This window comes from Oryctolagus cuniculus, chromosome 16 (genome assembly GCF_051225735.1).
Source record: "Oryctolagus cuniculus isolate XC-2025 breed Fujian yellow rabbit chromosome 16, ASM5122573v1, whole genome shotgun sequence".
Classification (NCBI taxonomy): Eukaryota; Metazoa; Chordata; class Mammalia; order Lagomorpha; family Leporidae; genus Oryctolagus; species Oryctolagus cuniculus.
This window is the reverse complement of record NC_142882.1, coordinates 26,363,752-26,427,500: the sequence shown is the minus strand read 5'-3', so window position 1 is coordinate 26,427,500 and position 63,749 is coordinate 26,363,752. Positions and strand designations below refer to the sequence as shown.

The window sequence follows — 63,749 nt, the reverse complement described above, 5'->3', positions numbered from 1 at the left end:
CTCACGGCAGATACGGAGACCATGCAGAGGGGTTGGGTGCCAGGGCTGCTGGCGGCTGGGGGTCCTGGCTCTCTGGTGCCATCGGGCAGCGGCAAGGACTGAGAGGGACCCAGGCTGTCCCGCGTTTCCCCACGCTCTGGGGGTCCCGCGTCTCCCCTTTTCTCAAGTTTCCTAAATGCCTTTTATTTACGAGGTACAAGGGGTGTTCCCAGTCGCGAAGGGTGTGTGTGGGTGTTCAGTTACTGGAACGGATCCGTGGGTTCATTCTTCAGCTCAGTGTAGCAATAAACGGCTGGGAAAAGGTAGCAAAAAAGGCAGAAGCTTTATTGTGCCAAGTGAAGGTAGTCTTAAGCGAGCCGGATGCTGGTTTCCAGGAGGTGTACCACGTTTTTAAAAGTCTCGCTTCTTTTTTTTTTTTTAATTGGACCACAATCGGAGGTGTGGGGTGGGAGAGTTCATTTTTATATGGTTCTAAGTATGGTAGGGACGCCTCCTCTTGGGAAGAAAAAACTGGATAAAAGCAAAAAAAATATAAAAACAAAAATAATAACAACAACACCACGTAACAACCAGGTAGAGGCTTTGGAGCTGAGACTTTCTGAGAAATGCCGCAGTGCAGAGCTGGGTCAGTGGTCTGGGTGCACACAGGCAGGTGACTGCCTGGAACTGGAGTTGTTAAGAGCTGGCTTCCTCTTTGGGTGCCCATGCGACCTCAGACTTAACCAGGCCATTTTGCAACAGTTCCCATGGAGCAGGGCTGGGTGGCCCCCAGCAGGGAGCCCAGGGCTGCAGTGGATGGCTCAGCCCTGCTGCCCCCACTCCACATGCACACAGCCTGCAAGGCGAGGTCACTGCGGGCACTCGGGACAGCTGGGGCTCTGTGGGCTCGGCTGACTTTTTCTCCCTGTTCTTCCCTGTCCCGCAGTGCAGCTCCCCGCTGATTGTCCTACAGTCCCTGCAGCTGGAAGTAAAGGGGCCACTCAGTTTTCTTATTTTCTGTTTGGTGTCAAAGCCCAAGACATTTTTAGCATTGGGAGCGCACTAACTACTAATTTGCACAAGGTCTGGTCTGTGGAGGCCTCTGTACATGTGTGAGGAGGGGTAAGACAGAAAAAGGGACCAGAAATAAGCACCCGCTTTCCCCCGCAGAGATGCCCACGCAGTGGGGAAAGAGTTGTGGCCTAGGAAAATACGGCACTTATCTTCCGCATAGTGGAATTGTCAGCAGAGTAACCAGTCTTGAGTGAGTCCCTGTTCTGTTAGATTAGTGCTGTCACCCGATTCCCGGTTGATGAACCTGATTGCCCATAATGAGGCCCCCTAGGAGGAGGAGCAGAAGGGACTCTAGGCAGTGGGTGTGAAGGTTGCTGAGTGCCTCCTCTCAGCCCCAGTGTGGGGTTTGCTTGTCCCCAGGCTGCATCCTGTTATGGAGCCTCTGATGGACCAGCAGCTGTGTGTTTCTTCTGGGAGGAGCTGCTTCAAGCCGGCGTTCTGAGCACCCACGTCCTGTGACCATTCATCTCCCAGGGAAACAGCCAGGAACAGGATTCCTAGAGCTGTCCTGTTGGCAGGCTGTCCTCTGCAGATCATACCCAGTGCCACTGAAGGGTGACAGGCAAGGTACTTAGCATCTGGAAGAGAAGTTTTCAATATGAGATACATGCTCTGGTGATTTAGCAGTGATGTCTCTAGGAAAGGCGCCCTGTGGGGAAGCTGATGGTGTCTGATGATGTCCATTCATCTCTCCATTACTAGCAGCTACTGACATCTGCTGTGGGCTGGAGAAGGAAGCCTTGTCCTCGAACTCCAGTGACTGGGAGGATTCAGCTACAGTTTAATGGAGGCTTCATTTGGAGGGAGTAACCAAAGTACGTCATTTTGTGTTTTGTTTTTTTTTGTTTTTTTTAAGAGGTAGTAACATTTTTTTCAGTTATAGCTCTGCATGTAAATATTGTAATTTCTGGCAAATGATGATTTTTTTGGGTTATATTTTGAATTTCATTTAGTTTCTGTTTAATTTATGTTTTTCAAGTTAATGAATCCTAGAAATCAGCTTATAAAATCCTGGCTGTTAATGCAATAACCTTTCTCTCATCTCTCACTCAATGTACATTATACAGATTTATTTTATTTATTTGAAAGGCAGAGTGACACAGAGAAGGAGAGAGAGACAGAGAGACAGAGGGTTCCAGAACTCTATCTGGGACTCCCATGTGGGTGGCAAGGACCCACATACTGGAGCCATCTTCTGCTGCTTTCCCAGGTGTGTGAGCAGGCAGCAGGATCAGAAGCAGAGCAAGTAGGTCTTGAGTAGTGTTCATAGGGGATGCCAGCATTGGAGGCAGTGGCATAACCCTCTGTGCCATGGAGCCAACTCCTCCATAGATATTTGGAAATGCTGTTGGTAGCATTGAAACTGTAAAGTCTTAATTTTACAAGGGAAAGGAAAAGAAGTCTGTTCTAACTCTGGTCAGTTCCAGGGGCTGTTGGCTCACATAGAAGCTGTTTCTGAAAAGAGACACAGGAAGATGTGTGTGTCTGTGCCACAGTATTGGAGGTATCCGTGTGTTTGCACACTGACTCACATGTACAGATGTTCCTTGTGCAGATGAGCATGATGCGGGTATTCCTCCATGTCTGGGCCTTGTCTGGGGAGATGAAGAGAAGATATATTGGTGGGGGAACCACACGGCTGGAAACTGGGCTCTGAATCAGGCCCACCATGCACGGTGCTTCTTCCCCAGAGACCCTCACCTGTTCTGGGCAACTTGGCCTTGCAAAGCTCATCTTCCCAGGAAATATTGTAGCTGAAGGTTTTGCAGTTTTTTTTTTCTTTTTGCTTGGCTTGGCTCAACTGCATTTTACCCAGCATGTGTGCAGACCAAAGTCAGCTGTGTGTAGATCCCAGGATGCCATCTGTGGGTTTTCCTAAGTGACAGTGCTCTGCTGCTGCTGCCCACTGGGTCCTAAGGCCTGTGGTGGCTCTCGTCTGAGCATCTGGAAGCCAGAAAGATGGCAGCTCAGCCATTGGGGCTTCCCTGTTTTTCTGCCCCTGACTTTCTCCCCCTTCTCTCTTTTTCTATTTGCTGTTACTGCTGGTCTGGAAAGAGGAGGATTTTCCAGGAATATTCACTCCTTGATCCAAATTGCCAGTCAGCCTCTGTCCCTCTGGGAAGACTGCTTCTTGTAGGACATTGGCCATTGGCAGAGATGCTGATGGACATGATGTGGGCACCTTTGAGGCAGCCAACTTGTGCTACCTTTGCAGTCCTTTGGCAGTGGAATGAATGCCCCTGCTTTAGCAAGTGTAAGTTCCTGTGGAATGTAGTGGAAGAGATGGCATCCAGAAATCCATCCATCCTTCCCTATTTCTTTGCTTTCCTCCTTGTGCCTCTCTGACCTCGGAATTATTTTCCAGGATTTCTGTTGTTTCACACTTAACAGACTGCATGGGCTTCTGTTTTCACAACTCTCAGCCCTTGTCCACCTCAGGATATTTTTCAGTGAAGGACAGAGGTGTCATCTGTCTTCCATAAAGCATCCATCTTTCATTTCAAGCAGCTGTGTTTTCCTGGTGCTTATCTTGTAATAGACTGGAAAGCTGACTTCTCTTGGGATATAACAGGCTTGCACTTGAACACTGGACACAGTTGTCCTGTGTGACTGCCCCATATTTCATGTCTACAACTTATGAAACAGCTGTTCTCAAGATTTCCAAGTGCTTGGTTGGACTCTGGCTACATTCACCCAGAGTGACAACTAAATATTTATTTGGCACTTGGAGACTTGGAGTGCTAAGCCCTATAATCTTCTACTCAAATTTGACCAGAAAATAACTGTGTTTTGAAACATTTGGGGGTCCGGCGCTGTGGCTTAGTGGGTAAAGCTGCTACCTGCAGTGCCGGAATCTCATATGGGTACTGGTTTGAGACCCAGCAGCTCCACTTCCATTCCAGCTCTGCTATGGCCTGGGAAAGCAGTGGAAGATGGCCCAAGCCCTTGGACCACTGCACCCTTGTGGAAGACCTTGAAAAAAATCCTGGCTCCTGCCTTCGTATTGGTGTTGCTCCAGTCATTTCGGCCAATTGGGGAAGTGAACCAGCGGATGGAAAACCTCTCTCTCAGTCTCCCCTTCTCTCTGTGTTTAACTCTTTCAAATAAATAAGGCCAGCCCTGTGGCTAAATAGGTTAATCCTCCACCTTGCGGCGCCGCCACACCAGGTTCTAGTCCTGGTCGGAGCACTGATTTTGTCCCAGTTGCCCCTCTTCCCGGCCAGCTCTCTGCTATGGCCAGGGAGTGCAGTGGAGGTTGGCCCAAGTACTTGGGCCCTGCACCCACATGGCAGACCAGGAGAAGAACCTGGTTCCTGGCTTTGATCAGTGTGATGCACTGGCCGCAGTGCACCAGCTGTGGCGGCCATTGGAGGGTGAACCAACGGCAAAAGGAAGACCTTTCTCTCTGTCTCTCTCTCACTGTCCACTCTGCCTGACAAAAATGAAAAAAAATCAAATAAATAAATAAGTCTTAAAAAAAGAAAAGAAACATTTGGTCTGTGGGTAGACAGGGCAGTTTGCTGCAAGCCTGGTGGTAATTTATGAGCTGATGTTGTTTTTACACCCCATATTAAAGATTTGCTTCATTTACTTTTCTTTCTTAAAAAAAAAAGTTTATGTATTTCAAAATCAGAGTGAAAGAGGAAGAGGGAGTGATAGAGAAAGAGAGAACTTCCATCTATTGGTTCACTTCCCAGATAGATGTAATGGCCGGGGCTTTGCCAGGCCAAATCCAGGAGCTTCTTCCAGGTCTCTGCATTGGTGGCTGGGGCCCAACAACATGGGCCATCTTTCACTTCTTTTCCAGGGCCATTGCATGGAGCCATATCAGAAGTGAAGCAGCCCTGTGGGATGCCAGCACTGCAGGCTGTGGCTTTTTCCACTATGCTACAATGCCAGCCCCATCTCTATTTTCTTAAGCAAACTTCCTAAAGTTTTCTTTCCTCTCTTTTGGAATTTCTGTGCTTCCATCCTCTCTATAACCACCCTTTTCTCTCTTCTTTTTATCATGATGAGAAGAGTAGTAGAGACACTGCAGCTCTCTCCCTTGTCAGCATGGCTTCCTCAGGCTGTCTCCCTGAATTAGGAGCAGCTACTTCCTATGTTCAGGCAGGAAACTGGTGGATCACAGCACCCTCAGGATTTCTGCTTTGCTCTCCTCTGTGATGAATTTGAAAACCTCTGAGTAGGGGGTGGCATTTGGTACTCTGAGATGTGTCTTTATAAATCAGGTGTCATGGAGGACCCTGTGTCTTAAGAATCAATTGAGCCCATCCAGACCATGGGCAGCCTGGACTGAGCAGGGCCTGGCTGACATCAGGCAGATGGTGTGGGGGGTCGGGGGTACTTTCCAAGGGCTCTGGTCATGAAGCAGGGGTGGGGACACTAGTCTGAGCTTTTAGCAGCTCTGCGGTTGCTGGGGAGATGGGGGCAGTGCCCAGGTCACCAGGCTCCACCTCTGGAGCAGAGCTGGAGCAGAAGCCCCTGGTGAAGGGTAAAGCGAATCCCCAGATGACATGGGCCATCCCTCTGTCTGGACTGCACAGACCTAGCCCTCTTCCTGCTCAGCCGCTCCTGGGTTCTCTGAGCCTCTTTCCTCCTCTGCCTCTCCAAGGGGGCCCAGGCTCCTGTGAGGAGCATGGTGTTTTCTGGTTGCTCACTCTCAACACAATCATGGGGACTCCTTTTCCTGCTGCTGGGTCTGTCCTGTCGGGATGAAGCAATGTTTGCACAGCTGATGTGGGGCCTGGTGGTCGGGAGCAGTCCCTGATGGCTGCAGAGCCATCTGGCCAAGTGTGGCCTGATTCTGCTTGCTGCTGGCAGACAGCTGGCTGCTCTGCCTGGGGAAGCTACTGGGTCACCTGGCTCTGCCCCTGCCCCTTTCAGCCACTGCCATACAGAAGTGATCCCTGCTGCTGCCCGCTCAAAGCTGCCTGCCGACTTAGCTGAGCTGTGAAGCTGGACATGGATCATCTGTGGGAAGAAGCCTCAGGGATAGGAGGACCAGCCTGGCAGAGGCAAGGCACCAGAGGGGCTCCTTGTGCTCACTTGCCAAGGACATACCCCCAGACTCCACCCCTGATGAGGCTTTCAGGTGCTTTCAGATTTGTTGGTGAGCTCATCATCTCCTTGCAGGATGTGGCACTCATGAGTGAGTTCTATACTTAGGAACCAGAGTGGGAGGGTCCCTTCCACCTCTTTCAGGCTTCTTTGTACCCCTGGGTCCATTTGCTGTCTTCTGGATGGAGGCTGGGAGACTGGGTCAGTAGCATGAACGTGACCAGACCTGTAGTGGAGAACAGACTACAGGGCCTTGTTGTGATAGGAACCGGTGGAAGGTGCAGGTGGCTGTGGGGGTGGGGGCCAGAGGGAAGGCATGTGGGGGCCTGAGAGCATAGGAAGGGTGAGGGGTGTGTGGTTGTGGGCATGGATGTGCAGACTCATGCACCAGGGCCTGGCTTTTAGGAGATCTGCTGTTGCTGGGGGAATGGGGGGCAGTGCCCAGGTCACCAGGCTTTCCCTGGCGCACTGGGACTTAGCTTCTCCCTGGGCACCTGGGCAGTTGCACAGCCATCCATTCAGTCCAGAGGCATTTCCCTTTTCCTTTTTAAGGCCATGAAGCACTTGGGGAGTGTTTCCCAAGCCCAGGCTTGCAGCTGGCAACGTGTCCATCCATGGGCCATTCAACACTCACCCCCACACGCAGGCCCACAACAGGTGCTACAGTGCTCATTAGGGCCCCGGTGCTTTCTGGAACTCTTCCCACAGGCAGTTTTTCCAGGGATGCTTGTAGGTCAACTCTAGGTTGATGATTTGGAGGTATTTCTCTGAATCAAAATGTACACATTGTATCTAAACAGCAGAAGCTGCACCATCTCCTCCCTTGCCATTTATAGTAATGTGGGAAAGGAGGGAGAGAGGCTCAAACTCCCTTTTCTGTGCTGTTGAGCTGCTCTCCCTTTAGTATTATCCACACACCACGACTAGGCCTGGGTTTCCTCTGACTTCTTTTTCCTTTTATTTGATTCAGATGTGAGCTCCTATTAGAGAAACTGAGCCCCTGAGTCAGATGGACTAGGGATAGAGAACCCCCAATCTCAAGATACTTTCTTGTCCTGTAAATTTGTTTTGTCAGATGTTGTTTGAAATGAACAGTCTGCTAGAATTCGTGTGTCAGGGAGATTGGGGTGATATAGAATCAGGTTTGCTGTGTGATATTTGAGCAGTATTCAGGTACAAGGTCTTAGAGTCTCTGGTGTGTGTTTAGACTGTGAATTACACAGATACCTTCACCCTCTGGCCTAGGGGAGATGCATCAGCAGCCCCCACCCCCATGTGCATGTCCCAGGGCCATGGCAGGATGGGTTATCTGTTCTCAGTGGAGGTGGAGTATGTGACTTGCAGGGGCCTCCTAGGTCAGGTGAGAAATAAACAGCAGGCCTGAGTTGGGGGAGTTCTGGACAGGGATTGACAGGAGGCAGAAGAAGCATAGCTGGGGAGAGGCCTTTGCATGTAGTCTGTGGGTATCCTCCTTGGGCTGAAGGAGGACTGTCCAATACCCTGAGTGCATAAATAAGCTCAATGTTTTCCTTGTCATAGGAAGGGATGCCCTGGGGCTTGGGAATGCCAGAGAAGGGTTCTGATTGCCAGGGAGTGTGGAGTAGGAGTGTGGGAGTGGGAAATGCTGATCCTCTGCCTGCTGACCTTGGACTGGAGTTTGCTACCTAACTCCACTTGTTTAAGTAGAGCTTGTGTTTGGAGTCTCACATTCATATGTGTGTAGCAGATGCAGGCAGATGCTACCTCAAGTCCTGTCAGCTCTTTTAAGGCTGTCTTTTGATTTAAGAGAAGGAGTTCAGCTCACTGCTGGGGCAGGACCTCGCTGTCAGTCATGGAGCACCCAGTTCTGCCTCTCCCTGTCCCCAGGCCTTCCCATATAGGCTCACAAAGCTGTTTGGGAGGCAGAAGAGCAACACTGAACATGGGATTCAGGACTAAAGGCCACAATCACAGTGCAGAAGGAATTCTAGAAAAAGCCAAGATGGGGTGAGAGGTGTCTAATAAGCATGGACAGCAGCCCAGACTCAGCAGGACTGAAGTTAGGGCCTAGACTTCAGCTTCCTTCTTGAGCCATAAATTAAATAACAACAAGAACAAAAACAACAACAAACCACCAAAAACAAAGCAAAAAAGGAGCCATTGAATGACAAAAGTCACAATGCATGGGCTTCCTGTGTGAGTGGCCACCCCATGGGGCTTCATTCTGACTGGGCAGAAGTCAAAGGTGGTTTATGGTTAAAAGAACCCAGAGAAGTGCATTTAACTCTTTCCTGCCAGCAGAGATACCTCACAGCTGACTCCTGACTTCTCAGCCTGCTCTGGGCAGTTTTTATTGTCCTTCTTTCTCTATTTGAAGACAGCACCTGCTGTGGAAGTGCTCAGTGCCCTCTCCATGACACAGCTATGGGAAGGCGAGTGAGTGGCTTGTAGGAGACCTTACCATGAAGTCTTGGACACAGCTGTTGATGTGGCTCATGGCCAGTGTGGACCTCACTCTCGTGATGACATGTACTGCCCCTAGAGCATTTTGTCCTTCTCTGATGATGGGGAGTGTCCCATGGAGTCTGTATCGCGGTGATCCTGTGAGCTGCAGTTGTGCCCCTGTGAGCTGCTGCTACTACAGAGCTGTAGCCCTGCCTCAGCTTAGGTGTTGATTGCTGACAGTTGAGAAACTGTGGCAGTTGTTGTCATAGAGTGTGACACACTCTCTCATCAATTTAAGCATCCAGCCAGATGTACTGTGTGTCCACCATGTTCCAGGTGCCAGACCAGGCACTGAGGACAGGATGCTGAGCAAGGCAGCTTATGCTTCCTGCTTGTTATACCTTAAACTCTAGTTAGTAATTGCAGTGACTTCTGGAAAGTGTTCTAATCTGAAAAGTATAAAATGCCCTGGATTCCAAGGTCTGAGCATCCAGTCTTGTCTAAGAGTCAAGGATAACTTTCTGGAAGAAGTGACATTTGTGCAGATGCCTGAACATCAAGAAGAAGTAATTTATTCTAAGGAGCTGTGCCTGGCAGCTTGCTTTTTTTGGGACAGTGTACAGCATCTCATTGGAAGAAAGAACTCCAGTGCTGCCAGGGTTTGCTTATGAGAAAGCGAGAATCAGATTCTCCCTGCCAGGACTGCAAGCTGACCTCATCTCCCTGCAGTACTTCTTCATCCAACAGCCAGGCCTGGTTGAGAATGTCCACTTGGTGCTCGTGTGGTTCTAAGGCCTGACATCACAGACAATCTTGCTTTTCAAGTTACTTTGCAAAGAGAAATCACTATCAAATACTTCCTGATGATGTGTGATCGCTTCACCACCAGAAGACCCCAAGAGTATTCAGAACCGTGCCCAGCGCAGAGGAGATACTCATGAAATATTCAGTGAGCAAAGGAGGACATTGTCTTACTGCTGCTTATTGGGAGGCAGATTAGGAGTCCTGATTAAACTGGAGTTAATGCTCAGCTCTATATTTTGCCCTCTGCATGGTTGGTCACTTGGCCATAAGCTGAAGCCCCATTGTCCTTTGGATTCTTGGCAGAGTTCTTTGGTTTCCCATTATAGGTGCATTGCTTGGCCTTGGCTTTCCTGAGGGAGGCTAGGTCAAAAGAGGGGGTCCTACTTCTTCTTCCTGGGAGCCTGGTGGTCATGGTGGGTAGCTAAGATGTTTATATGAAGCAGAAATGGTCATGAAAAACCACAGACAGGAAGGGCTTGAACATTTCCAGGGCAGGCATCATCCTGTGATGTCAGGACTGCCGGCTTCAAGTCATGTGTGGTGGTGGTGGAGAGGGGGTGGAGAGTGTGGGGATCATCCTGTGTAATGCAGATTCCCAGGGCCTGCACTCCTCATGCTGAGCAGAGCCACAGGGAATGCTGCCCAGAGTTCTTTGTCTTTAGCAGGCAGCCTCCCGAGGTGATGCTTTTTTCCCTTGTGGATTCTGGGTCCTTCCTCTAGGGGGACAGCATCAGAGGGAATGAAGGTTTTACAGAGGAGTTTGACCCTGAGGGACTGGGAGTTAGGGTTAGGAGGGAGGAGAGACAGAGGATGCCATTCTGCAGAGCAGCAGGTGAGAGTGGAGACACAGGTCTGCTCCCAGCAGTGCCTTTCTCACCCAGTCCTGCAGAGAATCTGCCCAGCTGCCTTGTATCCCCCTGGTGCCCTTGGATCCTTCATGGGGAGTTCCCTTTCCTTCACACGTTGCTGACCAGCTGATGGTGCATGCTCCAGCTGCCCCTTCTCTGCAATTTTGTAATTAGGAGGTGGCCCAGGAGAGGGGCTTGGGGTGCTTAGCCTGATGTGGGGGAGGCTGGGCATGTTTTGGTATGGCTTGGGCTCCCACCAGCTCATCTTGCTGCTATACACGGCCAGGAGGGGCTGGAGGGTTGTTTTCTTTGTATTTAAATCAGCACTCCCTTTCTCTTTGCCAGCTCTCAAGTTTTGAAATCCTAATTTGTAAAGAAATAAGTGCTGGAGGGTGGGAAGTGGCAGATTAGTCAGGGGCACATGCAGATTGGCATTCTGCTTCAAGTTCTGCCCCTTCCTGGGGGCAGTGCTGGTGGCTGTGAGGTTAAATGACCTACAGAAAGGGCTCAGGGTGAGGTCTGGTGGCTTTAGATACCTGACCACTAGGGGCTGCCTTCCTCAAACTTGTTTCTAGACTTCTGTGTGGGATTTACTCCTAATGTAATTTCCTACCTCCCTTTAAAAGGCTCATCTCATTTCATTGTAATTATTTGCTTCATTGTTTCTCTCCTGTAAGTGTATGTCTGTCTCCTTGTGTCACAGTATCCAGTGTATCACTTCATGTTGTGCTTGGCTCAAGAGATAGTGGTTGTGAGAGTAAATGAACCTCTTTGCTGAGAGGCACTGTCTGGCTTCAGCCCATTTGATAGAGTGTGAAGGACCTCTTAGTGTTGAGCACAGGACTGGGCAGCTCCTGGCACACTGACAAGTGGGAAGTGGTGACTAGAAAGTGAAGAACAGCTTAAGGACAGGGTCACAATGCAGGATCAGAAATGCTGGGCTTGTCAGGGATGAGCTGTGTGACTCCAAGTAAATCACTTTGTTCTTCTGAGCCCCAGCTACTCCTACTTAAATTGAGAGCAAGTGGCGAGTGCCAAGGCTCACTAGGCTAATCCTCCCTCTGTGTTGCCGGCACCCTGGGCTCTATTCATGGTTGGGGTGCCAGATTCTGTCCTGGTTGCTCCTCTTCCAGTCCAGCTCTCTGCTATATGGCCCAGGAAGGCAGTGGAGGATGGCCCAAGTGCTTGGGCCCTGTACCTGCATGGGAGACCAGGAGGAAGCACCTGGCTCCTGGCTTCAGATAGGCACAGCGCGCCAGCTGTAGCAGCCACTTGGGGAGTGAACCAATGGAAAAAGGAAGACCTTTCTCTCTGTCTCTCTCACTGTCTAACTCTGTGGCAATAAATAAATAATAAAAAAATTTTAAAAAATGAGAGTAAGCGGATAATCCTTGCCCTGCCTTGCAGGGTGGCTGAGATGGAGAAGGTCACACAGGTGTGTTTTGTAGTCTAAAAGTAGCTAAATAAATATGGCACATATGCACTGTATGCAGGGATATGGATACACACAGAAATGCTTGTTTAAAGAACAGCACAATATTAGGGGACTGAATTGGCTTATAAAATACCCACGTGTACAACTTGGAGGTAGAACTCTTAGATGCAGTTCTTGTTTTTCTTATTTTTCAGTTAATTATTCAGAGAGGCAGAGTTATAGACAGAGAGATGGGGAGACAGAGAGGTCTTCCATCTGCTCATTCACGTCCCAAATGGCTGCAACGGCCAAAGTTTGGCCGATCTGAAGCCAGGAGCCAGGAGCTTCTTCTGTGCCTCCCACATGGGTGCAGGGGCCCAAGCCTTTGCACCATCTTCCACTGCTTTCCCAGGCTGGTAGCAGTCTTTGTGATAGAGGAATTGCAAACAGGCTGTGTGATAACATAACACTTGTTGATGAAGGTAGGCGGAAGTGAGGGCCTCACACTCACACTTGGGAGGCATATAATATGGTAGAGTCTCTTTGGAGGATAACCTGGCAGATGTCTCCACAATTTTGAAATGAAAATTTCCTTTGGTGGGGTTCAACTGCAGAAACCTTTACAAACTGAATCAGAGGGGCTAGTGCTGTGGCATAGCAGGTCAAGCCACAGCCTGCAGTGCTGGTGTCCCATGTGGGTACTGGTTCAAGTCCCAGCTGCTCCACTTCTGATCCAGCTCTCTGCTCTGGCCTGGGAAAGCAATGGAGGGTGGCCCAGGTCCTTGGGCCCCTGCACCCATGTGGGAGACCTGGAGGGATCTCCAGATTGGCTTAGCTCTGGCCGTTGTGGCCAATTGGGGAGTGAACCAGTGGATGGAGGACCTCTCTCTCTCTGCCTCTCCTTCTCTCTTTGTAACTCTGACTTTGCTGTAAATAAATAAATCTTAAAAAAGCTGAATCTAATCAATTTTGTAAGCAAAATCAGATACTTTCCCAGCAATTGTGACTATACTCCCCAAAAGTGTGCAGCAAGATTTTTAATCAGGGTTTCTTGTTTTCTTAGCATTATCTACTAAATTAACCACACAGTAAATCATTGTGGGTTTTTCTGATCTTTGACCACCACTTGTAATAACTAAGAGTTTAAATTTATCATCGGGCATGTCTTTTTCAACACATGCACTGATATTACCAGTTCAGTGAACATGGGGTCCACCTTTATAGGGGTTAAAATAAATTTTATTTTATTCCAATATATGCACTAGTAGAGTTTCCCCAAGTGTGTAATATGATCCATTGATACATCACTGATGATTGCAATACATGAGAGCCAGCATCTTTATAAAGGGTTAGACATGAGTAGCCCTAAGAACCTTGTTTATTTGTTTCAGTGTCTTAAAGTAGAATAGAGTCATTGTTCCTATCCTCGTGCTTTAAGCAAGCATCCATATGAAGTAACAGGGGTTCTATAACTACAATATAATACCAGAACTTAAAATAAAAGTAGTGAAAATTATCATCAAGTCTTGTGCTCACATTTGATTTTCTCCATTCCTCATATGTTTCTTTGAAACATGAGTTTGCTAAGCTAAGATTCATCAGAATTTGACTTCGATAGCACAGGGTTGCAGGTGAATTCTGATACATCATGTATGTTGTCCAGACAGCAGAGCTGAGTACCCAGGAAATAGATGAATCATTCTTATTTCCTCATAGGAGGAGTGCCAGGGCTGTGGGAAATGTGTTTTCCCATGCCATGGTGTCACTGGCACAAAACCATGTGAGAAGATTTTTCAGGATCATTCAGAGCATTGGCCATTCTGCTCTCTCCTTTCCTAGAAATTTCAGGCTTTGTGGCCCCCAATGCTGCTTGATGGATTAAATGGATTCTGTATCCCTGAAGGTTGATCCCAGGAGAAAAGGTGATCCTACAGGCCACAGGGGAGCCCTGGGAAGTGGGACATGCATTCTCCACTGTGTGGAGCAGAAACACACATGATACTCAGGCGGCTGAGTCCAGATATTGAGGTGTTAGCCATAAGCCTCAGTCTGTGTGGGAGCCACAGTGGCACTGGATCCTCTGAACGGGAATCAGGAAAGGGGTTCTGTGGGCTGTGCTTCAAGAGATTCCCATGTCAGTGGCTGAGTTTGTGGTATAGCAGTTAAGCTAAATGACTCTGTGTGCTTACAGATGTTCAGAAGCTGATTACAGAAGCTCCATGAATGTGGTCGATGCAAGATTGCAGTGGGGCAAGGGGACTGTGCAGACCACATGAGCAGGAAAGTGTGCAGTATGAGTGGTTCAAGCTCAGCCACTGAAGGATCCTGTTACTGACCTGTATAACATTGGTTTATCCATTTGAAGCATGAGGGCATGCCACATACCAGTAAAATATCTCCCAAATCCTGATCCAAATCACTGTGAAGTGTGTGCAAGATCTATTACTATGGGGCAGTTTGGTTTGTGGAGTCTTTGTGGTGTCTCACCAACAAGTAAAAGGTCTGTTCCATTTCTGTGATGTGTGGCCTGCCCAGTACCTTCTTTGTGTTCATAGAAGTCTATACACAGTGTGGTTTTCATGAGCAGTGGGTTTATGGTGGAAATTAGGGTTCCGGATGAAGATCCTATTTCCTCTCTAACAAAGTAGTTCATGCTGAATGAAGGAGTGGACTCCATCAGTTGGAATCCACATGAAAGGACACCCCTCTGGTGCACACCCTCTCCCTAGAGCTTCATGGACTAGGCAAGGGAATCCTAGAATGGCTAAGGCCCAAGCAGTTGTTGATCCTTCTGCCCAGAGTGAGCAAGATTTTAGCGATGCTCTCTTATGTTAACTGTAAGCAAAAACTGGGTGATGTTTCAAATTTCACATGAACTTTGAGAAGGATGACACAGGTGACTTGAGAAACATACTCCCGAAATGTCCATAACTACCAGACTGAAATAAAGAGGCATATACTACATCTGGGTTTTCCCTTTGGGATGGCAAGAACCCAAGTTCTTATCCTCCCAGGCACATTAGCAGGAAGTTGCATTGCAGGTATAGAATAGCCAGGACACAAACCAAGATCTTTGATCTCGGATGCAATTCGTCCCAAGAAGCAGCTTAATCTGCTTCACCACAATACCCATCCCTCCTTTGGTTATTTTCTGTAGTTCTTGCTTGCACCCATGTCTCCCATCAAGCAAGTCCCAGGTTTCATCACCAGATGACTGTCTGATAAGGCAAATTCCAGCAGGTACCTACTTTTCAAAGTATGTTAGTATTGTAGTCACTGATGTCCCATGGAATAAAGGAAGTGAAATGGCAAAGGCAAGGATTATTGTGTTGAAGGAGTCTGTTAAAGCTTGGATCCCGGAAGGTGTGTCATTTGGACCAATTACCAGAAAAATGCACTGCAATGATGTACTACAGTGTGTCCTCTTTTTCTATATAGTCGTGGGGAGAAAAATCTAAATGACAAGGTGCATAAATTCTATGGATTTGGATTTGTAGGGATACAACCACAAGAGGTGTTCTATAAACAGTAACATGGAGCCCTGCATTGTGCATCTGTATCAATTAGAAATGCTTAACACCTACCAAGCATTTTTAATGTAGGTTTTAGTGACAGCATTATATTTCTTTCCATGGTGTACTGAAAATGATTTGAACAATAATCTTTAACAATATAAATTAGTTCTCTTTAGCTCATTGCTTTTATTTCTCAGCTCATTCTGTATTCCTTGTTCAACACAGTATGATCTTTCTTAGTGCAGTAAAATGTAAGAGCAAGCCAGATCAGCTCGCTCACAACTCCCTCCGTTCACCTTCCTTTACAGATACAGTTCTAGAGACCTCTACATGTCTCTGAGATAATGAAGACATCGCCAGTAAGTTCTTATTAACTTATTCCTCCATTGTTTTATGTTGTATTTTAGGAGCTTTAAGAGGTTGTGATGATTAAAATGGAAATGTAAAAGTAATTAAAACTCACTGTTACAGAATATACATAAACAAGATAAAGTTATGTTTACAACACACTAGAACCATGTATTCTAATTGCAAATTGCCCTCTGGTTTTTCTGGTTACATAACAAAAAGACTATTCATTACATAATTCAAGCTGAAACTTAGAGCACTCTTGTGGGATGTAAAACCTGAAATAGTCTTTTTTGGTCCTGTAGGTGATATAGTGGACAGTGGTTTTCTTAAAGAACTCTCTTATACATTTCTTTCAGCCATGTTGGAGCTAGTGTAAATTTATATATTCGGGCCAATCATTCTATTCTTCATTTGGAGTTTAACCTACTCAAAATTGTCAAAATTCATTTCTTCAAGTACTTACCAAGAATATATGGTCAAAGCCTATATATATATTTGAGAGGTTGACAGAGAGAGGGGGAGATCAAGACAGAAAAAAAGAGACAGAACTCAATGACTCAGTTCTGGAATACCCAGTGCAGCCAGGACTGGCCTAAGGCTACAGCTGAGAGGCAGGAATGGAGTCCTTACCCACATTGTCCAGTTACTTGAGTTATCACTACTGCCTCACAGCATCTGCATTAGCAAGCTGCTGGAATCAGGAATCAGGGTTGGGAATCAAACCACGGCACTCTGAATTTGGATTAGGGTTTCTCAGCTGACATCCTAGACACTAGTCTAAATGCCTACCCTCTTCTTTAATTTTTTTTCTGCAATATTTGAAACCAATGTAAGTGATCTGCTCCTGAAATTTTTGTTTCATTTTTCTTTCTAACATGACCTCACTGGTGATTTCTCATCTTTCTCTTTGAACTCTTCTATTTTCTTCTCCTTAACAACACTCATCCAGGAATCCATGTGGTCTCCCAGTCAACACACATTCTGATTTACCTTGTGAGTTCTTCTCTCACTCATAGATGATTTGGAATTACATTTCTTCATGTTTAAATATTGGAGATTCTTCTGGTTTTCTATTTTTCTTATTGACTTCTACCTTGAAAGTAGAGGAGGAAAACCAAAAGTCCATATCTGCAGATGACATGATTAGACCCTCAGAAACAGCTCCACAGCCCATCAAAAACCTGTGACAACGGATGAACTATTGCAGGAGGAGGTAGGTCAGGTCATCCATACCTAAGGTGGACTCGGGCCGCTCCACCCACGCTGACAGACCCCGGACTGGAATTTCATCCTACCCACCATTTTCACACCTGATCCTGCTTCCCAAACGAGAAGGAGTAGGCCTTCTTCCGGGCCGAGGCTGGCGGCCACCTCTCGCAGATTCCGAGGCGTGAGGAACCCATTGCAGCTGTGTGCAGCCACAAGCCAGGGGCTCAGGGCTCTTCTCTGAGCTCACAGTAACTGTTGCCAAGCAACGCCTAATACACATGTGTTCAGGCATGCCTTGCTCGTGAGCTCTGTGGGCTGCATATGCGCACAGAAGCCTGGTGGCCAGAAGTGCTCAGTGTGCATGTGCAGGGGGAATGGGAGCATTTGGGTTGCTTTCCAAGATCAGTGGGACTTGACAAAACATCGCCTTGGCGATGTTTTGGAAAAGCAGTCCCTGCAATCCGGCATGACTAAGCTGGCGCAGGGTGTCAGGCGCTGAAGGCCTCATCCAGAGTCAACTCCCTGGAAACCCCTCTCCCAGAATCAACTGATCCCAAAGTGGATTCCCCCTCCAGATCCCCCGGGGTCCTAGTCGGTTTCCATGGGAATGCAAGAAAGGAAGCCATGATTTCACACACACACACACACACATAGTATACATACCACAGAGGGAGTCACACATTTCATTCCTAGAAACGGTTTCTACTGCTGATACACTACTAAACCAAACTTTTGTTCCTGTCTACCTTTCATTTCACATTGGGAGAATGATTGTTCAAACTCTAACCAGAGATAGTCAGTTCCTCAGAGTCCTCTGTTGATAACATTCTCCTCCTCTTCTCCTAACCCTCATCTGGATGTCATGTCTATAAAATGTTGCTACTGATCCATTCGTGATAACATTGATTCCTGTGAATGTGAAATCAATGCACACACCTATCCTCTATTCATGAATATTCCAATACAGAAAAGCAGTCCCAAGAAAGTCTTCCAGAAGTGTGAAGCAGTTAAAGAAGCAGAAGTTGCAGCAGGCGTGAAGGTGCAGCAGGTGAAGCTGCCACGAGAGACAATGGCATCCAGATGCAAGTTCCATTGGGAGTCCTGGAGACTCTGTGTCTAATCCAACTTCTTGATAATGCACATGAGAATGAGGTGGTTCCTGATCCTTGTACATGAGTCCCTGCCACCGCCACCCAAGTCGGAGGCCTGGATAGAGTTCCAGGATTCTGGATCCTGCCTGGCCCAGCCCAAGTTCTTGAAGGAATCTGAGAGAGGGAACCTCAGATGTGAGATCTCTCATTCACTCCTCCATTGAAGCAAATACATGTCTGAGAAAATGAGAAAAATGTTACAAAGAATAATTTCTAAGAATAATATAAAAAAGCAATGAACATAAATTTTTTGAAATCCGTGTCTTGCATTTCTTCTATCTCATCATCTTCATACTCTTGGCTTGGGGTGTTTTGCTTATTTGGAGGCATCATAGTGTCATCGTTTATCTTGCTCCCTCTATTTCTGTGTTTGTTACTCGGCATAGTTAATTCTTCTTGCGTCACTGTGCGTTTTTTTTCTTTTTTTTCTTTTTTTTTTTATACTGTGTCCGTGTTAAGTGGACTGCCTGCTGTTGGAGGAGCCTTGGAGGCTTGAGATGGGTGGGGCCTGAGAGCTCTGCCTGGTTCTTCCAGGTTAAGGGTGTGCAAAGGTGACACCCTCAGGTTATGCGTGGTAAATCTCTCTCTTTTTATTTATTTATTTATTTTATTTATTCAGGGGGTAAGTAACACCACAGGGCAGGGCTGTGCAGAATTGATGGTATTTAGCTTCCAGTCTTTGGCTCCTCTGGACTCCCACTGGGTTGCCTAGGCTACTGAATTGTAGTGACTCAGTTCCTTAACTCTCCCCCATTGATATGTAAATCCAGAGAGGAGGCCTGCTCTTTGTCTCTTGGGAATTCTTCAAGCCTTGCAGCCTTGTAACCTTTGCAAGGTTAGGGGGAAGAGAAACCCTGAAGCTTTTTTTTTTTCCTTCTTTCCGGTAGTGAGTTTGCTGCACTTTCCTGCCCCCCTCTAGATTCTGACCCCCGTTTCCCCACCAATGTCTCGGGTTATTGAGCTCACCTCCCCTTCCAGCACCGATGTGTGGACTCGGAGCCCTGAGCGTCCCAAGTCTCCCCACTGTTGTCTGTGTGGCATGCACTCCCCTTGGAGCACTGGCGTGCAGACCCTGGGGCTTCTGCGGCTTGGTCCCGCGACTTGGCTTCCACGCGGTGGGCGACCTTTTTCTCCCAGTAGGTCCTCCGATTCACGGCTGCTCCATCCAGAGACATACAGTCAAACCAAAGAAAAGAAGAGGAAATTAGAAATCTAAAAAATATTGTTGGGAATCTACAGGATACTATTAAAAAAACCAACATTCGAGTTCTAGGAGTTCCTGAAGGCATGGAGAGAGAGAAAGGATTGGAAGGCCTTTTTAGTGAGACACTAGCAGAGAACTTTCCAGGTTTGGAGAAGGACAGAGATATCCTAGTACAGGAAGCTCATAGAACCCCCAATAAACATGACCAAAAGAGATCCTCACCACGACACGTTGTAATTAAACTCTCCACAGTGAAACATAAAGAAAAGATCCTAAAATGTGCAAGAGAGAAACGTCAGATTACTCTCAGAGGATCTCCAATCAGACTCACAGCTGACTTCTCATCAGAAACCCTACAAGCTAGGAGGGAATGGCGAGACATAGCACAGGTGCTAAGAGAGAAAAATTGCCAGCCCAGAATATTATATCCTGCCAAGCTCTCATTTGTGAATGAAGGTGAAATAAAGACCTTTCATAGCAAACAGAAATTGAAAGACTTTGTGGCCACTCGTCCGGCCCTGCAAAAGATACTTAAAGAAGTGTTACACTCAGAAACACAGAAACACGGCCATCAATATGAAAGAAGGGAAAGGAAGAACACCTACCAGTAAAAGAGCATGGGAAGCTCAAAGCATATACTAGAAAATATTTCCGGGAAAATGGCAGGGCAAAGTCACTACGTATCAATAGTCACATTGAACATTAATGGTCTGAATTCTTCAGTTAAAAGACACCGTTTGGCTGACTGGCTCACAGAACACAACCCAACTATTTGTTGCCTACAAGAAACACATCTCTCTATCAAAGAGGCATGCAGACTGAAAGTGAAAGGTTGGAAAAAGATATTCCATGCCAACAGAAACCAAAAAAAAAGCAGGTGTAGCCATATTAATATCAGACAAAATAAACTTTAATACAAAAACTGTTAAGAGAGACAAAGAGGGACACTATATAATGATTAAGGGTTCAATTCAACAGGAAGATGTAACTATTATAAATGTATATGCACCTAATTACAGGGCACCAGTCTATTTAAAAGATATGTTAAGGGACTTAAAGGGAGATTTAGATTCCAATACAATAGTACTGGGGGACTTCAATACTCCACTCTCAGAAATAGACAGATCATCAGGACAGAAGATCAACAAGGAAACAGCAGATTTAATTGACACTATTGCCCAAATGGATCTAACAGATATCTACAGAACTTTCAATCCTACATCTACAGACTTCACATTCTTCTCAGCAGCGCATGGAACCTTCTCTAGGATTGATCACATACTAGGCCATAAAGCAAGTCTCAGCAAATTTAAAAGAATTAGAATCATACCATGCAGCTTCTCAGACCACAGCGGGATGAAGCTGGAAATTAGCAACTCAGGAAACCCCAGAAAGTATGCAAACACATGGAGACTGAACAACATGCTCCTGAATGAACACTGGGTCATTCAAGAAATCAAAAGAGAAATCAAAAACTTTCTGGAAGTAAATGAAGACAACAACACAACATATCAAAACTTATGGGATACAGCAAAAGCAGTATTGAGAGGCAAATTTATAGCAATAGGTGCCTATATCAAGAAATTGGAAAGGTACCAAATAAATGAGCTTTCAGCGCACCTCAAGGACCTAGAAAAACTGCAGCAAACCAAACCCAAATCTAGTAGGAGAAGAGAAATAATTAAAACCAGAGAAGAAATTAACAGGATTGAATCCAAAAAAACATTACAAAAAATCAGCCAAGCGAGAAGCTGGTTTTTTGAAAAAATAAACAAAATTGACACCCCATTGGCCCAACTAACTAAAAAAAGAAGAGAAAAGACCCAAATCAATAAAATCAGAGATGAAAAAGGAAACGTAACAACAGACACCACAGAAATAAAAAGAATCATCAGAAATTACTACAAGGACCTGTATGCCAGCAAACAGGAAAACCTATCAGAAATGGATAGATTCCTGGACACATGCAACCTACCAAAATTGAACCATGAAGACATCGAAAACCTAAACAGACCCATAACTGAAACAGAAATTGAAACAGTAATAAAGGCCCTCCCAACAAAGAAAAGCCCAGGACCAGATGGATTCACTGCTGAATTCTACCAGACATTTAAAGAAGAACTAATCCCATTTCTTCTCAAACTATTCAGAACAATCGAAGAAGAGGGAATCCTCCCAAATTCTTTCTATGAAGCCAGCATCACCTTAATCCCTAAGCCAGAGAAAGATGCAGCACTGAAAGAAAATTACAGACCAATATCCCTGATGAACATAGATGCAAAAATCCTCAATAAAATTCTGGCCAACAGAATACAACAACACATCAGGAAAATCATCCACCCAGACCAAGTGGGATTCATCCCTGGTATGCAGGGATGGTTCAACATTCGCAAATCAATCAATGTGATTCACCACATTAACAGACTGCAGAAGAAAAACCATATGATTATCTCAATTGATGCAGAGAAAGCATTTGATAAAATTCAACACCCTTTCATGATGAAAACTCTAAGCAAATTGGGTATAGAAGGAACATTCCTCATTATAATCAAAGCAATTTATAAAAAACCCACAGCCAGCATCCTATTGAATGGGGAAAAGTTGGAAGCATTTCCACTGAAATCTGGCACCAGGCAGGGATGCCCACTCTCACCACTGCTATTTAACATAGTTCTGGAAGTTTTAGCCAGAGCCATCAGACAAGAAAAAGAAATCAAAGGAATACAAATCAAGAAGGAAGAAGTCAAACTATCCCTCTTTGCAGACGATATGATTCTGTACTTAGAGGATCCAAAGAACTCTACTAAGAGACTATTGGAACTCATAGAGGAGTTTGGCAAAGTGGCAGGATATAAAATCAATGCACAAAAATCAACAGCCTTTGTATACACAAGCAATGCCATGACTGAGAAAGAACTGCTAAGATCAATCCCATTCACAATAGCTACAAAAACAATCCAATACCTTGGAATAAACTTAACCAAGGACGTAAAAGATCTCTACGATGAAAATTACAAAACCTTAAAGAAAGAAATAGAAGAGGATACCAAAAAATGGAAAAATCTTCCATGCTCATGGATTGGAAGAATCAACATCATCAAAATGTCCATTCTCCCAAAAGCAATTTATAGATTCAATGCAATCCCAATCAAGATACCAAAGACATTCTTCGCAGATCTAGAAAAAATGATGCTGAAATTCATATGGAGGCACAAGAGACCTCGAATAGCTAAAGCAATCTTGTACAACAAAAACAAAGCCGGAGGCATCACAATACCAGACTTCAGGACATACTACAGGGCAGTTGTAATCAAAACAGCATGGTACTGGTACAGAAACAGATGGATAGACCAATGGAACAGAATTGAAACACCAGAAATCAACCCAAACATCTACAGCCAACTTATATTTGATCAAGGATCTAAAACTAATTCCTGGAGCAAGGACAGTCTATTCAATAAATGGTGCTGGGAAAACTGGATTTCCACGTGCAGAAGCATGAAGCAAGACCCCTACCTTACACCTTACACAAAAATCCACTCAACGTGGATTAAAGACCTAAATCTACGTCCTGACACCATTAAGTTATTAGAGAACATTGGAGAAACCCTTCAAGATATTGGCACAGGCAAAGAATTTCTGGAAAAGACCCGGGAGGCACAGGCAGTCAAAGCCAAAATCAACTATTGGGATTGCATCAAATTGAGAAGTTTCTGTACTGCAAAAGAAACAGTCAGGAGAGTGAAGAGACAACCGACAGAATGGGAAAAAATATTTGCAAACTATGCAACAGATAAAGGGTTAATAACCAGAATCTACAAAGAGATCAAGAAACTCCACAAAAACAAAACCAACAACCCACTTAAGAGATGGGCCAAGGACTTCAATAGACATTTTTCAAAAGAGGAAATCCAAATGGCCAACAGGCACATGAAAAAAATGTTCAAGGTCACTAGCAATCAGGGAAATGCAAATCAAAAGCACAATGAGGTTTCACCTCACCCCGGTTAGAATGGCTCACATACAGAAATCTACCAACAACAGATGCTGGCGAGGATGTGGGGAAAAAGGGACACTAACCCACTGTTGGTGGGAATGCAAACTGGTCAAGCCACTATGGAAATCAGTCTGGAGATTCCTCAGAAACCTGAATATAACCCTACCGTTCGACACAGCCATCCCACTCCTTGGAATTTACCCAAAGGAGTTTAAATTGATAAACAAAAAAGCGGTCTGCACCCTAATGTTTATTGCAGCACAATTCACAATAGCCAAGACCTGGAACCAACCTAAATGCCCATCAATGGTAGACTGGATAAAGAAATTATGGGATATGTATTCCTTAGAATACTATACCGCAGTAAGAAACAACGAAATCCAGTCATTTGCAACAAAATGGAGGAATCTGGAACACATCATGCTGAGTGAAGTAAGCCAGTCCCAAAGGGACAAATACCATATGTTCTCCCTGATCGGTGACAACTGACTGAACACCAAAAAGGAAACTTCCTGAAGTGAAATGGACACTATGAGAAATGGTGACTTGATCAGCATAGCCCTGACTGCTAATGGACAACTTAATACATTATCCCTCTTAGTATTTTTTTGTCTGTTCTACTTAATATGACTGGTTTAATTCTGTAATTATCACACAGTTATTCTTAAGTGTTGAAAATTAACTGAAATGTGATCCCTGTTAAACATAAGAGTGGGAATAAGAGATGGAAGAGATGTATAATTTGGGGCATGCTCGGGCTGACTTGCCCCAATTGGTAGAGTTGGAAACATACCAGGGGATTCCAGTTCAATCCCATCAAGGTGGCATGTGCCAATGCCATCTCACTAGTCCAAGTGATCAATTTCAGTTCACAATTGATCATAATGAAAGGACTAAGAGTCAAAGGGAGCACATAAACAAGTCTAGTATCTGCTAACACTAACCGATAGAATAAATAAAGGGGAGAGTGATCCAACATGGGAAGTGAGATACTCAGCAGACTCATAGAATGGCAGATGTCCTAAATAGCACTCTGGCCTCAGAATCAGCCCTAAAGGCACTCGGATCTGGCTGAAAAGCCCATGAGAGTATTTCAGGCATGGAAAGCCAAGACACTCTGGCAAAAAGATCTCTGTGAGTGAGATCCCAGTGGAAAGAACAGGTCTTCAAAGAGGGAGGTGCTTTTCTCTGAAGGGAGGAGAGAACCTCCACTTTGACTATGACCTTGTCTAAACAAGATAAGAGTCGGAGAACTCAAGGGGCTTCCATAGCCTTGGAAACTCATGACTGGTGCATAGGGAGATTACTGATGCCATAAACAGGAGTGTCAATTTGTAAAGTCAACAACAGGAGTCACTGTGCACTTACTCCTCATGTAGGATCTCTGTCCTTAATGTGCTATACACTGAGGCTTAATGCTATAACGAGTACTCAAACAGTATATTTCACTTTGTGTTTCTATGGGGGTGCAAACTGTTGAAATCTTTACTTAATGTACACTAAACTGATCTTCTGTTAAAAAAAAAAAAAGAAAAGAAACTATCAATTCCCAACTTGACTCTCACTGGGATTAAACATGACAATAGGTCTGATCTGATTTCATCATCATTTAAAAAAAAATCATCTATTATTTTTCACTTTATGTTTCTGTGTGGGAACAAACTGTTGAAATCCTTACTTAAGGTATACTAAGCTGATCTTCTGTATACTAAGATAATCGAAAATGAATCTTGATGTGAATGGAAGGGGAGAGGGAGTGGGAAAGGGGAGGGTGGTGGGTGGGAGGGACGGTATGGGGGGGAAAGCCATTGTAACCCATGAGACGTACTTTGGAAATTTATATTCATTAAATAAAAGATAAAAATATATATATATAAATTGGTTTTTAAATGGTCAGGGATTGAGGTAATATACTTCATCTCCATTACACAGGTCCACAAAACAATATAAACTTTGTGCCAAGAAAGAGGAGACAGAGCATGAAGCCACAGGCAGTCCAGGTTTTATTCAGAAGGTTTATTCACTCCAAGGTGAATGCATGGCAGAGAGTTCCCAGCAAGCACACAGCAAAGAGAAAACCCCCTGTCTTACAGACTAGTGCTTTATATAGTACAAAGTAGTGGGAAGGAGCTTGGAGGTCTGAGCTAAAGCAGAGCTGCTGAGATAGAGAAGTGCTTGGGCTAGATTTAAAGGTCCTTTGAGGTCACAGTGTGAGCTGGGAGTGGTTTGGAATGAGGCTGGATTCTGAGGCTGAGCTGCTGAGATAGAGGGAGACAGCTTGGGAAGAGTGAAGGAGATCTCAGGCTGATAGCAGGAGCATTCATATATTGTTGTGTCCAAAAGTTGAGGCAGGGCAAGGATGGTCAAGGCATGGGTGGGGGGAAGAGGCTGTATTAGCAAGACAGAGAAACAGGAGTCTGCTTGTTGTGTAGGTGAGAGGTCAACATGGATGTAAGATTTTTTCTTCCTCCATCACTGTGTATGATAAATCCAGAATAAAGGATACTTTGGTGGCAAATTTCTGATATAAATTCTATCATAAAAATGTAGCCAATCACAATCTTTTGCAGTTAAGATAGATTTCTGTGGGTGATCCCATGGGACTGCCTGCTCTGCCCCATGCAGAAAGTTGAGAGGGCATGGTGCACCATGCTTGCTGGGAGGGACCCCACAGCCTGGCTGCTGGCAAGTTGCAGGAGCTCCAGGCCCATTTCCTCCATTCCCCACTTCCTGTTGGAAGCCTTGTGGCTGTGCTTTTGTGGTTCATAAACAGAGAGCTGATAAGCAACAGCCAGATGTGGGCTGGTTGCACAAAGGAGCCCAGGAGCCTATGTGTCCTATGTGACCTATAAGTCGATTAGTTAGAAGCCTTTTGGCATGCTGCCCCTTCTGCCCTATAGAATTACTGTTACCACCCCAGGCTTTTTTCTTCCCCTCTTACCCTATACAAATCTGTGCCTGATTGCTAATAAACAGACATGCTCATCAGGTCTGTCTCCGGTGCTTCTTGTTGAGTGACGCCTTCACTCTTCCAGCCTGACAGCTGAGAGTCTCACACAAAGAGACCACAGATGTCAGCCTTTCGATAATGGGATTCACGTTTGGCTGCCTTTCAGCTGGGAATCTGAGGAAATGTCTAGCAAGGGTAAATGCCATAGGAGTTGTCAGAGATCTAGTAGAGAAAATGATGTGCACCACCAATGGCAAAATCCAGCTCTAATGACAGAACTCCAAACCCCCAATATGGAGCCACACATTTAGCATCTTTCAAGTCAGCAAAGAGTACTTATATTTTGCAAGAACTCTCAGTCAAGTCTCAAGCTATATGCATGCCTATATTTGTTTTAAGAAAATATTATTTGTTGGGTCATTTTAGGAAAGACCAGCAGAATATTAGCCACATTGGGCCCTTTATTCACAAGTTCTTACATCATTACTAGCACCAATTCAGATTTAAGAGGAGGGCAATTGCTAACCTTGAATGTGCATCTTGGGGAAGGGGCTAAGGAGATGTAGTATTTCCTATCTCTTTGCTCATTTTCTAGCTTGCAAACCTCCCTTCCCCTTCTCTAGTAGCCCCAGGTAAGAAATCAGCCTGCTTCACTTGCTCACAGTCCTTCTTGAAAATCCCATGGCCCACTCTCCCTCTGTCAGACCCTCATTCATATCAGGCATGTAGGTGAACGCAGGGGACAGCACCCAATGTTGCATATAAGGTTGTCATTATGACCCACAACCTGCATACATTAACCAGAATTTCATCTGGTGGTCTCTCAGCATCACCCACCGAGGTTGTTGCACTCAACTCAGGCTCATCTAAGTTCAGAGGAGCATAAGGGGAAGGACATGTAGTTAGGAGACCACCCTGCCTTGCAGGGCTAACCCTGCCACATCATCCCCTGAAAATGTTGTTGCTATGGCAACTTTCCAACCTTGAGGCCAGTGCTTCATACTTCCTCTGACTGTAGGTCTATACACATCCCTTGGCCTCATCAGGCACTCCAGGAGCAGACTCGCTCCATGCATACTGCAGTGCTGGTTAAGCTGAGACAGGATTAGTTCAAACCACTGCCACCAGTCATCCCTGATGTGTCAACAGCTGCAGGCAGTACCACAAAGCCACAACTCACAAAACATCTTCAGGCCTTCTGTGATCATCCTATCTGTGGGCAGATGTGTGATACAGCAAGCCTCTGAGTCTTCTGCTGTATCCTTTGACCAATGGGCTCTAGTGGGGCAGGGCTTTTCCTCCCCAAATGCTTTCTACACTGTCAAGATAGTGCCTGTCCAATTCTGGTCTTCAGGGATTTGTCATTGTTCCAGGAGCATGTACTCAGGAGGTGGGTGGCTGGGCACTTCTGAAGTGTGCATAGGATTTTCTTTGTTTTCTTTTTCCCTCCCTCCCTTCCTGCCTCCCTCCCTTCCTCCCTCCCTCCCTCCCTCCCTAGCTCTCTCTCTCTCTTTCTCTCTCTTTCTTTCTTTCTCATCTTTCTTTCTTTCTCTCTTTCTCTCTTTCTCCTCTTTCTCTCTTTCTCCTCTTTCTTTCTTTCTTTCTTGCTTGCTTGCTTGCTTTGTAAGGAGGACTCTGTGGTTGAGCCTGACCAACGTCCCCTGCTTCAGTTTTCTCACCTTCAAGTATACCTATAAGCTGAGAATAGATTCATGAGTCTTCCATTTACATGATACCTCAAGATTCTGTTCATTCAGCCATTCGTTATCATGTGCCCTGTGATGTGGGTCTATGGGAAGACTGGTGGCATGAGAGGTTTATGCTAAAAAGACAATGCCAGAAAAGCCTTCCTATGAAAGAGGGAATCTCAGGGTTAAAAAGATTCTGGCTTCAAATGTGGGGCACTCCCATAGTCCTCTCAGCCAAAGCCAGAGATGATTTTCTCTTTCTTGGTTATGCCTCTCTGCCAAGGCATGGGCACTAGGATAGATGTTGGGAGATCCCAGCCTTGTCCAGGTTGATGAGTGGTTTGACAGCCTCCCAGTCAAGATCCATGTTCTGATCCCTACCTACCATCTATTTTCATTTCATAGAATGCTGTCATTTCTAGGCTCTGCTACCTCTGAGATCTGACTCTTTTAAAAAAAAAGATTTATTTATTTATTTGAAATTCAGAATTACACAGACATAGAAGGAGGGGCAGAGAGAGAAAGAGGTCTTCCATACCCTGTTTCACTCCCCAGTTGGCCACAAAGGCAGGAGCTGCCCTGCTCAGAAGCCAGGAGCCAGGAGATTCCTCCAGGTCTTCCCATGAGAGTGCAGGGGCCCAAGGACTTGTGCCATCTGCTTTCCCAGGCCATCGCAGAGAGCTGGATCAGGAGTGGAGCAGCTGGGAATTGAACTGGTGCCCATATGGGATGCTCACACTGCTGGGGGTGGCTTTACCCTCCACACCACAATGCCAGCCCTGAAATCTGACCTTAACCTGATGGTTCCTGCCTGATAGGCATGGCATCCAAAAATGATGTAGGAGATTGTATTGTGCACCTACAACTTTTGTCACACTGTTTTTAATTATCTATGTCCTTGTCATCTGTCCACCAGGACTCAAATTGCCTTGAGAGTAATCATGATACTCACATTATTCATGTTGCATCAATTATACCCAGGAGAGTACCAGGCATAATACATACAAGTCATCCTGTCTCCATTCACCCTCTGCTCCTCATTCCCACAGTGCTAGGGGCTCTTGCTCTTCTCCTCCTCCTCCACCCCTCCCTCTGCACAGCTACCACCACCATGAGACCCACACACCATGCTCCTCTACTCCCTCTGACCCCATACACTCTCCAGTTCCAGTGGATCCTAACAGAATGGCATATCAAGTGTGTGAGGTTTAGTTGTACTCATGAAACAAAGCTACAGTACTCCACTATCACTAAGTGAATTGTGGATGTTGGACTTGAAAGCTCTGATTTTTGTGCTCAGTTCTATGGTCCTAGAACAACTCAGAGCATGGCAGAAATTAAGGAGATGCCTGCCTGCATATTACATTCATTTAGGAGCCACAGAGCTCTACAGCATTGTTGTTGGAGCCCTTTCCATTTATTCACTGCTCAAACCTATTGCTTGCTTTTCTGCTTTGTGTCCATCCACTCATATCAGAGTAGCCAAGGCAGAGTGAGTTTTTTATGAGTCATGATGGTGACCCAGTGGCTAGAAACCTTACTTGGACTTTATAATGTGCATTTTGGTTATTACAGGAAATTTTTTAGAGATTTACTTATTTATTTGAAATAGTTCCACAGAGAGAGAAGGAGAGGAAGAAAGAAAGGGAAAGGCCCTCCATCTATTGGTTCATTCCCAATTGGCTGCAATGGCTGGAGCTGTGTCAATCTGAAGCCAGGAGCCATGACCCAGGAGCCAGGAGCCTCTTCTGGGTCTCCCATGTGGGTGCAGGGGACCAAGGCCTTAAACCATCTTCTACTGTTTTCCCAGGTCATAGCAGAGAGCTGTAGCAGAAGTGGAGAAGCTGGGACTCGAACCGATGCCCATATGGGATGCTGGCACTGCAGGTGGCAGCTGTACCCACTGCACCATAGTGCCACCCCCTACCACAGGGAAATTTTTTTCACTTCTTTCCTGCTTGATTGTGCTTTAGTTATCTAAGGTTGGTGAATATATAAATTGTGAATTACTGAGGTATTCCAAATTTAGCTTTGAATTATATGATTTTGAGGTGTTTTTAATTTAACTTTTTTATAAATATTGACCATTACTATACTTTTAAAAAATATTTATTTATTTATTTATTTGAAAATCAGAGTTACACAGAGAGAGGAGAGGCACGTCGGGTTCTACTACTGGCCAGGGAACCAGATTCTTTCTCGGTTGCCCCTCTTCCAGGCCAGCTCTCAGTTGTGGCCTGGGAGTGCAGTGGAGGATGGCCCAAGTCCTTGGGTCCTGCAGCCACATGGGAGACCAGGAGAAGCACCTGGCTCCTGGCTTCGGATCAGTGCGATGTACTGGCCACAGTGGCCATTGGAGGGTGAACCAATGGTAAAGGAAGACCTTTCTCTCTGTCTCTCTCTCTCTCACTGTCCACTCTGTCAAAAAAAAGTGGAGCATCCAGGTCTCAAACAGGTGCCTCTATGGGATGCCAGCACTTCAGGCCAGGGTGTTAACTTGCTGTGCCACAGCGCCAGCCCCTGAATTTTACTTTTTTATTTAGATTGTTCTTATAGACCCTGACTATATCTTCTAGTTTCTAAGTAACTGCATCATAACAAGGACCATTGTATATTGTAGCAGTTAAAAATATTTGGCATGATGATCAACATAAGGCTTATAGATTGTAGCTACCCATGAGACTGTGTCGTGGATTTAGGGGCAGTTTATAAGTCGGTTGGAGGTAGCCTTTTATTACTGATGAACATTAATGTACTGAGAACTCCTTGCCTATTAAATAATAAAATCTAAATGAAGACTTACACATGAGTTCCCTCCTGCCTTCATCTACCATTGAATTCCTGTTGTTTCTGCATTTTAGATCTCCCTGTAATCTGTTGCTTCTTCTTCATTCCCACTACCACCATACCTTGGTTCAGATCCTACTAAATTACCTTTGATATACTTTTCAATTGACCTCTCTGCTTTTTGTTTTTCTTACCTTTGTGTAAATCCTCTTAGTTCATCCAAACCTTTTTCTGATTGCTCAGGTTCTCTTACTCCAATAACTAGGGAAATCATGTGGCTGGTAGTTCTTTCAACACACCACACAAAAGAATGCTCAGTAAATGCTTACTAAATAATGAATGGAATGCCTTACAAAGCTAGGGTGAACATTTAACCCGCTTGGCCATGAATGATTTCTGTTTATACATTTCAACCCTGTGTCATTATTAATATGTCTCTTTTATGATCAAATTTATCTCTGAGCAACAAATTATACAGTCATCTAATTGTGGCAGTTATCAAATAGATATCTATTTCATTGTCTCTTCAACTAGGTAGTTCTTGGGATCAAAAATTGTATTTGTTTAATTTTTATAGGCTCATTTATTCATTCAACTAAAAGAATGACTCTATCAAGATGCTGAGTTTTAATGTCAAAGCAAACATGTTTCTTGCCCTCCTGAATTTTCAATCTGGCAAGAAAAAGCAGTCTACACAAATAATATTGCCTGACATGATAAACATTAGTGTGAAATGAATGGATACATTTAAACATTCCTAATCCAGCAATTCTAATCCCATGAATTATAATTGCCAGAAGTAATCACAAACAGAACTCCATGTCATCCTGCTTCCACTTACATTCCTACTTAAATCTTAAAAATCAGACACCACACATATACCTAAGAATGCATAATATTTATATGCTATCTTGATGTTAAACATGAGAAAATTAACCATACAGCAATAGCAACTTTGAATCTCCTTTCTTTTTTAGATAAGCTATAATCCTATGTGTTTCTCTATAGTGAAGATTAGCATTGTAGATACTCTTCCTCTCCTTCACTTTTTATTTTAGAGATGAGAAATCTGGGGTTTAGAAACTGAGCCCCAAATTAAAAGAAATATTTCCTTTTAAAGATTTATTTTTTTATTTGAAAGGCAGAGTTACAGAGAGGCAGGCAGTGGTAGAGAGAGAGAGAAGTCTTTCATCCACTGGTTCACTCCCCCAAATGGCTGCAATGGCCATAGTTAAGCTGATTCAAAGTCAGGAGCCAGGAAGTTCTGGGTCTCCAGTGTGGATGCAGAGTCCCAAGCATTTGGGCCATCTTCTACTGCTTTCCCAGGCTAGACCAGAAAGCTGGATTGGAAGTGGAGCAGCAGGGACTTGAACCTGCACCCATATAGAATGGCAGTGCTGAAGGCAGAGGCTTAGCCCACTATGCCACAGTGCTGGTCCCAAAATATTTCTTTTTTTAAAATTTTATTTAATAAATATAATTTTCCAAAGTACAGTTTTTGGATGTTAATAGTTCCCCCCCAATAACTTTCCTCTCACCCGCAACCCTCCCATCTCCCACTCCCTCTCCCATTCCATTTGCATCAAAATTCATTTTTGATTCTCTTTATATACAGAAGATTAACTTAGTATATATTAAGTAAAGATTTCAACAGTTTGCACCCACACCGAAACACAAAGTGAAAAATACTGTTTGAGTACTAGTTATAGCATTAATTCACCTTGTACAACACATTAAGGATAGAGATCCTACATGAGGAGTAAGTGCACAGTGACTCCTGTTGTTGACTTAACAAATTGACACTCTTGTTTATGGCGTCAGAAATCTCCCTAGGCTCTAGTCATGAGTTGCCAAGGCTATGGAAGCCTTTTGAGTTCGCTGACTTCAATCTTATTTAGATAAGGTCATAGTCAAAGTGGACATTCTCTCCTCCCTTCACAGAAAGGTACCCTTCTTTGATGGCCCATTCTTTCCACTGGGATCTCACTCACAGAGATCTTTCATTTATGGTTTTTTTTTTTTTTTTGAGAGTGTCTTGACTTTCCATGCCTAAAATAATTTCATGGGCTCTTCAGCCAGATCGGAATGCCTATAGTTAACTTTGGTTGGCCTTTAACCTAGACTTTTTAACCATATTTCCGTGGGCAAATTCAATTCTGAACTCTTTCCACCTCGGCTTTCTCTTTGTAAATTGATAATACTGTCTCCAGAATTGACCTAATGCATAAATGATACAAAGTAAGGCATTTACTCTGTTAATCTGGCCCCTAGAAGATACTTGGCAATGTTAGTCCTGTATCCAGCTCTCCTGGTTTTTGTTTTGTTTTGTTTTGTTTTGTTTTGTTTTGTTTTGTTTTCGTTTTTTTTTTTTTTTTGTACTTGGTGAATTTGAGGGTGGTGTGAAATGCTTTGAAAAGAACAACAAACATCAACAAGACACAAATAAAAATTGTATTCTGAAATCTATGTTAAACTATGCCGTCTACACCTGTGCTAAGAGTTACATTGAAATAATTGCCATTTATTACTTGAGAGAAGCTGCCCAGGAATAAAGCAGCAGGGGGATTTTTCTGAAGGAAACAGCGTGTGTGAGGGAACTGGCATTTGGGACTCAGCAGCAATGGCTGTGAGTTCTTAAGATTTTGTTCAAGAAAGGAAGAAAAGCACCTGACCCTTGAGATTTGGGGTGGGAAGGAAGGGAAGGAGGGATGTAAACAAAAGCAAACGCCCTCTGGTTCCCAGCCTGTCTCCACCTGTTACAGTTGAATTAGAGTTGAATTGCTCTTGCCACCCCAAAAACGCTCCAAGAGACCTTCTCTCATGTAATTAACAAAGGGTAAAGTTTATTGATGTTCTGACATGTGGGGGCCCCCGTCCCAGTACAGGCAAGCGGCCTCGAATAGTCTTGGGTTGGGGTTTTTATACACATTGAAACAAAGAAAATCAATCATTGCATAGAGCAGACAGTGGTATAGAGTAAACAATTGATACAAGTTAAGTGATTTTACAACCAGTTGATTTATGAATACAGGGAGTGATACCTAGGAATGCAGCCGAATGGCGATAAGGGACACATGGTGGAGTCAGGGGTCCAGGAGGCAGAGATATATGGTGACTTCTTCTATCTCACTTAGGTGAAACTGAGGTTATGCTCACATTGGGGTAATTTACTGACTAATGGCTATGCAGAGCAAGTCTAACGAGGTCAGGAAAGTTCACCAGAGGAGGTTGGGGGGGGAAGCGGCTTTTAACTTTTTAACCCTTCATTCCCCACTCCTCTTAGGCCAGGGTCTCTAATCTTAGAGACCATCTGTTTCCCCTTTCCCCTTTCCCGTGTGTTACATATTGTTGACGAATTACCATGAGTTTAACATTTTTAGCTAGGGAGACTTAGTGAACCACGACTCAAACCATCCCTGTTGCTGAAGTCTGTCCCACTGTCTTTCCTCTAAGCGTTTACGTAGTTGAGCCATGTTGTCCCTCGCCACCCCTGTCTTGTCTACATAGAAGCAGCATTCCTCCTTAAGGGCTGCGCATAACCCCCCCTCCTCTATGAAAATGAGATCCAACCCCCAGCCTGTTCTGCAATACTGAAATGCAGATACTGGGCTGTATCTGGGAGGTTGTGGAAGATTTGTCAGGCAGAAGGGGTGGGGATCTCCACCTGGCAGGTTATCAGGTAGAAGGGGGCAGGGCAGGATGCAAAGGCCAGGCTTCCAGTGAAACATTGTCAGGATGACTGAGGTGCAGATGCATATGCTGGACACATTAGGCCTTTATGTCACACACACATAAGCTCATAACTGACTTTCTGTCTAATATTTTCCCCTCAAGAGGTAATACCCAAAATTCTTCTTTGGGATTATGGATGGAGTTCCGTTTTCTGTAACTTCTTTGAAGCTGGCATGTGGGCGTCGAGGGGGGTTTGGGTATTTCCTCTTGCTACCTGTCTTATGGTGTGCAACAGTGGCCTTGGAAAGACGGTGCCGCTCGGTCCAGAGGGCTGCTCAGGTAGTCCAGTGGAATGGGATGGAAGCCTTGTCTGACGACCATTTGGAGTTTAACAGCTTTTAGTCTGTTAGAGACAAAACGAACAAGGGCATTAAAAACACACAGTGCAAAGAGAAGCATCAAGATTGCAGAAGTTATTGGGCCAAGGAGAGGAAACAGCCAGGATTTCCATGACCAGATATCAGGCCAGAAATCCCAGCCCTGCTTTGCCTGGTCCTGGAGCTGTTTGGCTTTTTCCAGGAAAAGTACGAATTTGGATTTGTACCTGTCTAGTCTGATTGACCCAGAGACAACATTCTTCCTAGAACATGGCACAGACACCCCCCAGAACAGCACTTAGCATGTCTAATTTTTTTTATAACCTTTTGTGACTTCACACACCCTCTTCAACTTACTTGAAACATTTCATCATTTTTATTTCAGTCTAGAGTAAACTAGCCATCAGGATTCTTACAAACCATGTCCTTTCCTTATTTAAAAAGCTCTTTTCTTCTAAACCTTACTTACCAAGCACTCATTTTTATCCTTGTGATGTTTTTTTATAGAGCCTGGTTGGCTCTTTTTGCCTTACTGTTACTGGAAGACTGAGGTCTTCATGCAGAGTGAAGATGCCTTATAAATCCCTTGTGTGATCTAGAGCTCTGGTTAAGGCAATCAGTTTTGCTAAATGAGCAAAAGTTCCTGGGGGCAGAGCATGCTGTAACTGTTGCATACCCTGAGAAGCAGGTCCTGTCTGACAAAGCTGCTTCCATCTATGAACCAAACTTTATCTGTGTTAGTCAGGGGGCTATCTTTTAGGTCCCTTCTGCTGGTATAGATCAAGTCTATAGTCTCAGTACAGGAGTGGAGGGGACCACTTTCCCCTGGAACTGGCAGGGAGGGCTTTTTAAGTTTATTTTTAAGGCCTGGCTGGGTGTGTGAGGCCCAGACCTATCCATGGGGTGCTATTAAGAGAATTGTAAGAGATGCAAATCTCCCTTAAGGGAGGCACCCTGTTGACTTGCATTACATGGCTGGACTAGGAGGAGAGCTGAATAGGAGGCTGATAGAAATAGGCAACTTGCATTTTACTGACCCTAGGCCATCCCCAATAGCAGTGGCTGGAGCTGGAAGCTGGGCAGAGCCAAAGGCTTTTTAGCTCGGGGCCACAGGGTCTGCGGTTCTGAACCAGGAGTCCTTCGACACCCAGGGCAGTTCCATGTCCAGTAGCCTTGCTCTTGGCAGAGCTGACAGAAGGCAGTCGCTGTTACAACAGCTGCTTGCCCAATGCCCTGGCTCCTTATGTCAGCAACAGGCGCCATTTGGGGTGCACTGGCCCTGCTGGGTTTCCTTGACAGTGGATCACCATGTAAAGCAGCCACTGATTGGCCTGTTGCCCATCCTTACATCGCGCCTGCTGCTAGCTTGCTCCTCAATTTCCTGGTCTCTAATAAAGTGGACCAAGGAGGCAGCCTCTATGATGTCAGTCAAGGGGGTGCTCAACCCCATCCCTGATTTTTGGAGTTTTTTTTAATATCAGGGTGAGCTAAAAAACTATGGTCATGGGCAAATTCTGACACTTAGTATTTTCCTGCGAGTTAAGACCGTGCCCATGAGGAGAACTATGATCTTTTAGGTAAGATCAACTGTGGTGACCTGCTTGCATACTTTGAGGTCATCAGTACAACTTCCTATCTATCCTTCAATTTGGTTTAAAAGGGGAGTTCTGCCCATTTACCGCGTACACCAAAAAATCGATCTAGCTGTCACATTTTAACCTCTTATTCTGGCTATGCTGTTTGGTCCTCTATACTGTGACCAGGCATTATTATAGAAATGGTCAGTCATCCCTTACATAAGGTCTGGGGGTCAAACTGTATATTACTGTGGAGAGTCCTGCAGAACAGTGGTAACTTCCCTTCTGGAAAAGAAAAGAGGAGAAGTGAGGCAGTGAGTCGGGTCTCTAGCCTGACTTCCTGGGCTTTCAGATTTAACCAGCGTTTAACCAGTGCTTACTGCGTAGCCTGACTTAGAGGAGAAATTGTGGCAGAGGTCTCTGCCATCCTTTGGCCTCCAGATATTTACCGTGTAGCCAGTGGGTTATGGGCCTGGGTTTCTGGGTTTTCACCGTGTAGCCTGTGGACACTAGAGCCTTTTTGGGCTCCTGGAACCCAGTTTTTTAGCATTTGCCGCATAACCATCTCCCGTCGTCTCTAAGTCTCTTGGCACACTTTTTCCCTTTTGGCTAGACCTCCATTTGATCTACATTTGAACTAGCAATGCCTGGTTGTTACACAATAAATTACTTAGGCAGAACATGAATTTTATGTCTTTTGTTGTCGAATAAACCAGAAATAAAAACCCTGAACATTAGAGTTAGTACACAAAATTATCACATAACTCAGAATAATTTAACAGAGTCAAAAAGAGCTTACAGGACCTAATTTTAGAAATGGCAGGGTAGCCAATTAAGCAGACACTGTTAAAATAGACATTACAGTTTTTGTGAAAACAGATTTTAAGATTTATGATTTAGACCATTTTTAAACATTTTAAAACTTTTTATGACTTGTTTACACCTTTGGAAACTTTACACCCGTAGTTACTTTTATATAGCCTTGAATTGTCATGTGTGGACAATCTATGAGAATACATGCTAACAAACTCAGTCTCCCTTATCGAATTTGAGATGTTAAAAGTACACATAATACATTTTTCCAAGTTTTACTTAGTACTGATGCCTAGATGACTTAAGACACAGAGTTATTAATGAATACCATACCATTATCTGAAATAAAAGTCAAAATTACATTTCCATGCTTTTAAGTAATATAAGGACAACACCTCCTGAGCAGCAAACATGGTGTCTAGTGCATGGTTACAACTTTGAAAAGATCTTTATCATTAAAAGAAACAAGTTTAAAGCACATCAAAGACATGTAAAACTGAGCAAGCAAGCCACTGAGCAAACCGAAGGGCATTTGCATTATCTCAATTTTCTGAACCAATCTGCATTGGCTTACTTTAGTTAACAACATAAAGGCTTGTATACACAGAATTTACTCTTATTTTTATAAGACTATTTTAGCTGGAAAGCAAAAACATGAATATAGCATAGGTCTGACACCATTTATAACATTTTAATACATTTTACAAAATCTGAATTGACTCAAGCAGCTGTTACTTTAACAAATTCAGAGTCTCATCCTTTGAGAGTTCCAGGGATCCGACTGGAAGCCCAAAGTTGGAAGACTCGATTTAGAATTTAAGCTGTCAGAGTCAAACCATTTAGCCAAAATTAGTACATTTTTGATCAGTTGGGTAATCACTCAAACATTAAAAACAGATAAACAACGTAGTCTCAGTACTACAAATAGAAAAACATGAAACCTTCAAGACAAATGAAACTCTTATCAGCTAAGTCAGGGACAGCAGCACAGAAAAGAGCTGATAAAAACCCATTTACATTTTGGAATAACCTGTTAAGAATTTTTAAATTAAGACAACATTTTTAAAGTTTTTATTATACAGTTTAGAACAGTTGGTTCTGAATGGAATTTTCCCATAATGTGTCCCCCTTGGTTGTACAAAACAAGAGATAAAGACCTCCGGAACAGGCACTGATCTGGAGTGAGATTGCTTCGCCCGCCTGATGAACATAGAGCTGCAGGTTACGGCCCATTTAGACTCTGTAGCTGCAGGGCCATGGAACCACAAACACATTTACACCACACACACGTTGTTTTCCATTGCAGACACCAGGCAGGTCCCTGGTAGAGGGGCAACAGAAGCCCCCCCTTCCACACAAAGGCGGGCCTGAGTACTGAGTGCCCCAGGGCGACTTACTGGGTCCTGAAGTCCAGGAGATCCATCCATTTGCCCCATATGGTCGGCCATGGGGAGTCAGTCTGGGGGGACGGGTATGGCTCGGGGAGTTAGGGTCCTGAGGAATAAGTCAGGAGGCACGCCTTCCCATCCTCCGCCTGCCATTCCTGGGCCCCAGCTGAGTCCTGCAGGTTGAGGCTCACAGGGCCAGCTTTGTTTGAACACACAGGGGGTTTCAGCACTTGCTAATGGCACAGCAGGGGTTTCCCTGCTGCCTGTGAAGGGGGAGTGGAGGGATCTGCTGGCCCCTGGGGAGCTGCTTCTCCTACCCTCTCCTGTGGCCCCCCGCTGCCGGCCCCACAGCCAGGGCTGGGCAGCTGGTAGGGAGGAGGGAAAATCAAATCTTCAGAGTCGCCCTGTAAAACAGAATAGAGCGGCGCCGAGGCTGAAGTCTTAGTTTGTTTTATCTGCTTTGCTGGGACGGTCCTGGACGACTAAAATCTTTTTTTGAAGGTTGTTTCTGAGGGAGTAAAAGAGGCTTTAACCAGGAAAGGGAGTTTTTACCAGATCTTGCCAGACCAGGATGTCAAGGGTGCCCTTAGGCGCCCACCCTACTTCAAAGGTAGGCCAATCTGCAGAACAAAGGGTGGTTAGTCTCCCTTTCTAAGAGTTGTCTAAATCCGTCCCATTGTCTGAATTTCAGAAAGGTAAATACAAATAGCCAAAAACAAACACCAAAGAGACTCGCAAAAAGGCACTGAACAAAACAAAAAAGACAAAAATGGAAAGTCGGCCTCACACCTGTGGAGCGACCCGCTTCGTTCCTACAGAGGTGGGGAGCCTGGCCCCCTACAGAGTCCCAGATGGGGTCCGAGAACCACACTGACACACAGACACAGATATGAATGCAAGTTCTGGAACCACTTCAGAACCTACAAATGCAGACTCTGGGACCACTTCAGAGTCTCGCGACAATGCAACACACAAAGACCTACAAACACAGACTCTGGAACCGCATCAGAGCCCTGTGACGATGCCTAAATACAAATGCAAGTTCCGGAACCACTTCAGAACCTACAAATGCAGACTCTGGGACCACTTCAGAGTCTCGCGACAATGCAACACACAAACAGACAAACACAGACTCTGGAACCGCATCAGAGCCCTGTGACGATGCCTAAATACAAACGCAAGTTCCGGAACCACTTCAGAACCTACAAATGCAGACTCTGGGACCACTTCAGAGTCTCGCGACAATGCAACACACAAACAGACAAACACAGACTCTGGAACCGCATCAGAGCCCTGTGACGATGCCTAAATACAAACGCAAGTTCCGGAACCACTTCAGAACCTACAAATGCAGACTCTGGGACCACTTCAGAGTCTCGCGACAATGCAACACACAAACAGACAAACACAGACTCTGGAACCGCATCAGAGCCCTGTGACGATGCCTAAATACAAACGCAAGTTCCGGAACCACTTCAGAACCTACAAATGCAGACTCTGGGACCACTTCAGAGTCTCGCGACAATGCAACACACAAACAGACAAACACAGACTCTGGAACCGCATCAGAGCCCTGTGACGATGCCTAAATACAAATGCAAGTTCCGGAACCACTTCAGAACCTACAAATGCAGACTCTGGGACCACTTCAGAGTCTCGCGACAATGCCACACACAAACAAACACAGACTCTGGAACCGCATCAGAGCCCTGTGACAATGCCGGCAATACAAAACGTGAGTCTGAAAACAGTTTATGCAATAGAAGTAAAACCTGAAAGAGAAAGGATGAATACTGATGCTGGCACCAAATTCCTGACCGCGGGAATTCCAGATGGGAGTTTCGCTGAGCGTCCTCAGTCTCCCGGTCCTCCCGAGGTGTCCTTCGAGGCTGTAGCGTTGTGGCTTCCGGGCACGTCTGCCAGCCCAACTTCTACCGTGCCAGCCCAAACTGAAACCGCTTAAGGCCTGAACCAGATACAGAAACAGAAATGCACGTGCACAGAGTCCCTATCCTTTAGGCGCCTTTACTTACCCCGAGAGATGTCCATTGGAGACGTCCGTGGGCAGCAGAGCCATCTCGGTGAAACCTCCATATGTTACAGTCGAATTAGAGTTGAATTGCTCTTGCCACCCCAAAAACACTCCAAGAGACCTTCTCTCATGTAATTAACAAAGGGTAAAGTTTATTGATGTTCCGACATGTCGGGGCCCCCGTCCCAGTACAGGCGAGTGGCCTCGAATAGTCTTGGGTTGGGGTTTTTATACACATTGAAACAAAGAAAATCAATCATTGCATAGAGCAGACAGTGGTATAGAGTAAACAATTGATACAAGTTAAGTGATTTTACAACCAGTTGATTTATGAATACAGGGAGTGATACCTAGGAATGCAGCCGAATGGCGATAAGGGACACATGGTGGAGTCAGGGGTCCAGGAGGCAGAGATATATGGTGACTTCTTCTATCTCACTTAGGTGAAACTGAGGTTACGCTCACATTGGGGTAATTTACTGACTAATGGCTATGCAGAGCAAGTCTAACGAGGTCAGGAAAGTTCACCAGAGGAGGTTGGGGGGGGAAGCGGATTTTAACTTTTTAACCCTTCACACCTACCCCACACTGAAGCCCTAGGAGAGGGCCAGTAAGTCTATCTAGGAATGCCCTGGCCTGGACTCCATTTCCCAGAGTCACCCGGTGCTCTAAAGTTTTCCTCTCTGAATGCCTGTGCGCGTGAATGTGGGAGAATGTGCGCATGCGCGTGCCTTTCCCTGTGGCTCAGGGTTGGGAACAGATGAAGTTCATTTACTGATCAGAGTGTTCCCTGAGAGGCTGCTTTGCTCTTTCTCCCACATTCACTGGGGCGTCTTGCTCTGCAAGTGCAATTGCAGGCATTTGGGGAGAACACACCCCAGACCTACCACCCGCTGCTTCTGTGCTTCTGCATCTGCCACCCGTGGGTCCCAAATTCCAGTGACTTCTCCTGTCCCACACTCTCCACTTTGCTCTCCAGGTGTCCTGAAGAAAGGGGACGTGCTCCTAAGGTTTTACATGGCAAGTATGGAGAATAGGAAGGGGCATCTATGCATGTGTGGGAGAGGGGTGGGTGTGATGGTGGATGTCGGCTCCCAGGCATTGATCACTAGCTTCTCAGTGATTCTGGGAGCTTCTCCGGCAGAGTCAAGGCTGGGGCCCAGGTGTTGTGTCTCCCACTGCCGCTTCCCAGTCTCCCAACGCTCGGCCAGTCCCACAGGTTGCCTCACTCAAATTCTCCTTAAAGTACACAGGATGAGTAACGGCACAAGCAGGACAGTTGAGAGTAAGGTGAAGGAAGGGGTCCCATTCCCTATATTTAAATAAGCCCAGTTCTCACTTTGGGTGGGTCAAAGAATGTTTTCTGGCTGGGCCTCCTGTTATATCCCATGGTAGTTCCAGCTGGGCGGGCTTGGTGGCCTTCAGCTGGGAGCCTGAGGCAGCAGAGAGGTGGAGAGAGAAGATCAGAGTAGGATCTGGCTCATGGCCCCCATGCTGAACCCCGTGGACACATCTGACAGCTGGGGCACCTTGTGTTTGGATGTATTTCCCAGCGGCAATGTGAAGCTTGTGCAGTAGTTTTGTGCATTGATCTCTCCTGTGTGTTTAATTAACAGACCCTTTTTCAATCTGGAGCTTGAGGCCATGGAAACATAGCTGATTTATTTTCCTGCTATAAAATTTCTGTCTTCACCCCTTCTTTCTTATGTTATTAGGGATTTCAACTATTACTACCTGCTGCTAATCTCTTTGCAAAGTGAGACGTGAACTGATTTTTTTTTTTTTTGCAGGCAGAGTGGACAGTGAGAGAGAGAGAGAGAAAGGTCTTTCTTTTCCATTGGTTCACTCTCCAATGGCCGCCATGGCTGGCGCGCTGAGGCCAGTGCACCGTGCTGATCCAAAGGCAGGAGCCAGGTGCTTATCCTGGTCTCTCATGGGGTGCAGGGCCCAAGCACTTGGGCCATCCTCCACTGCACTCCCTGGCCACAGCAGAGAGCTGGCCTGGAAGAGGGGCAACTGGGACAGAATCCGGTGTGCCGGTGCCGCTAGGTGGAGGATTAGCCTATTGAGCCATGGCACTGCCATGAACTGAAATTAATGCAAGTCTACCGTGTGTGTTAATAATGAGCTACTTTAATATGGATTTTCATAAAGTGGAGAGCTATGAAAACATAAATACAGAAAAGTGCAATTTTCTCTTCTGGTTCTTTACAGTCACTCAATGCTCCACCAAGCTGGTTATCTTACAGTCCATACAGTTTTAATTAAGAGGGCCAATTACTTTTTAAAAAGAAAACATTTATTTATTTGAAAGGCAGAGTTACAGAGAGGCGAAGGCACAGAGAGAGAGAGAGAGAGAGGTCTCCCATCTGCTGGTTCACTCCCCAGATCTTCACAATGGCCAGAACTGCATGGATCTGAAGTCAGGAGCCAGGAACTTCTTCCAGGTCTCCTACACAGATGCAGGGTACCAAGCACTTGGGTCATCTTCCACTGTTTTCCCAGGCCATAGCAGAGAGCTGGATCAGAAGTGGAGCAGCCAGGTCTCGAACCAGCACCCTTATGGTTTTACCCACTCAGCCAGAACACCAGCTTCCAATGACTTTTCTTATTCTGGGTTCTGTGTTTAACCCCATGACATTTTCAACATGGGAGGATATTAGTGATAGATTTTCATAATGACTGTGGTCTGTGTAAGCCTTTGTACAAGGTGTTAATGTGAGGAGGAGTAAGGAAGAAAAGAGAAAATATGCCCCTTCCCCCCACAGAGATGCACACACAGTACAGTAAAAGATGTGGCTTTGGGCTGGCACTGTGATTCAGCAGGTTAATCCTCTGCCTGTGGTACCAGCATCTTATATGGGCACTGGTCAAGTACCAGCTGCTCCTCCTCTGATCCAGCTCTCTGCTGTGGCCTGGGAAGGCAGTATAAGATGGCCCAAGGGCTTTGGCCTCTGCACCCATGTGGGAGACCCAGAAGAAGCTCCTGGCTCCTGGCTTTAGATCAGTGCAGTTCTTCTGGCCATTTTAGCCAACTGGGGAGTGAACTAGCAGAAGGAAGACCTTTCTCTCTGTCTATCTGTCTCACTATCTGTAATTCTACCTCTCAAATAAATAAATAAATCATCTTTACAAAAAGATCAATCTTGATGTGAATGTAAGGAGAGAGGGAGCAGGGGATGGGAGGGTTGCGGGTGGGAGGGAAGATATGGGGGAAGCCATTGTAATCCTTTGGAAATTTATATTCATTAAATAAAAGTTAAAAAATAAAATAAATAAAAAAAGAAATGAAAATGTCCTTAAGACAGTAAAAGTCATCATGACTGAGCACTGAGGAATCTATTGAAATGATTACATTTTAAAAGATTTATTTATATATTTGAAAGGTAGTGTTAGAGTGAGAAAGGGAGAGACTAATCTCTCTGCTTTGTTCTCCTCCAGAATGGCTACAATGACTGGGGCTAGACCAGGCTGATCTCGTAAGATAGGAGCTTCTTCCAGATATCACATGGGTTCAGGGGCCTAGGCATATGGGCAAGCCTTTGCTGTTTTCCCAGACACATTAGCAGGGAGCTGGATAAGTTTGGAACATCAATATCTATGACATATTCCTTGCAGTACAAGGATATAGGACCCATCTGGCACAATTAACATCCTATTTATGGATGGGCCAAGTATAACAGCTTCCAACTCTCAACATGTGGACTAGATGGGTTCTGAGAAATTGTGTTATAATAGACATTAATCCATAACTCTTGGTTTAAGCTTTTGTTAGCAGATAATGGCTGTGACTACTTTGGGTCTCTGGATTGTCACCAGTGAAGGCATTCCGATTAACAGTAATGAGATCAACAGTCAGCAGAATGGTGTCCAGCTGAACTTAAATGGTTTTTCTATTTTATTGTTAGAATAGTGACCTCCTGCAGTACCCTGGCATCTCGATGTAGACAGTAGACATTGGAAGCCATCCCCTTTGCCAAATGGAGTATGTCAAGTTTGGGTCCATCATATATTAAGGAGGCCATAGTAGCCATTCTCATGTTTTACTGTTCTATATCCATGGCCAAAGTCCTACTAGACAACAAGGTTTGGAGAATCACAGGCTCAAGGTGTGTAGGTGACTGTTTTTCCAGTATAGCACCGTTAATAGCCATCTAATTTAATTTTACTGGCACATAGCAAGGTTCCAAGAGAGGCTATTCCTTGCATCACAGCCCTTGAGAAGTAATGGATATCATAACTGATCCAAAGAATTTAGAAGGCGTATGAGCTCCACAAGTGAAGAAGTCACTGAGAGCACTAATGAGAGTGCCTACAGAATTCAATTTGACTGATTTTAGCACTTTTCATTGGAAGGGGGGCCATATAAGCTGGGCTGATTTGTAGCATCCATGACAAATAATTTTTTAAAGGAGGCATGCATTGCACCAAAACCCAGGAAGGACTAAAAGGCATTAGCATTGTATGTTCTTCAAAGGCAGGTCAAATAGTCTCATTCAGGGAGGAAGTCATCAATGTGATGACTTCTTGCTCTCCTGATAAAAGCTGGGTACAGTTAAATTCTTTGCAAAAATTATGTTTGATGGCAAAGTCAATGAAATGCTCATGTATACCCTAGAAAAAGTATCTTTTCAAAGTGAAGGCAAACTAGACTGAGGAGCTGTTGGAAAAGCTTTGAGCAAAACACATTTTCCACTTTTGTAATAATTAAGACAGGTCCTGAAATCTGGTATTGTGATGTCTCCGGCTTTGTGTTATTGTACAAGATTGCTTTAGCTATCTGAGGTCTCCTGTGTCTCCATATGAATTTCAGCATAATTTTTTCCGAATCTGAGAAGAATGGCTTCAGTATTTTGATTGGTATTGCATTGAATCTATAAATTGCTTTTGGAAGTATGGACATTTTGATGATATTCTTCCAATCCATGAGCATGGAAGATTTTTCCATTTTTTGGTATCCTCTTCTATTCCTTTCTTTAAGGTTTTGTAATTCTCATCGTAGAGATCTTTAATGTCCTTGGTTAAGTTTATTCCAAGGTATTTGATTGTTTTGGAGGCTATTTTGAATGGGATTGATCTTACCAGTTCATTCTCAGCCGTGGCATTGCCTGTGTATACAAAGGGTGTTGATTTTTGTGCATTGATTTTATATCATGCTACTTTGCCAAACTCTTCTATGAGTTCCAATAGTCTCTCAGTAGAGTTCTTTGGATCCCCTTAATAAAGAACCATATCATCTGCCAAGAGGGATAGTTTGACTTCTTCCTTCCCAATTTGTATCCCTTTAATTTCTTTTTCTTGCCTAATGGCTCTGGATAAAACTTTCAAACTATATTGAATAGCAGTGGTGAGAGTGGGCATCCCTGTCTGGTGCCAGATCTCAGTGGAAATGCTTTCAACTTTTCCCCATTCAATAGGATGCTGGCCATGGGTTTTTCATAAATTGCTTTGATTGTATTGAGGAATTTTCCTTATATGACCAGTTTGCTTGGAGTTTTCATCATGAAAGGGTATTGTATTTATCAAATGCTAACTCTGCATCTTTTGAGATAATCGTATGGTTTTTCTTCGGCAATCTGTTAATGTGCTTTAATCTTCTGTACAGTTTATCTGTCTATTTCTGAGAGTGGAGTATTGAAGTCCCCTGTACTATTGTATTGGGGTCTAAGTCTCCCTTTAAGTCCCATAAAAATTTTTAAATAAACCAGTGCCCTATAATAAGGTGCATACATATTTATAATAGTTACATCTTCCTGTTGAATTGATCCCTTATCATTATATAAATCCCCTCTTTGTCTCTCTTAACAGTTTTTTGTTAAAGTTTATTTTATCTGATATTACAATGGCTATACCAGCTCTTTTTTCATTTCTGTTAGCATGGAATATCTTTTTCAAACCTTCCACTTTCAGTCTGCATGCATCTTTGTTGGAAAGATGTGTTTCTTTTAAGCAGCAAATAGATGGGTTTTGTTCCTTAATCCACTCAGTCAGTCTGTCTTTTAACTTGACAGTTGAGGCCATTAACGTTCAATGTGACTACTGATAAGTAGTAACTTTGCCCTGCCATTTGCCAAAGATATTTTCTAATATGTGCTTTGAACGTCCTATGATCTTTCACTGTGAGGTTTTCTTCCTTTACCTTCTTTCATATTGATGGCTGTTTCTGTGTTTCTGTGTGTATCACATCTTAAACATCTTTTGCAGGGCTGGACGAGTGATGACAATTTCTTTCAATTTCTGTTTGCTATGAAAGGTCTTTATTTCACCTTCACTCACAAATGAGAGCTTTGCAGGATATAATATTCTGGGCTGGAAGTTTTTCTCTCTTAGTAGTTGCGCTATATCTTGCCATTCCCTGCTATCCTGTAGGGTTTCTGATGAGAAGTCTGCTGTGAGTCTAATTGGAGATCCTCTGAGAATAATCTGACGTTTCTCTCTTGCACATTTTAGGATCTTTTCTTTGTATTTCACTGTGGTGAGTTTGATTGCAACGTGTTGTGATGAGGATCTCTTCTGGTCATATTTACTAGGAGTTCTATGAGCTTCCTGTACTAGGATGTCTGTGTTCTTCTCCAAACCTGGGAAGTTTTCTGCTTGTATCTCACTGAAAAGGCCTTCTAATCCTTTCTCTCCATGCCTTCAGGAACTCCTAGAACCCAAATGTTGTTTTTTTTTTTAATAGTATCCTGTAGATTCCCAACAATATTTGTTAGATTTCTAATTTCCTCTTCTTTTCTTTGGTTTGACAGCATACATTCTTGTGCTCTGTCTTCGAATTCCAATATTTTCTCTTCTGCTTCACTCATTCTGCTTTTAAGGCTCTCTAATGTGTTTGTCATTTGATCTATTGAATTCTTCATTTCATTATGATTTCTCATCACTATCACAGTTTCATGTTCTACTAGTTTTTCATTTCATTTTTGTGGGGAGCAATCCGGACTGGACTAAGTTATTGAAATTAAGACTTATTCTATGCATCTGCTCCCCCACAATATGGCGCTGGGAGAGAAGAAAACAGCTTCTACACAGCTGTCTCCAGTTCAGCTAATAAACTGTAGGACTTGCTCCTGATTGGAGGAGAGCAGCGTACTCGGCGTGTGGGCAGCCGAGTTAGGATTGGCGGAAGAGGACTATAAAGGAGGAGAGAGACAGCATGCACCAGGAACATCTAAGGGGAACATCTAAGGGGAACACCTGTGCAGCCCCCGAGAGAGCCGGCCGGCGGTGTGCCGCTCCCCTGTGGAAGTGGGGAATGTGGCCAGGGGGAACTGCCCTTCCACGGAGGTGGAAGGGATAGTAGCCAACCCGGGAAGAACCAGCAGCAAACCCGGGGAGGGCCAAGCAGACGAAAGAACAGCGCAGGGTCCTGTGTCGTTCCTCCATGAAGAGGGGGAGCGACATAATGGTGCCGTGACTCAGATATGAAGCCTAGGCAGGGCTTAGTGTCGTTCCTCCACGAAGAGGGGGAGTGACATAATGGTGCCGTGACTCGGATATGAAGCCTAGGCAGGGCTTAGTGTCGTTCCTCCACGAAGAGGGGGAGCGACACATTTTGATTCCTCCTTAAGATTTCATTTTCATGAGAGAGAAAATGTCAATTAAGGATTTCTGTAGTTGAAGAATTTGTTTTTGAGAACTTCTAAATGTTGTTTTCATAAATTTTTTGAATCCGTATCTTGCGTTTCTTCTATCTCATCATCTTCATAGTCTTGAATTAGGGTGTCTTGTTCATTCAGGGGTGTTATGATATCTTCTTTTTTCTTTTTTCCTCAGTTTCCTCATTCATTGCTTGGCATTGTGAATATATTCTTTGGTTTCTATCTCTATTTTTTTTTTTTTTGCTGTGGTGGTTTTTCTCTTATACATTGACTCTAGATTAAGTGGACTGTCTGCTTTTGATGGATTCTTAGAGGCTTGTGATGGGTGTGGCCACAGAGCTCTGTTCGGTTCTTCAGGGTTAATGGTGACACACCCACGTTAGGCATGCTAAATATTCTCTTTCTTTCCTTTTTTTTAATTCAGAAGGGAAGTAATTCCACACAGCTGAGTGTAATTGGAGGCAGTCATTGTCTGAGCTCTGGCCCCTGTGGGTATAATATTCATCTGCTCTGTTACAAGGACCACCCAAAGGATCTGTGCAGTCCTCAGTGTAAGCTCACATTTCCCTGCAATCTCTCATAAGGTTGCCAAGTTTACCAAGATTGTGGTATCTCCCGAGAGTACTCACGTCTGAGGCACTCCATGAGTTCTCTCACACACCTTCAGCTTTTTTTTTTTCACAGTCTCAGTTCATAAGCTCCACATATTCACTAGGTCCTAACCTCCTGTTATTTCTCCCCACCAGAGTCAGGTTTTTCTGTTTGGCTTAGGGCAGGCACAGCCCTGAGGTGGCATAGCTTTTATGTATATCCAGAATGGTGTCTGCTCTTTGTCTTGCTCACCTTTGTAAGGTGAGTGAGAAAAAGAATCATGTCCATACTGGTCCCTTTTATTTTATTTTATTTATTTTTTTCTCTCCTCTAGTTAGACTGGTGGACTTTCCACCATGGGGCTTCAAGCCTCATTCCCTCTAGGCTCTTCCTGCTGCTTCCCCACCAGTGTCTCAGGCTACTGAGGTTTCACCTCACCTCCCTTTCCAGAGCTGGTGCATAGACTTGGCAGCTGGGGTCCTGAGCCGTGGGCACCTGTGTCCTCCACATAGGTTCACCGTGTCCCACTACTTCTGGAAGTTTCCTCTGAAGTTTTTTCCATAACTCTTCCCTGAAACTACAGTATCTCCACTTTTATTAAACTATCTTTTCCTGGATTATCAGTGTGCTCCCTCCCTATTCCACCATCTTGGAGGACTCCTTCCCCCTGTATTCTAATAGTCCTCCCTGGTAGCTCAAGGAAGTTTTGCCAGGATCTTTGTAAAAAAGATGAAACATATTGTATTTCAGGAGAAAAGTGCTTTGTGTAGTGTCACATGATTTGTAAATGCCTGGCACCCTAACTTCTAATGTTCTCCACTTTGCCACACTTAATTAAAAAACATTTATTTTTCATATCCATTTCAGAAATTGTCACCGGTTCACATAGTATTGCTTTAGAAAATTTTCCTGAGCATGTCTTCCCTTTTGCTACTAATGCTATGTTTGGAGTGTGTGACTTCAAAAAGCATATATGAGGCCGGTGCTGTGGCACAGTGGGATAATGCCCTGTCCTGAAGCACCCACATCCCATATGGGCATGGGCTCAAGACTTGGCTGTTCCACTTCTGCTATGGCCTGGGAAAGCAGTAGAATATGGCTGAAATACTTGGGTCCTTGTACCCATGTGGGAGACCTGGAAGAAGCTCCTGGCTTTGGATTGGTGCAGCTCCAGCCGTTGAAGCCATTTGCGGAGTGAGCCATTGGATGGGAGACCTCTCTCTCTCTCTCTCTCTCTCTCTCTCTGCCTCTCCTCTCTCTGTGTAACTTTGACTTTCAAATAAATGAATAAATCTTTTAAAAAAAGCATATCATAAAAATTTTCCCCTTTCAGTAATTTCTTCTTGAACAATATGCAGTATACATGCAGCTACAGAAAACTACTCTGAACCTTTATCCTGTTTTCTGAAATAGTAAAATTATATTAAACTAGATTTCATGCAATAATAAGCTTATTAAAATATAAACCAAAAGAACACAATGACCATATATAAGCCAAAATGTGAAGCACAACCATATGATCTCCAGATAATTTATTTGTATGAATCCCAGGAATTTTTTTTTTTTTAGTGTCAGCAGCTTTCCTAAGTTCTAACTGATAGGCAAAGATTGTGTTTATAGGAGCTTTTTTCTAAGCTTTTAAAAAATTTATTTGTAAATATTGTATATAGAGGAGAGACCCAGAGAGATCTTCCTTCTGCTTTTTCACGTCACAGATGGCCTCATTGAGCAGGGCTGGGACAGAATGAGGCCAGGAACCAAGATCTTCATCTGGATTTCCCACATTGGTAGCATTTGCCCAAGTATTTGGATCATCTTTCATTGCTTTGCTCAGGCCATCAGCAGGAAGCTAGATCAAAAGCAGAACAGCCAGAACATGAACCAGTGCTCATATGGGGGGCTTGCATTGCAGACAGCAGGTTTACTTGCTATGTGACAATGCTGGCCTTGTTTTAATGCAACTTCTAAATGAAATTTTGAAGTTGTATGCATTGTTGTTTGCATGTAACTCAACTTTCTGCCATACTTACTGATATGTATCAGCATTTGAAGTAAGACAAATCAGAAAACACAATGGCTTAACAAATAGCCATTTGCTTTGCAGTTCTTTTATTTATTTATTTTTTGACAGGCAGAGTGGACAGTGAGAGAGAGAGAAAGGTCTTCCTTTTCTGTTGGTTCACTCCCCAGTGGCTGCTGCGGCAGGCATGCTGTGGCCGGCGCACCGCGCTGATCTGAAGCCAGGAAACAAGTGCTTCCCCTGGTCTCCCATGTGGGTGCAGGGCTCAAGGACTTGGGCCATTCTACACTGCACTCCTGGGCCACAGCAGAGAGCTGGACTGGAAGAGGAGCAACTGAGACAGAATCTGGCACCCCAACCGGGACTAGAACCCGGGGTGCCAGCACCTCAGGCAGAGGATTAGCCTATTGAGCCATGGTGCCGGCCCTGATTTGCAGTTCTGACCCCATGTTATGGGCTGCACTCAGCTGGGCAGTTCCTGTGATCACTCCAGGAGCATAAATGAGAGTTTAGTCACTTGGAGAACTTATTGAGGCTTCACTTAAGTGTCTTGGGTTTGTGGTGAATCTTGGCTACATATTATCGTTTTTTTGACAGGCAGAGTTAGACAGCAAGAGAGAGAGACAAAAAGGTCTTCCTTCCATTGGTTCACCCCCAAATGGCTGCTATGGCTAGCATGCTGCGCCGATCCAAAGCCAGGGCCACATGCTTCCTCCTGATCTCCCATGTGTGTGCAGGGGCCCAAGCACTTGGGTCATCCTCCACTCTGCCTTCCCAGGCCACAGCAGAGAGCTGGACTGGAAGAGGAGCAACCAGGACAGAACCAGCACCCCAACTGGGACTAGAACCTGGAGTACTGGTGCCACAAGTGGAGGATTAGCCTAGTGAGCTGCAACGCCAGCCTACATACTATCTCTTCAACAGGCAGGCCCCAGGGTTTTTCAGAAGATAACAACTGTCAGAAAAAGAAAATCTGAAAAGGCAAATACTTTACAAATTGTCTATTTCTGGTGCTGGTTCTGTGGCATAGCAGGTAAGGCCACCACCTGCAGTGCCAGCATCCCATATGGGTGTCAGTTCGAGACTCAGCTGCTCCACTTCTGATCCAGCTCTTTGCTATGGCCTGGGAAAACAGTAGAAGATGGTCAAAGTCCTTGGGCCCCTGCTCCCATGTGGGAGACCTTGAAGAAGCTCCTGGCTCCTATCTTTGTATCTACACAGCTCCAGCCTTTCGCTGCCATCTTGGGAGTGAACCTGTGGTTCGAAGACCTCTCTTTCTCCCTCTCTCCCTCCCTCCCTTTCTGTGTCTCTCCCTCTCTCTGTATAGCTCTTTCAAATAAATAAATTTTTTTATCAAATTGTCTATTTGTATCACATTTTCACATTCATGGGGTAAATGAAGTGAAATGGTGAAATTCAGGGTCTTTTTAAAAAATTTATTTATTTATTTGAAAGAGTTTCACACACAGAGAGGGAGAGGCAGAGAGAGAAAAGTCTTCCATCTGCTGGTTCACTCCCAGTTCGCTGCAATGAATAGAGTTGTGCCAATCCAAAGCCAGGATCCAGGAGCTTCCTCTGGGTCTCCCACATGGGTGCAGGGGCCCAAGGACTTGGGCCATCTTCTACTGCTTTCCCAGGCCATAGCAGAAAGCTGGATCAGAAGTGGAGCAGCTGGGAATTGAACCAGTGCCCATATGGGATGCCAGTGCTACAGGTGGCAGCTTAACCCACTAGGTCACATTTCCAGCCCCAATCCAGGGTTTTGTGAAGGGATGAATACAGGGAAAGGTTCTATTTAGAATCATTACTGGTAAAGTGCACTGCATTAAATATACAGTATGTGTATTTGTTAACTTTCTTTAGTATAAACGTTGATAACAACATAATGTTTATCTATGATAACCTCATTTATTTCAACACTCTGAATATTTCTCTTTACTTTTACATTATTATTTTACAAAATTTGTAGATAATGCTTTCATTAAACCAATGAGACCTTCTGTTTAATCTCTGCCACTTAATATAGGTGGGTGCATTTTCCTATATACATGTTTATTCCTCCACAGTGAAGCTGATGTTTTCTTGGTTATTGTATTTATTATTCTTTATTCATTCTATCATATTCTTTTTTTCCCACTGTTCAGTGCATGAGGAAACCAGAGGGTTTTTTTAAGTTTCATTTATTTATTGAAAGAGTTGCAGAGAGAGAGAGAAAGAAAGCCTTCTATCTGCTGTCTCACCCTCCAAATTACTGCAAAGGCCAAAAGCTGAGCTGATCCAAAGCCAAGACCCAAGAGCTTCTGGGTCTCCCATGCAGGTGTAGTGGCCCAAGGTCTTGGACCATGTTCCACTGCTTTCTCAGGACGTAGCAGGGAGCTAGATTGTACATTCAGCAGGAAGGATTTGAACCAGCCCCCATATGGAATGCTGGCACTGCAGGCAGCAACTTTACCCGTTATGCCACAGCGTTGGCCTCCCGAGTTTTCATTGAACTCCTGCCATTCACCTTCTCTCCCAGGTATGATTCTAGGCCCTCCACATGATTCTAGGAGGAAGGAAAATTAATATATCACTTGTAAGTGTTTTATTTTTTTTTTCAAATTATTCCCCAGCTTGTCAGTACTCATTTTAGGCATTTAATGCTAGTTTATTTTTTTTTTAGATTTTTTTATTTATTTGAAAGTCAGAGTTACAGAGAGCAGAGGGAGAGAGAGAGTCTTCCATCCACTGGTTCACCCCCCAGTTTGCCACAATGGCCGGAGTTGCACTGATCCAAAGCTAGAACTGAAGAGCTTCTTCTGGGTGTCCCACATGGATACAGGGGCCCAAGGATTTAGGTCATCTTCTACTGCTTTTCCAGGCCATGGCAGAGAACTGGATTGGAAGCAAAGCCACTGGGACTTGAACTGGCACCAATCTGGGATGCCAGCACTGCAGGTAGTAGCTTTACCTGCTATGTCACAGTGCTGGTTCCAGTATACTAGTTAATTAAATGGAAAAATACAGGGCTGGCTCTGTGGCTCAGTGGGTTAATGCCCTGGTCTGAAGTATCGGAATAAAATTTGTTCTCATGAAATATGCAGAAATGAATGATGAATTTGGCATGATTGTGAAACATTACCGTCATCTTTAATAATGCAGTTTGGTCTCTTGTTTTTCTGTTGCCTTAGCAAAATATATATTTATTACACAAATTGAGTTGAAACTAAGCACAATATGCTACATTTTGGGGGTTGTGTTGTCTGAATCAGTCTTTATTGTCACATAGATGATGTACTGAGCAGTGTTTTAGTGCTATCTATGAAGTTAACACTTAGCATTCTGCAAGAGGAAGAGTTACCGAGTGCTAAAGCACAAATCAGTTAAGTTTGTTTTTGAATTTTTAGAGTAATGGAGTCCTTAATACCTTTGAGAAGCTTAATTGGATTTGGGAATAGGATAAGAAATGTGTGGAGAAGAGAATCTACTAGAGGCTCTTTTATTTTTTAAGATTATTTAGTTGAAAGGCAGACTTACAGAGATTGGGAGAGACAGGGAGACAAAAGGAGATATCTTCTATCTACTGTTTCCTTCCCCAAATGCCTGCAATGGCTGGGACTGGACCAGGCCAAAGCCAGCAGCCTGGAACTCCATCTAGGTCTCCCATATTGGTGGAAGGGTCCACATACTCAGGCCATTTTCACTTCTCTTTCAGTCAGATTAGCAGGGAACTGGATTGGAAGTGGAGCAGCCAGGACTCAAATCCTCTGTTTACATGGGATGCCAGCAGTGATGGTGGAGGCTTAGGCTGCTGCATCACAATTCTGGTGACTATTGCAGGTTCTTAAACAAATCTCTATGCATTTTTCTCAGTGAGTCACAAGTGCAGATTGTACTGCAGACATTCCCAGGTTCTCTTTTTGGGCAAATAATTCCATTGCTTTCACCTTAATTATGTATAATGTTATTTCAAATGTTTATCATTTGAATGTTTTGGGCAAGTAATTCCATTGCTTGCTTGCTTGCTTTCTTTCTTTTTTTTTTTTTTTTTTTTTTTTTTTTTTTTTTTTGACAGGCAGAGTGGACAGTAAGAGAGAGAGACAGAAATGTTTTCCTTTTGCCATTGGTTCACCCTCCAATGGCCGCCATGGCTGGCACGCTGTGGCAGGCGCACCATGCTGATCCAAAGGCAGGAGCCAGGTGCTTCTCCTGGTCTCCCATGGGGTGCAGGGCCCAAGTACTTGGGCCATCCTCCACTGCACTCCCAGGCCACAGCAGAGAGCTAGCCTGGAAGAGGGGTAACCGGGAAAGAATCCGGCACCTCGACCGGGACTAGAACCTGGTGTGCCAGTGCCACAAGGCAGAGGATTAACCTAGTGAGCCATGGAGCTGGCCACCATTGCTTTCACTTTAATTAGGTATAATGTTATTTCAATTGTTTATCAGTAGAATAATCATAGACTAGGGCAAAAGCTAATTTGTATTCTTTGTCTTACCTGTATTTTCTCTCTTACTTAAAAATATTTATTAGCTTGATAGAGAAAGAAGTTGATGGACTGAGAGATAGAGAGCTTTGACACATTAATTCACTCCCTAGATAACCATACCAAACATAGTTGGGGCAGGACTGAAGCCAGAATTAAGAAATGGAATCTAGGCCTCCTTCATTGGTGACATCACAACTGTTTCCCCAGGTCTGCATTATCTGTGAGCTAAAAACTGCAGCTGGCTTTGGAAATCAAACATAGACACTCTGAGGTGGCACCAGAAACACTAAGCCTAATGTCTGCCCTGTCTTTTAATGTATTTCTTCTCTGACATATTGGAAATGATAGGCATGGTGTTTTCCTGGAAATTATCTTCTGTTCATTCCCATCATAGTTTCACTGATGCTTTCTTGCCTTTTTTCCTCAATGCTTCTACACACTTCTACTTAACCCTGCCCATTCAACAGTCAATATTGCCCCTCTGTTAGCCTGCTGTGCAATTCCCCTTGACAGATGTGGCCTTTGTGATTTGAACCTCCTGTTTCCCTCCAGCTTAGGCATTTCTCACAGCATGTAGATCATGGGTTTGACTCTGTTGAATGCTTCTGTGTGGATTTCTAAACACTCAACAAGTCTAATGAGAAACCATATCCTTTCTTTTTTCCTTTGTATCCACACACAACACTCGGTGTTTATTTTGTGACAGAATTAATATGTTGACTGGAAGTGTAATATTACAGGTGATGATAGCATTTGAAGACCTGGCTGTGTACTTTACTTGGGAGGAATGGCAGAAAATGAACAATGCTCAGAAAATCCTGTACAGAGATGTGATGCTGGAGACCTACAGCAGCCTGTTCTCCTCGGGTGAGTAACACCCATCACATACCCAGTGATAACATTTTCTTGCTATTTGACAAATAAGGGAACACTTTATAATGTTTAATATTGGGCTGGTGTAGAATTGGAGTCCAGGAATGATCTGAATATCTACCCAATAATAAAAGATTCAAATTGGCACATTTGTTACATAGCTCCTGGACCAAGCTGTAGTCCTTTAAATAACCCAAGATAGTGATTTCACAAAGTCTTACATGTTTCCATTAATAGGGCACTGCATTACCAAACCTGACTTGATCTTCAAGTTGGAGCAAGGAGCAGAGCCATGGATAGTGGAAGAATGCCTGAATCAGAGCCTTCCAGGTCAGTCTGCACATAAGAGAGAGGGAGACCAAGGCAGAAATTGTGCAGATGGTGACTGGTGCTCTTTCCATGAATTTTTCTCAAGCCTTACTCCTGATGACAGCTGGTTTTGTGCATCAGACACAGGCATTCTAGAGTATTTAGTGATACCAGTGTCTTGCTAACTTTTGTTCTTAGTGAAGATGTTCTTTGAATAAAAAAAATCCAATCATTTTCTGATGTTACTAAGGCTTTTATCTAGGTTTGATAATTCCCCAAATTCTAACTTGTCCTTCTCTAAACTTTCATACCTTTTCCTTCATGCACTTATTAGTTCCTTCAGTGCTTGTTAATTAGGCAATGTACACAAACTTTTTTTTTAAAGATTAATGTTTCTGTTTTTTTTAAAGATTTATTTATTTATTTGAAAGTCAGAGAGAGAAGAAGGAGAGGGAGAGAGAGAGGTTTTCCATCCACTGGTTCACTTCCCAATTGGCTGTCATGGCTGGAGCTGCACTGATCCAAAGCCAGGAGCCAGGAGCTTCTTCCAGGTCTCCCACATGGGTACAGGGGTCCAAGGACATGGGCCATTTTCTACTGCTTTCCCAGGCCATAGCAGAGTGCTGGATCAGAAGTGGATCAGCTAGGACTTGAACTGGTGCCCATAAGTGATGTTGGCACTGCAGGTGGTGGCTTTACCTGCTATGCTACAATGCTGGGCCCCAGAAACTTATTTCTAACTCATTGCTCAAATTGAGTACCCACTCATGATTTTGCCCAGGAATAGAACTTTCTCAGGACGGAATCAATAAATGTGAACTCTCTCTCTCTTAGTCTCTTTCCTTTTTTTTCCTCTTTGCCTCTCAAATAAATAAGAAAATTATAGTTTGTTGGAAACATTTGAGGAGTGAGCCTATAGCTGGCAAACCTCTGTTCAGTCTTTCTTTATCTCTCATTCTGTCTCTGACTCTCAAGTAAGTAAATGAGTAAATGCTAAAATATGGTCACGGGGCTGGTGCTGTGGTGCAACGAGTTAACACCCTGGCCTGAAGTGCCGGCATCCCATATGGGTACCAGTTCAAGACCCAGTTGTTCCACTTCCAATCCAGCTCTCTGCTATGACCTGGGAAAGCAGTAGAAGATGGTCCAAGTCCTTGGACCCCTGCACCCAAGGGAGACCCAGAAGAAGCTACTGGCTCCTGGCTTCAGATCAGCATAATTCTGGCTATTGAGGCCAATTGGGGAGTGAACCATTGGATGGAAGACCTTACTCTCTCTTTGCCTCTCCTCTCTCTGTGTAACTCTGACTTTCAAATAAATAAATAAATCTTTCAAAAAAGATGGTCATGAGTAAGCCTCTGTGCTGTGACCTCAGAAATTATGAAGCTAGGAATGACACTGTGCTGCAGTGTGTTAAAGCTCCAGCCTGCAGCACTAGCATTGCATATGGGTGCCAGTTCAAGTCCCAGCCGGTCCTCTTCTAATCCAGCTCTCTGCTAATGCACCTGAGAAAGGAGCAGAGGTTGGCCCAAGTCCTTAGTTCCCTGTACCCATGTGGGAGACAAGAAAGACACTCCTGGCTCCTAACTTCATCTTGGCCCAGTATTGGTTGTTGTGTCCATATAGGGAGTGAACCACTTCTCTCTGTCTCTACCTCTCTCTATAATTCTAGCTTTCAAATAAATAAAGTAAATCTTTGAAAAAAGAAATCATAAACTAAGCATGAATTTATATAAAACATGAAAATAAGTGATCCTAGACTAACCAAGAAAGTAATGAGATTTTGAGACCAAGGTCAAGTAGCCTCGTGGGTTTATGTTGAGTGGTTCAGATTTCTTTAAGGGTGGAGCTTGAAGTATGATTTCTCTCCTATTTTTCAGTATCATTGAAAAATATGCAAACAAAAAGATGAGAAATGCATAGGAAATGAATCTTTCTGTGCAAATAGGAGGCAATTGATCAAAAGCCTCCAGAAATTCAAATTATCACACAGGAATGTTTATAGAAAGAATTTAGAGGAGGTAACCAGCACTGATGATTTCAGAATGAGCTAGAAAACACTTTTAAAGAAGATGAGCACATCCCAGTTTGCAGAAACACATTCTTCAAACTGATTGGAAGTGTTTAACCACAGTGGTATATTGTGACTTTTCCCTACCTGTTGTACTTCTGAGAAGCTGAAGGTGTTGGGTGTCCTTAGGAATTTGGGGAAGCTGTCCTAGAGTAGAGACAAAGTATTTTTTCATTTGAAAAATCCCACAAATGATGTTTACCTGGGAAGACTGAATGTAAGACAATCATAGATTCCAATCATACTCCTTAAATGTTGTCTTGCTGAAAGTACAGGAACATTTCACTCTTCTCCACCTACAAGTAAGTGATCAGTAAAACTTTTTCATGTTTATATTTGAAATATCAGAGAAGCACAAAACACACAGTTTTTATAAAAATAAACTGGAGAAAAAGGTCAGGGAAAATAGTTGCTAGGTAGTGGGTGAATATTTTTATTAAACATTTGTCCATTCTTTAGAATACTTTATAGTTATTTCATCTTTGTGAAAGGCAGAGTGATAGTGAGAGGAGAAAGAGAGAAAGAGGTCCTCTCTTAGCTCACTTCCCAGATGCCTGCAACACTTAGGTCTAACTAGTCTGAAGCCAAAACTCTAGAATTCATCTAGTCTTCCCTGGTGTCTCACAGGTTCCCAGGCACATGAACCATTATCTACTTCCTCCCAGTTTACATGGGTAGAGAGCTGTACTGAAAGCAGAGTAGCCAGGGCTGAAACTGACACTGTTTTGAGATGCAGGGATCACACACATCATAGCACAAATGAAATTCTACCATCCTTGAAAAATTCTCATAGTAAAAAGAATCATATTTCAACATTGGGAAACCTCATGGTACAATTTAATGTATTAATTTATTAAGGAGAAAAGCCATATAATGGTCATAAATAAGTACCTCATACTGATTTTGTGAAAATATTATGCCACTTGGATAACAAGTAACTTCATTCCCTTTACATGAGTATGCCAGGAGAAATAGTTACATGTGATTCAGTAACATGATTGCTTTTTCCTCATTTCAGTGGTCATGGAAAGGTATGACCTGATTAGGATCAACCAGGAAAGTCATGACAAAAATCTGAATCAGGATTTTATGAAAAATAGTGAGACATCAGCTCTCAAGAGGGTTGAATTAAGAAAAACACTTAGTTTAAATTCAAGCCATATTCCAACACTGATTATTAAAAAAGGAACCTATACAGGATTGAAGCCTGAGGAATGCAGTAAATGTCACAATGTGTATCCCCCCAGTGGGCCTGATCAACTACAGGCTGGAGAGAAATTTGATAACACCAAGATACCCGGAAATTCTCTCCAGTTCTGTGAGCCTCTTGGTCAGCATGACAATATTCACATCATGAAGCAGCCATTTGGACCCACTGGACAAGCAAACGTCTGCACAAGAAAGATGTTTTATAAATCTGAGAGGATTCATATGGCAGAAAACTATAATAAATCAACTGTCACTTTTGGAAAAGCAACTCAAATAGAAAAAGTTAAACATGAAAATTTTGGCCTCAATATGCACCAAAAAACCCACACAAGAGAGAAACTTTATAAGTACATTAGGTATGTTGAACCTGTCATTCACCAGTCACATCCTGCAATAAATCAGAGATTAAATACAAGGGGAAAATGCTACACATGTAAACCTTGTGGAAAATCACTCAGTTTTAATTCACCTTATGAATGTTATGACTGTAGAAAAGCTTTTGGACAAAAGTCAGTCCTCAGGAAACATCAGCATATTCACACAGGGGAGAAGTCTCATGAATGTAATGACAGTGGAAAAGTGTTTACACAAAAGTCACACTACATAAATCATCAGCAAATTCACACAGGAGAGAAACTTCTTGAATTTAATGACTGCGGAAAAGCCTTTACACAAAAGTCACAAGTCATAAACCATCAGCGAATTCACAGAGGGGAGAAACTTTATAAATGCCTTCATTGTGGAAAAGGCTTTCTGTGGAAGTCAGTCCTCATAGTACACCAGAGAATTCACACAGGGGAGAGACCCCATGAATGTAATGACTGTGGAAAAGCCTTTGGACGAATGTCACACCTCATCATACATCAGCGAATTCACACAGGGGAGAAACCTCATAAATGTAATGACTGTGGAAAAGCCTTTGGGCAAAAGTCAAACCTCATAATGCACCAGAGAATTCACAGAGGGGAGAAACCTCATAAATGTAATGACTGTGGAAAAGCCTTTGGACGAAAGTCAGACCTCATGATACACCAGCGAATTCACACAGGGGAGAAACCTCATAAATGTAATGACTGTGGAAAAGCCTTTGGACGAAAGTCAGACCTCATCATACATCAGCGAATTCACACAGGGGAGAAACCTCATATATGTAATGACTGTGGAAAAGCCTTTGGGCAAAAGTCAAACCTCATAATGCACCAGAGAATTCACAGAGGGGAGAAACCTCATAAATGTAATGACTGTGGAAAAGCCTTTGGACGAAAGTCAGACCTCATGATACACCAGCGAATTCACACAGGTGAGAAACCTCATAAATGTAATGAGTGTGGAAAAGCCTTTGGACGAAAGTCAAACCTCATCATACACCAGCGAATTCACACAGGGGAGAAACCTCATAAATGTAACGACTGTGGAAAAGCCTTTGGGCGAAAGTCAGCCCTCATCATACACCAGCGAATTCACACAGGGGAGAAGCCTCATAAATGTAATGACTGTGGAAAAGCCTTTGGGCAAAAGTCAGCCTTCATCAAACACCAGCGAATTCACACAGGGGAGAAATCTCATAAATGTAATGACTGTGGAAAAGCCTTTGTGCGAATGTCAGACCTCCTCGTACATCAGCGAATTCACACAGGGGAGAAACCTCATAAATGTAATGACTGTGGAAAATCCTTTGGACGAAAATCAGCCCTCATCAAACACCAGCAAATTCACATGGGACAGAAACCTCATGAATGTAATGACTGTGGAAAAGCCTTTGGATGAAATTCAGACCTCATCATACAGCAGCAAATTCACACAGGGCAGAAACCTCATGAATGTAATGACTGTGGAAAAGCCTTTACACAAAAGTCACACCTCATAAACCACTAGCAAATTCACACAGATGAGAAGCCTTATGAATATAATGACTATGGGAAAGCCGTTGGATGAAAGTCAGACCTCCTCATACATCAGTGAATTCACACAGGGCAGAAACCTCATAAGTGTAATGACTGTGGCAAAACCTTTTTATGAAAGTCACACCTCATATCACACTGAAGAATTCACACAGAGGAGACCCATGAATGTAATGACCAGGGGAAAGCCTCTTGATAAAAGTCAGTCCTTTGGAAACATCAGAGAATTCACACAGGGGAGAAGCCTCATGAGTGTAATTACTGTGGAAAAGCCTTTGGACAAAAGACAAACCTCATATCATAGAAAAGAATTAACACAGGGTAGAAAACTCATGAATGGAATAACTGTGGAAAAGCATTTAGCCATAAGTCAACCCTCATCGTGCATCAGAGAATTCACACAGGGCAGAAAACTTATGAATTTAATGACTGGAAAACCCTTTGGACAAAAGTCAAACCTCATAATGCACCAGAGAATGCACACAGTGTTGAAACTTCATGAGTATAATGACTGTGGAAAAACTTTTAGTTCCAACTCCAAATGCATCAGAGGATTCACCCAGAGAAATAATCTTATAAATGTAATGACTGCAGAAAAGCATTTTTCTATAAATTATACCTCATATCAAACAGAATTCACACAGGGCAGAAACCTTATGAATCTAATGAGTGTGGAAAAGCCTTCATAAATCATATGTTATAAATCATAGCTCATATCACACCAGAGACTTCACACCAGGGAGAACCTTCATGAATGCAATGACTGTAGAAAATTTCTTGGGAATAAGTCACATCTCAGAATGCATCAGAAAATTCACATGAAGAGAAACCTTTTGAACATAATGACTTGGAAAGCTTTTTCCCATAATTCAGCCCTCATTGCGCATCATCTAATTCATATGGGGGAAAACACTTTGGATATAATGCATATGGAAAAGCTTTTATCCTCAAGTAACACCTCATAAAACATCAGAATTCACATCGGGGAGAAACCTTATGAATGGAATGAGTGTTGGAAACTGCCAAAATCACATAATATAACAGCAGAGAATTTAGTACATGGTGGAAATCTTGTAATAAATGTGAGAAAGACTTTTTTCAGAAGGAATACCTCATAACACATGCAGTTCAAACGAGGGAGAGAACTTGAATATAATGAATGTGAAGGACTTTTTCCAAAATCAACATAACCATGTGACAGAGCCTTTTAATGGAAATCCCATAAGGAAGAAAGTTGGGGACCAGCGCTGTGGCACAGTAGGTTAATCCCTGGCCTGAAGTGCCAGCATGCCATGTGGGCACTGGTTCTGGTCCCAACTGCTCCTCTTCTGACCCAGCTCTCTGCTATGGCCTGGGAAAGTAGTAGAAGATGGCCCTGCACCCAGGTGGGAAACCTAGAAGAAGCTCCTGACTCCTGGCTTTGGATCTCTGTAGCTCCAGCCATTGCATCCATCTGGGGAGTGAACCAGTGGATGGAAGACCTCTTTATGCTTCCCTGTCTCTCTGTAACTATCTTTCAAATAAATAAAGTAAATCATTAAAAAATGAAGAAGTTCAGAAATATTATTAGTGTGACAAAAAGCCATTTGTCAGAAATCGATCATTATACATCAGAGAATTCACATAAGGGGTTTCTTAGGAGTGTAATGAATGTGGAAGTATATTTTCATGGAATTCAGGCTTGAATAAATATGCAACTCAAAAAAGGTGATATCCTTCAAGTGCAGTAGGTTTGAACAAACCATAGCCAGAAATTAAACATCAGGCTGGCACCGTAGAGCAGTAGGTTAATCCTCCCCCCGCAATGCTGACATCCCATATGGGTGCCAGTTCTTATCCCAGCTGCCCCTCTTCCAGTCCAGCTGTATGCTGTGGCCTGAGAAAGCAGTAGAAGATGGCCCAAGTGCTTGGGCCTCTGCACCCACATGGGAGACCAGGAAGAAGCCCCTGGCTCCTGGCTTTGGATTAGTGCAGCTCTGGCCATTGCAGCCATTTGAGGAGTGAACCCACAGAAGGAAGACCTTTCTCTCTGTCTCTCTCACTGTCTGTAACTCTACCTGTCAAATAAATAAATAAAAATCTTAAAAAACAAGAAATTAAACATCAACAAACAAGAGAATTCAAATAGTAAAATGTCAATTTAATGAATGTGAAAAATTCTTCTGCCATTAATCAATTCACATGAAGAGACTCAGAAATGAGAAAACATACATGCATAGGAAAGTCAGGTACCATACATCATCTCTCAATGGTTACCTGACAACTCACAGAAAGAAAAAAGCCTATGACTGTATTGTAATGGGAAATGCCTTTATTATTAGGTGACCTTCCACAAAACATAGCAAGATTACAGAGAGAAGTCCCTGAAATATAATTTGTCTGGAAGAATTCTTTGG

The 63,749-nt window shown here is 43.9% G+C and overlaps 1 protein-coding gene across 1 annotated transcript; it reads left to right on the top strand.

Annotated features, from left to right (window-relative positions):
* Nucleotides 1-40,421: 40,421 nt before the first annotated feature.
* On the top strand, nt 40,422-63,388 carry LOC149121626 (uncharacterized). Its single transcript, XM_089316577.1, has 4 exons — nt 40,422-41,335; nt 55,731-55,857; nt 56,101-56,193; nt 59,262-63,388. Exons 1-4 carry the CDS (start codon nt 41,003-41,005, stop codon nt 61,217-61,219), a joined length of 2,511 nt encoding a protein of 836 aa, XP_089172703.1. The 5' UTR covers nt 40,422-41,002; the 3' UTR covers nt 61,220-63,388.
* Nucleotides 63,389-63,749: the final 361 nt, after the last annotated feature.

Excerpts from the sequence above, each read along its gene's own strand:
- LOC149121626 (XM_089316577.1), top strand. The coding sequence starts at position 41,003 with ATGCCTGTGCGCGTGAATGTGGGAGAATGTGCGCATGCGCGTGCCTTT. Across the intron at positions 41,336-55,730 it reads TGCTCCTAAGGTTTTACATG|GTGATGATAGCATTTGAAGA; the intron begins GCAAGTATGGAG and ends GTAATATTACAG. Across the intron at positions 56,194-59,261 it reads CCTGAATCAGAGCCTTCCAG|TGGTCATGGAAAGGTATGAC; the intron begins GTCAGTCTGCAC and ends TCCTCATTTCAG.